Source organism: Cryptomeria japonica, chromosome 10 (assembly GCF_030272615.1).
Source record: "Cryptomeria japonica chromosome 10, Sugi_1.0, whole genome shotgun sequence".
Taxonomy (NCBI): Eukaryota; Viridiplantae; Streptophyta; class Pinopsida; order Cupressales; family Cupressaceae; genus Cryptomeria; species Cryptomeria japonica.
In genome coordinates this window covers 127,989,307-128,061,395 of record NC_081414.1, presented here as the reverse complement: position 1 = coordinate 128,061,395, position 72,089 = coordinate 127,989,307, and the positions used below count along the sequence as shown (strand labels likewise).

General features: G+C 37.7%; 1 long non-coding RNA gene across 1 annotated transcript; it reads right to left on the bottom strand.

The window, feature by feature from the left end:
- Window positions 1–16,842: 16,842 nt before the first annotated feature.
- On the bottom strand, window positions 16,843–54,086 carry LOC131030921 (uncharacterized). The gene is made up of 2 exons (XR_009102957.2): window positions 53,211–54,086; window positions 16,843–17,667 (listed from the first exon to the last, which is right to left on the bottom strand). It is a non-coding gene; the product is annotated as an uncharacterized LOC131030921 (long non-coding RNA).
- Window positions 54,087–72,089: the final 18,003 nt, after the last annotated feature.

Here is a 72,089-nt window from a genome sequence, read left to right as displayed (position 1 = left end):
GCATTTTTTAATCTTTGAGAAGGAATCAATTGATTCCTTGTCCCAATGTATTATTGCTCCTTTTTTAAATACATTATAAATAACCTTAGTCTTCTCAACATAGTTAGGAACAAACCTCCTTACAAAGTTTATCTGCCTAAAGACAAATTGGATTGCCTTAAACTATTTTGGGTTAAGGGATAAGGTCAATAACTTAGACATAAATTCTTGCCCCATCCTTAGACACAATGTGTCCTAAGAGATTGCCCTCTTCCATACAAAAATACACTTCTTGGGATTTAAAGATATTCCACATTCTAATCATCTCTAAAAGATTACACTCCAAGTGTTTGCATTGATCATTCCAATCCTTGGAGGATGCAATCAAATCACCTTGGTAGAAATCTATAATTTAATTAATAAGGCCGACAAAGACAACATCCACAACTATTTCAAATTTGGCTACAACATTCTTCAAACCAAATGGCATTTGAACACAAACACAAAGTTCTCTATTGCATGGTAAAGGTTGTCTTTTGTTGCTTTGAATTCTTGATAATGACCTGATTGTAAGTTGAGAAGCCATCCATCATAGACATCAACTCCGACTCTATCACTTGCTACAACAAATGGTCCATACAAAGCAATAGATAGTTGTCTTTGAGGGACTTGATATTCAATTTTTACAGATCCACACACAAACTAATATCCCCATTCTTTATTATTACGAGAAATTTTTTTCTAAACCCATTTTGAATGTTTGATTGGTTTATTAATACCCCCTCTTTCAGCTTCACCAATTCCTTCTACATTTGAGGGGCAAGAGTACATTTGATAAAATGTTGTTTTTGTGTAAAATTGCTTTGCACCAACTTCCAATGAAATAGTATGCTAAAAAAAATCTTCTTTATAAGTTTTTAGCTCACCAAGCAAAACATTTTTTATACTTTATAATAATGCTATCAACATTTGCTTTTCTTATGGTCTCAATGTCTCACCAATGTAAATAATTTTATGTACCGATTTAGTTCCTAAATTTATGCCCTTTATATCTTCTTCATTAACTAGCTCACTTCTTGTCTTGTTAAATTTACATTGTCAAACATCCTTTCCAAAGCAATATGACCTCTATAAATGGTATATAAGTTGGGTGATTTCATTCCAAAAGACAATCTTCTTACCTTCATCTTTCTCCACCATGGGCTAATAGTCAATTATTGGGTGTCAAAAATGATGAGTGCAATTCAAGAAATCATAAATCTACTGATCATCGTTGAAGACTCACCAACTCTAAGTGTTGTTTGGAATGCTAGACCTAGTAAGAATTTCAACATTTTACATGCATTGAGGGAAGACACATGAAGCATAAAGTTTGAGGCTAACACAACAAAGACATCAACCACTACATTATTTTCTCTTTCAACCCAACTGATGTTGAATGCATAAACAACTTCATTAGAATCCCAATCAACGTTTCTATACATCTTGATTTTTTGAAGATGACTGCTCCCACTACTCTTAGTTCGTTTATGCTACCTTTCTAATGGCTTTTCTAAACCAGGTTGGAGCTATAACTATTGTGTTTGCTTCACTCAGTGACATTGTCCTAGCATTTGCGCTTCATTAGGGTTTGCTGGAGTTTGGGTCTGTGCCTCCCCCGCCCTTTCCTCCACATGCCCCCTTGGTTGTTAATGGGTCTGGCATAACCCTTGATGATGGTGGTCCTGTTAGGGTTAATATGGGGGCTAGGGTCCCTCGTGGACCTCTTTCCAATGCTGGTGAGCGGAATTTTGCCCATGTTGCCAAATAGCCTGTTGCTCATCCTCCCAAGGGGAAATCTCACCCTCTTCCTTGTGCCAAGACCTCCCCTGTTGTGGTTTGTTGTCAAGATGTGGTGGAGAATATTGCCTTCTACCAACGCTATGAATTGGTGTGCAAATTTGTTGGGCTTTGACCTTCCCTTCCATATCTACATCACTAGGCGAGTGATTCTTGGAAACCTTTGGTTGCTAGTAGCATTGAATTTTTCCCTTGTGCTAGGGGTTTTTGTATTACTTCGCTTCTTTCGATGCTCGTGACCTGGTGTTGAGAAAGTTGTGGGTTTGGGGAGTTAACTCCCTCTATGTCAAACCTTAGAAAACTTCTTTTAACCCTCTTACGAAACCACTCAATGTGCATTCAATGCGTGTTCGCCTTCCCAGTCTTCCTCTTCATTTTTGGGAGCATTCTTGTTATGAGGCCATTGGTAGCTCTATCGACCACTTCTTGAAGGTTGATGATTCCACATCCTTCATCGGTCATTCTACTTTTGCTCACATTTTAATAAACATTGACATCTTTATGCCTCTCCCTGGGGATTAAGTTCTTATGGTTGGGGATAGGCCATGGACTCAATCATTGGATTATGAGGGCCTCCCCTTTCGTTGTTGTAGATGCTTCTCAACTAGTCACTTAGCTTTAGATTGTTCTTTCTCATGTCGTAAAGGTGTTGCTACTTGGTGAAAAGACGCTATTGCTGATCACTTGACCGTCAAGGCTCTTACCATTGTGCCTCTTACTGTTGTTGTGGACTTCGCTAGCCCCATGGATACTACTAGTGTGGCTTCCTCAGGCCTCAAGGTTTTTACTCTTGTTGATCTTGTTCTGTAGCAACAGTTTGCTCTTGGTGAGTTTTCTCCAAGAGTTGTTTTGTAGCAACAGTATACTCCAGGTGTGGACAATCACTCTAAGGGGATTTCCCAGCTTGATCCTACTTGCAATGATATTCCTAATAATAGTAATGCCTAGACTGTTGTTTGTTGTAGGCCAAAAGGTAAGTCTCCCCCCTTCCAAACTCTTCTGTGTCGAGTTGGGGATGATTCTCCCCACTCTTGAGTTGGGTTTATAGCTCTCTTCTATTGTGTTGTTGGTTCGGTAGGCCTTTTAACAGTTGTCCTCAACTTGTTGTTAATGGTTTGTTTGACTTGAGCTTGTATAGGGTCAACACCCTTGTTTTGCTACCTTTCTTTTATGTCACCTAGGGGTTGTTGGTATATAGGGTCAACAGCCTTGTTTTTCTACTTTTAATAATAAAAAGCACTTCTATACATCTTCAATATGTTTTATTTTGCAACATATGTGCTTTGACTTGAGACACCACAAGTTTTGAATAACCATGCACCTTAATGCAGTTGATCTTGTATCTTCAAGCCATATTTAGAAGTAGAGCTTCATACTCTACACATTATTGGTACATTCAAAGTTCAATTTAAAAGTGAACTTGTGATCTTTTCCCTCAAGGGAGACTAATACAATTCTTGGACCATTACCCTCTCTTGAACATGCACCATCAAAGTGCATATTCCAAATTCCATCACGTCTTGGGGGCCGATATGGGGGAATTTGATTAGGAGTATCTTTCTTATCGGCCTCATCATTATAGTAGCCAATGAAACAATCATGCTCCACATCAAAGTAAAAAACTTTAACTCTCTAGTTCATTTGGATTCTCTACAACCACCATCATCTTATTTTCTCTACATAATTGGACCTCTTTTTCATACAATGATATGGTAGCATAAGAAAAATCCATCTAAATACTACCGCCCATTGAATCTATGAACTTTCTGGACAACATACCCCATTTAACTAGACAATCAACTATGATAATATCCATTGAAAACATCTTACTTGGATACACAACAAGAAATACCACAATATCATTTGTTATTCCAATCACATTCACTTCACTTGTATCCATCGCATAATACTTGCTGGATAAGATTTCAAAACTTGCAATCCCATATGGTTCATAACTTCTAAAGGTATTGAATTGCTAGATGCTCCAAAATCCAACATACAATTATGCGACGAACCAATCAAATTAGTCAACTACTTTTTGTTACCTATAGAAACAATGCCCAAGTATATCTTAGAAACCTCTTGTACGTTGACTTTATGTGTCAAGTACTTTAGAACATTTGAAATACCATTTGGTTTATCAAATATAGTAGGGGTAGTGAGATATAGCAATATTCTTTCCATATTATCAAGGATCCTCAATAGTTATTTGATTGAAATTTGAAATTTGGCATCCTCGGCACATAGCATTCTCAGGTTTTTCAAGACTCGGTAGACCTCTTACTCTGTGCTTCTTACTTATCTTGATCAGATTATCAAAATTAACATGACAAAACCTTTTATGCCATAACCAGGTGTTATCAATCTTTGCATGTAAACACTTGTTGTGAGTTGAGTCAAGGTGAAATGTATTACCTTTTGTTTGTGTCCCGGTAGCAGCTAACTTTCCATTCTTGTCATGAACTTTGACAATTCCTTTCTGAAATTCTATTCGGTAACCTGTGTTGTTTAGCTGTGCTACACTCAAAAAATTATATTTCAAACCTTCAACCCAATAAACATCATTACATCTTGCTTTATCAGGAAGTGTTATGGATCCTTTACCTCTTACCGGACATGGTGCATCATTACCAAATCTAACATAGCCTCCATCATAATCTTCTAACATAACAAACTTGTGTTTATCTCCTGTCATATGATGTGAGCATCCACTATCTATAATCCAAGAATCATTAGTGCTTATGTGAGATATTAGGGCTTTTTCTTCATACCTTTCTTCATCTGATCCATCCTTGATAGCCACATAAACAACTTCCTCTGTATCAGTCTCATCTGATTTATCATTTTCAGATTCCTCATCAGCAATTAAGCAAGTCTTTCTATCTCTTCTTCTGAAGTCTCGGTGACCTCTGTAATGATTATCTTTCTGTCTGTCATCTCGGTAATCTCTCTTTTCAGTGAAATCTTTGTCAGGACAGTTAGAAGCCATATGTCCAATCTTATCACAATTGAAACATTTCAAGGGTAGTTTTCCCTTATACTTACATTTGCCTCTTGGTAACCTTTTGGCCAATAGTGCTTCAAATTCTTCTTGCTTTTTGATTTCTTCATACAGTTTGTGTACCTCCTCCATGTTCTTCCGAAATCTTTCACTTGCTCCACTATGATCTCCTTCAGAGTACTTATACTTTCTTTCATTGTAATCATTAGATTCATTCAGATGAAAAGAACTAAATGTAGATTCAACTTTATTTACCGATGACCCACTGTTATCAAAATTACTTAACTCAAATGCATGTAGCTTACCAATAGCAACATCCAAGGAAACTGGCATATTAGGTACAGACCTCAATTCATTGATTGTAGAGACTCGGATTGCATAGGCAGGTAGAAGGGTTCTTAACAACTTGTCACATCCTTTTCTTCAATAGTTCCTCCTGCTCCTTTGATTTGATTTACAATCACCTTTAGTCTTGTACTATACTGGGTTATGTTCTCACCTTCATTCATCCTCATAGATTCAAGTTGTCCTCTTAGACTATCAACTTTTGCCCTTTGAACATGTTCATCTCCTCCATATACAGATATGAGCTTAGTCCACATAGCCTTCGTATCATTGCAGCCTTCTAGATCATTAAACTCAGAATCGGTCAATGCAGATGTTATTTCAATCATTGCTTGAATGTGTTCTTGCTTTGCCTTTATCTCTTCCATAGTCAATGGATAGGTGCTCGGTGCAACAAAATCATTCTCTAGATAGTATATAGCATATTCTCCAACTCCTGATAGATGTAGCTTCATCCTTTTCTGCCATGTAGAGAAACTTGACTTATTCAGCTTAGGTGCATCCCTCTTATACATCTTTGGATCTTTAACTCAAGTGCCTTTAAACTTTCCTTTCGGAGTCCACAGCGCTGATACCAATTGATAGTTCTGATACTTAATATAAGTACAGATCTGATAGCCAACAAGATGAGAGGGGGGGGGGTGAATCATACAAACTTAATCATTAATGAAAACATCAGATTCAACCTCCGTAACATATATATCAGTCATATAACCAAAAACTGTCAAACATGCAAACTCAAAAGCATATGAACAATATAAACCTCATAACACCAGATTTAACGTGGAAACCCAAATAGGGAAAAACCATTGTGGGATTTCGGACCCACTAAGAAATATACTCTTCTAGAGTATGCTCGGTTAAAAGCCAATCCTGTTAAAGATTACAAAACACATTGCTAGATGTGACCCGGTTAAGGGATTTCCCTCAGATCTGTTAGGATCTTCACTTTGTTAGAAGTGACCTTGTCAAAGGATTTCAAACACTCATTTAGAATGTCACCTTGTTAGAGGATTTACTTATAAGACTGTTAAGTCCACTCGGTTGAGAGATTTCCTGTTACTTTCACAAGCTAACAGTAATACAATCTATCTGCAACTTTACATCTAAAATGCTAAAGCAGATTCTTATTTGTTCAACACAATCTAGGCATAGAACTAATCTTGTCTATCTGCTGGGCATCAATACTCTGTTATTCTAACAGGTCTCCAAGCTTCTGTGCTCGGTGATCACTATGTAGCATCCCTGTGCATACACTTGCCCGCATACATTGTTTATCAACAGTTTCCTATTTATAAACAATCATCTAACTGCTTAATCTCCTTGATCACATTTCCCATGATCAATCATAGCCATCAGATCTTCAATCTTGTCCAGGTTCATTGTATCTTACGATCTGAAAAATGTTTTACCCTGCCTTGGAACTTGCACAATCATCTTGGAACTTGTGTTGGGGTAATGCGGTTCAATCTGAGTTGTAGATCTTCTTGCTGACTTTCCATTGCCTTAGATTTGTTAACAAACTTCTTCCACGGCTTGCCAATCATTGATCCGCTCCAGCTCATCAGCTTCTTTCATTAAATATCACATGTAACCATTTAATGCATTCTATTATAGCTCGGTTACAACTCGGTGAATACTAAACTTTACTCGGTAGACATTCTGTCTTCATTAACCGACTGCGATAACCTTAGGGTTTACCGACTAGGTTCTTTGCCTGATAACATAGTGTAGTATTAACCTTTACATTTTACAACATATGTATGATGTTAAAACAGTCTAAAACATCAAGATCTCATCATTATCTGACTCGGTAGAGTTGCCCATTGAATAACTTATCCCTTTATTCATCATATTCTTTCCTGTGTCTTTACCGACTTCTTTATAATCTTTATATCATATTTCTTAAGATATGGCAAGATCATACTGAATTAGAAAATCAATTTCTTGACATCAATGACAAAATAATAATATCAAGACAGTAAAACATCTTTAATCAGTTATGTCCATAATCATCAACAACCTTCTCAATATCCTTGTTATATTGCCAACATTGACTTTATATGTCAAGTACTTTAGAACATTTGCAATACCATTTGGTTTATCAAATATAGTAGGGGTAGTGAGATATAGCAATATTCTTTCCATATTATCAAGGATCCTCAATAGTTATTTGATTGAAATTTGAACCTTTAGTTGACTCAAATCTTGAGCCTTGTTTATTTGTTGGTATGTAGATAGAGGAGTAGAGGGTGGAATGCCACAATATTAGTATCAAGGATGAAATGTATCACTTGATCACTAACAACAAATTGCTTTGTGTCGACCATTTTTCAACCTCCCTTGTTGCATTTTGTTATAATCATGTGTTGTTTCAATGCTTTGCTTGTATTTGGCATTATCTCCAATAGCCTCTGAATTTAGCACATTGCTAGATGAAACATCGCCACCTTTTTATTTTGGGACATATACTTGTTGCAAGGGAGCATTTAGCATACACATCTTTTTCCTAGGTGGGGGCTTCCTTGTAGATCTATATGTTGTTCTTTCCACACTGCAGTTCTTTTGCTTCGTTCATTCAACTGTGTAAATAATACATTTGGAGCTACACCTCTGACTTTATCTTTGGCACCTATTTTCTTGTTCCTTGGTAACCACTTTGCATTTTCATGACAACAACTTTAGTAAGAGATGTAATATCCTAATTAGAGGGCTTAGCTCTATTATAACTCCGCCTCATATGTTCTTTGAGTTGCTCAAAATCTTTATTTGGTATCTCATAAGGAACATGATGTGTGCCATGGTCATTTTGAAAAAAAATTATCACTATAATAAGCATCCAACTAATCCACATTTGCATCATCATAATATCTGGGTGCACCCTCATGCTCTTGGAATCCTTTCTCTTCATCAAGTGAAATTGCAATAACACACTTTGATTGATCATGAGGCAAGTAACATATGTTATACCAAAATGAATCTTGCTAAAGATTCACGTGATCCTTTCACAAAGAATCAGGGGTGTGCTTCTCTTGGTAGCCTTGATTTGAGTTATTTGATACTACTTGTATGTCACTTCCTCTTAATTTATCCATAATTAGAGGGTTTCTTATGCAACCTTTGACCCTCATGAAAATGTGTAGAAGCCACATTAGAAGGGATACCATTTTTTGTTCTTTGCAACCTTGTATGAGAGATCCTTCATAGCTCCCATCAACTTGTTTAGTGTTTTTTTTTTCAGCAGTATGATACTTCCTTGAAGTTGTTGCATTTGGTTTCAACAATTTTACATCACATCTTTTGCTCTCTTTTGTAGAGGACTTTATATTGTTGTCTATGTTGATTGCCATGACATAAGCTTCCCTCAAGGTTTGAGGATTCTTGTCTCTCAACATATATCCCAAATTTGAATCAAATGCTCCATAATAGAAAAGAAGACACATAGGTTCATTTGGTCTCACCTAGGGAGGAACTTTCTGCATTGTCATGATAAACCTGTTACAAATTTATTCACCCCTTTTATTTATTCACAAATTGTAAATTTTGGATGCACTCTCCATATTGCAATTGAAACACTCTCATAAACTCATCCCATGAGTCTATGTTTCTATCTAGAAGACTCTTATACCATCCACTTTCTTTTAGTGATTCCACAAACAATTTCATCATGACATCATCCTTTATCTCATATTCATTAGTAAAATTGATGAAATGTCTTAAGTGGTCCCCACTAGTTATAACATTGTTACTTATTTTGGCACCTTCCCTCTAATCTTAGTTGGAATTGTATTAGAATAATTACAAATATATAAAAAAAATTCCAATGGCTTGTACCTTTGAAATCCCACTGATAGTCTCATTGGAGCAAATCTTTGAGTTTGTCTTCTATGGTTGATCCTAATATTTTGTACTACATTTTGTTGTTGGGGGGTTTTGTTAGTTTTGTTGTTGCACATTAGGCACTTGTTAATGTTGTTGTACATTAGGCACTTGCTAATTTGGAACAACTTGTGCAACATTTTGTTGTGCCTATTGAGAAGGATTTTGATTTTGATTTAGTTGTAGGACCTATTGGATGACTTGGCCCTATTATAGCGCAACTTTTGTGTCAATTTCACGTTGCCTTTCTCTAAGATGATTTGTAAGGTCTATGTGCTAAACGAGTTCTCTTTCTCTACACTCATTAATCTACACTCATTATCAAATTGAATATCGAGACCAACATTTTGAATTGGAAACTCTGTTTCTTTGTTTAGTAGTTTGAGGAGTATCATGTCTGCTTCCCCTTTGATTTATCAAAGGTGTAAGTAGAGGTACACTCATCTACTCTTTTTGTACTAGGATTTGTTTCTTTTCCACACATAGCATAATCATGTCTAATGGTTTCCCTAATAGTTTTGACCTTGTTTGATCATAATCTCTAGAAGAATATATCCAATTGCTAGTTCAACTTGGGTAGCTGGACTGATTGAAACTACCCATCAATCGCATTCATCCCTCCCCCTATCGTCCCACTTGCTCTCGGTAATGGAATGAATAGATAGATCAATACCCCCTATCTATTTTTGTTGGGGTGGGGTGGGAGCCCCAACTACTATTGTTTGTCAGATGAGTGTCATACATGAAGTACCTACTTTTTCAACACATTTTGAATTTATGTATAGGTCACCTAGGTTCTTTGCTTTCCATTGTTCTTGTCACCTTCTTCCATCAAAGGAGGTAGCCTCACACACCTCTTGCCTTTTGGAGCATTGATATCCTTTCCATACCTTGATCTTCTGAAGTAAGTTTTTGGATATTTCTTGATAATCACCACTCCTCAAAAAGAGAAAACAATCGGAAACAACAAATTTTTAAATACACAAACCAAGGACAAACACTTTCCTAACTAAATTGTGATCACTATGTAATTCGAGTCTTCAAATTGATTCTTAATTTAAACTATCCTTGGTAACGATGCCAATTTGTTGGTATAAGTTGACATGATGCCAAATTTACCCAAACAAAATGCACTAACAAAAATTGGCAAACAAGTTGAAGAGGTGTTTCAAACATGTACTAAGCTCACACATCACTGGCAACAAATGCAACAACCCATTCCTTGGCAACAACTCCAATTTGTTGGTAATATGAGTTATAGGTCACAGATCCTCAAGGCCTAGTAATCTCCAAAGTGTTGAGGTGAGTTATACCTAGAAAGATCATCACAAACCTATATTCAGGTTGGGCAACAAAGGACAAATAGTTGAGGTGAGCACGTCCTCCTTCACTTTTGGCTCTACAAGACCAAAGGGGTTTTACTTGAGGTGTTGGGATAGATTCTACCATATGAGCACAATATTTACCTCAATATAAACCAATACCATTTGCATGATGCATCCCTATTCTAGTTGTCATTTCATGCCTATATGTTGCCTTAAGGAATACAAGGTTAACACCTAATTACAATAGATAATTTGTCATACAAGTGTTTGAAAGTGTGATTTATAATAACCCCTTATGATGTTGCATACATTCAAACATGACAATGGGACACACACACAAGTAAAACTAAAATATGTGTATTGAGAATGTGTTGAGAATAATGGGGATAGATAGTCAACTACAAACCAATGCCTTTATCCAGTTGGGCAACAAAGTTTTCTAAATTTAAACAAAAATATGTAACAACTCAACCCAGGTAATGCATTAACCAAAACACCACAAAAGATTAGACTCTCTACTATTCACAAGCAAGCTAGGCTCCACATATGATTGCAAAATATTAACTAATTCTACTTAGTTATCTATAAACATATTCACACATCTTCTCCGTTGCATTGAAAATACACCTTACAAAAGCTTTTTAAGGACTTTTTTAGTCTTCTAGCTAACCAACTAAACATCACACATCTAGAAATGTATAACACATGGAAACTCTCAATTAAGTTTAAATTTCCTGTTAATAATTCAGTCTTCAAAGGTTTTCAAAATGAGGTTATAATTTTGGGATAAACCCAAATTATTACAATACATAAACAACTATACCTAGATGTGGAATTTGAAACCTAAGGCTTCTCATAATTATATTTCCTCTACTCACTCTACAATTGCTCTCTCTTGTAGAAAAATTAAAACTTTTTGTCAATATACTTCCAATAGGAAGGCTTCCAAGTTGTTAGAGAGTCGTTGGGCAAAGGTTATCCCTAATAGTGACCTCATCCAAACAACATATGACAAGTGTCCACTCAAAATATGATCGGAACATGAAGACAAACCCTAATTGGTTGGTTGTAGCAATCTTTGGGTGTTAAAGGTGCCTCTAAGAAAGTAGGCATGCAAAAACATGCCATCGTTGGCTTCTTGCAACCTATTGACACCTTCTATACCCTTTTCTCGTCCCTTTATGCTTTTTAAAATGGTCATTGGAGATTAATATGGGACAAGAACTAAGTTGGTGGTTCCCGTGATTCTTGAAACCTAGGGAATTGCTAATGCCTTAACTTGTGCTTTTCTTTGTCCTTCCTTTGCTATACTTCTCATTGCTTTCACTTTTACCTTCAAACTTGTTGTCAACACTTAAAGAGGTAGTCAGAACCAATTGGCACCTGACTTTATCTTCTAACTTCGTTCTTGCCTTGAATTTATTCATGCCCACTCATTCACCTTTTGCTTGCAATTTTTGCCAGTGGGTCTTCTCTTTGTCACAACTTGGTCACTCCTATGTCATGTCGCCTTGGTTGGTAATCTAAAGCATTCTAGAGGCTTTATCAGTGACTTGAGGCCAATTGGCAACAAATTGAGGCATATAGCTTGCACGAATGTTCTTGGAACACCTGAAATCGTTGACATATCATTTTCAACCTCAAACTCTTTATCTCCTTTATTTTCGAGTCAACAATTGATGACAAGCAAGAAACTGGGAATTGTTCGATGATTTTGACAGTTCTTGGAGTTGTTGTTGGCATCAATGAAGGTTTGTGGAGTTAGGAAAACCTTTGACCAACTATAACTGGTTGATTTTGCTCCAAAGTTTATCAAATTGAAAATAGATGCGCCCATTTAGCTCTTCTTCAAGATGAATCATAGAAAAATACATGTGCTCTATACCTTTTTGCCATGTCAATGATTTTTGCCCTATTAGAAATAAACTTGCCTCACTTTTACACGTCACTTTTGTTGGCCCTTGCTTCATCATTTAAGTCTCCTCAATCATCCCTTTTGGTTATCAACACTTGGTGGCCCTGAGAATTCCTAGAAATTGTTACTAGAATGCTATTGAAGACCCTCGCCTCATCGGGTTGCAAGTTGCATGCTCAACATATACCTTATATCAACATGCTAGAATCAATAATGCATACCAAAGAGGTAGTAGGGAAGAGGAAATAGTGAAAGACCAATAAAGTGGAAGACGTAGAAAAATTTATAAGCTTAAGTGGGGTTTAAGGAATCATAAAGATCAAAGGTAGATAGTGATAAGGGGTAGGAAGGTAGTGAGGAAGCCAATGGGCCTAAAAATGTTATAATTAGGAGAAGTTTGAGGGAGACAAAGGAGTTAGGGCAGATAGAAGATGTATGTTGATAGGAAGTACCCCAAAAGCCTAATAACTGAAATACATTTGACTTCAAGCCATTATTTTGGTCCTACAATTTGATTGTTTTTATCAAGACAAGGAAATGGGAGCGAGGTATAACAACAAAAGGCACAAAATCACTAAAGACCACCTACATAGGATATCTCAATTTAGTTATCAATTATGGGAAAGCAAAAGCATAAACCAATCCATGGAAACATGACAACACAAAATGAGACACGAAATCTGGGGTGCAACAAGTCTAATAGGCATGCCTTTGTTCTTGACTTTCAAGGAAGCATGATGTATTCTGCTTGAGCTATCATATCTCCAAGTCCTTGAGAATCCATTAAATTATTCCCTTTTTATTTTCAATTATCTTGAGCTACAAACTAGTTATAGGTTTGATAATAATAGTCACCATTCTTAACTTGGAAAAGACAACTTTCCTTTATCAACAAAATTTTTCACAATATCAACCAATAACTTATCTTGTTGGCAACAACACATTATGTTGGTGCTCAAAGTTGTATGCTCCCAAATCCCTTAAGCTAGACAATGTTTGAGTGCTAGGGGTGTCAAACTAAGGGTAAAATATCTTCATCTTATGATTAGGTAGGGACAATGATGGACCAATTTGCTAAGATTAGTAATGCCTTCTTTTGCTTTGAGGCATTCCCTGAGGTGTTGTATTAAAGATGACTAGAAATAAATTTATAAGATCTTAAAAAATACATATAATACTCATGGACACACTAAAAAATATTGAATATGCATATTTCAAACATTCCTTTTGGCTTTATAGCATGATATTATAATCTTTGGCAGAAAACCTAAAATATTACACTACAAAATTGTGCTAAACCCTTTGCTAGAAAGAAACCCTATTGGTTTGAACTATTTTTTGCTTCAACTTTGCAATCCCTTTTCATCCTCCTCCATTCAAAAAATTTAATAGACATCCCTTTCCATACCATCACACAATATTGGATGAGGAACCAAGGTTGTCTACAATTATATAAGTTGCCTTTGCTTACTTGCATCATCATCAGATGCTCATGTGCTTGTAATCATGACTTTGACAACAACAACCACAAATCTTATACATAAATCAAGTCTCAAAGGGGTCCATATGCACCAAGATATGTTTTAAAATTTTCCAAGTATGAAATTGCATCCATTCCTAAGTAACTAATGGCATTTTGGATCATGCAGGGAAGTAAATAGCCCTTTCTCAACCACTTGCAATTGATGAAGAACAAGACATTGCAAACTTGGTGTACAAGATAAGGTAAAATCTCACTCTTATTCTAGATTGTCTATCTTGTAGATTTCATGGGTGAATAAAAGGAGATGCAAGGTTTCATTGCAAAATTGGACATCAAGAATGGACATTACAGTGGAAATTTGTTAGTGCACCGAAACTTTGCAGAAGGGGTGACATGAGAAAAGCTAGAAATGTAGAGAAATGTTGGAGGGAGATGTGGAACTTGACATCAAGATAAGATGTTGAAGTGGAAAAGAATGAGTAAAAGTCAACTTGAACTAGAACTTTTGTTGGCATTCAATATGGAAGTGGACATAATGGCAATAAATTCATAAGTCCGTCCAAGAATCCACCAAAAGTCCACAATAAAGGTCTAAAGGGAATGTAGGAAAATGATATGAGATCACTACTCGGAAGCGGAGGTAGGATTGAAGAAGTTCCAGAGATGGAAAAGAATTTTGTAAGAGGGATTGGGAATGATGTGAGAAAAACTTGCAAAACGAGAAGGGGGAGATAGAGGAAGTAGAGGGAAGAAGGAAGAAGTCTAGACAAACTCCAAAAGTCTATAAAGGAGAAGTAATGGAAGATTTGTGGAAATGCCAAAAACGAAGTTTGGGACAAATAAAACCAAAGTCAAAACGCCCCTCGAAATCTTGCAAATTGGGAGAAGTGGAAAGTAAAGAAAAAAAAGACCCAATGAACCTCACAAATATTTTATGTAAGACGAGAGGTCAAGAGAGGACATTAGGTGATATGAAAAAGTCTAGTAGTTAGTAAAAAGCTTGCACCACTACGAAAACAACAACAAATAACAAAATGCTCACAAAATTTATACTTTCTTGGAGTTTTGCAACTTCCAACATTTGATAAGAATATGATGGGGGATGAAGAATACTACTTAGAATAATTTGACCAGGAGAACCAATTAGAGATTTCCCAAGTCGGTTATATATGATGGGTATAATAGCAAGATGATTAAAAATTTCATGGAGTCTAATCCTCAAACATGAAACTCTCTTCCTCTATACCTATATTTACCCCCATGTCTAATCAACTAAATCTAAAACAATTAGGCTTAATTGTTCATATATGCACTTTAGATTTCTAATTCACACTCTTTTCTCCATTTTGGTGCCAAACTCCTAAACAATTAATCTTTCAAAATTACCTAGCCATGCAATTTTTATTAACTCCCATGGTTTTGCACCTGCTTTGAGTTCATCCCAAGCCACCACATGAATTGCAATTCAAACACCTTCCTGCAATGGATGTGAACATTATCCTTCCTATCATTTGTAGCCATTCAAATGCACCATCATTCAATCCTTTCAAAGTTGTCACTTACAATGTCTATCCTTTCCTTGGTCCATTTGTGCCCCATTCACAAATCATTTTGCTTTGCAATCTACACACCCTATGCCTACATGCATTATTCTTATAATTGTTTCAACACATGATCAAGTCACAAAGTTGTGTTTCAACATCATAGCAGCAGCCAACTTTCCAAGACCACTACCAACATTTTACCTAATGATGAAGTTATATGGTGGATAGCTCCAACCCACACTTTGATTACATTGCAATAGGAACACAATTCCAATGGAAATCCATTTGAAGACGTGCAACCTAAATTTAAGGTTTTCACAAGTTAAAAAAAAATCTTTTTTCTCACACAGTTTTTTTTTAAGCCCTGGCCATTCTAAGGACATAAAGGCATCCCTTGATTGTCCTTGAAAGAGAGGAATATCCCCTACTTCTATTGGGCATCCCTCGAGGGATATCTTCTAGTTCCACCCATCTCATAAATGCACCTATTTTAGAGGGTAGTAGAACACTAAAAACATTATTATTTAATAATACTATATATATAAATATATACACTCCACCGTACACCCACCCTCCCCAAATTTAGTTCCATGATTACTCTATTCAAAAACTCCATGGAATGATAAATATTATTCTATTTTATATTATAATATTTAAATATAAACATTTTTACTGTGTGTAACTCATTGCCCTTGGTCCCAGATCTGTGGTTCTGTTCAATTTTTTAATTTTTGACCAACAAATCTTACAGTTTTGTGGCCTCATAATTCTTGTGGATTGTAGCCAAATTAAACATTTGAAAAAATGATTCTTTAAAAAACAAATATTCAAATCAAGTCCATTTCCTCAATAGTACTTTTAGAAAATGAAAGTTTTAACTTGTTGCCAAAAACTATTTGGAAGCCATCTTCCCGTGGGAGAGGATGAAAACAGATGGAACCTACTGTGCATGCTCCTTTTGTCAATATATGTAAACAGGCGCACATGCATGCACACATACATTGTCGCCTTAGTCTTCATATTCACTCATCTGATATTCTATATTCTATTCCATGTGATACTCAATAATTTATATGTAACTTTTACGATCTATCACATCATACAACATTTCTGCTTCCACTAATTTCTTCCTGAATGTCCAGTCTATCCAATTGATTCAAAAGAAAATATTCTTTCATGAGATTGACATAAAACTTGTTACTCAACTGTTTCAATATTTAAAAAACTTGTTACTCAACAGTATGTTTCAAAAAAAAGCAGTTGATTTTCAAAATTCAAATACACCACCTGCTTGGTACCATCCTTTTTACTGTTGATCTGATCTACATAACATCCATTGACTGCCACCAAAGCTTAATTAGGTACTTAAAAAGAAGGATACAATACGATAGTATTATACTATTAGGTGTACCACCAATGTACCAGGCTAATATATGAAACTGTATGTGATGAATAATGTACAATGATGGAGACAGACCAACATGATTGTGACAATCGTCAATGTGAAAAGATATATAAACCAAAGATGGCAATGGAATAAAAGAAAACAAATTTTAACTTTTAAGTAAATATAATAATGCAATAAAAAAACAATGGACTTTTGTATATGAATGTTACAAAATAGAGGTCAAATGTTTGGAAACATATTCATGTCAGTACAGTAGCAAAAAGTTTAACCACAAAACTGGAGCATAACAGGCAAAAACAGTGTTTGCTAGTGGCCTATCCTGGATATCTGTCTTTCCTCACTTTATTGGGTTTTAACTTATTCCCCATCTCTGTGTAGTTAGGAGTAATCAATCCACCGAATAAGAACTTGGACACAACAATTCCTATATATCGGTTTAGGAGAATGGTATGTGTCAATGTGATGAAGTCTGCGATATCTTGGATCCCAAAAAAGGCAACTACCAAGACCTTTGGACTACTTGGCATTCAAATTGACTGTTCATGGTGACATTGTAGCCTTTTTGGTGCTTTGCTTAGAAATTGTTTTCCATGTGCCCAATAAGCAAGAACTATCGTTTGAAGTTTGCTAGATATGACAATTGGTAATCTATCCCGTTGAAATATCAAAGACTCTCTAAGAGAAGTAGACACACCCACAATAAAACTCTTTGAAGCTGAATGAATAGCCTATATACCCTGATCCTTTTGATGATCAATCCTATTAAAATATTTGGGAACATTCACTGAAGACCGGAAAGTGTACCTTGAGGTAGGGGACATTTTTTTGGAGATTAGCTGCATCCAGGTGACTAAGAAACGCAAAAGTGATGTCTTCCTGATGCAGTAGATGTCTCTCGCAAAGAGAGGCAACATCCCTGCCCTTTAATTACACCTCAATAGCTCTGGAGCTGCAAAATATAAACAATCCAAAAATCAAATTAATTACCTTAAGCCCCCAAAAATGACGAGCCAAAAACCAAACTAAAATACTTTTAAGCCCCCAAAAGATGAAAAGACCAAAGTGCCCACCCAAGTCATATTTCACTTATTGAAATTAAGTGATCAGCAGGAAATTTGAAGAGCATACCAAACACAGTAATAGGAGTTTAATAGATAATGTAGTTATAAAATACTTTTGAAAATGCGGGCTAGGGCAGCATAGATCTTCCAAGAAATATAATCAAACACCAGATGAAAGCAGAGGAACAACCTTATATTCATTTATGAATCGTTTTACAATAGTCAATTTTTTCTGATACTTTACATTTTTCTCATATACGCTGTTGGTGTTGGAAATAAGCCACACCCGGACCGATGATGGACTGGTCCAAGAGGGGCCAATAGCTCAGTGGTAGAGCACTCCAGCAGCGTATGGAAGGTCCTAGGTTCAAGTCCTAGCTGGTCCATGTCTCAACATGGTATCAGAGCCAGGTCCAGGCTAGGAGCCCCAAGCACACGAGAGGTGTGGCTTAAGGGGGGGTGTTGGTGTTGGAAATAAGCCACACCCGGACTGATGATGGACTGGTCCAAGAGGGGCCAGTAGCTCAGTGGTAGAGCACTCCAGCAGCATATGGAAGGTCCTAGGTTCAAGTCCTAGCTGGTCCATATCTCAACATACGCTAACTCTAAAAATGGTGTCCCAATCCATCCCCATGTTGAGAGCACAGTTATACTTGTTGGGATTAAGGTGTCTCAACCTTAGAGTCCTAACATTTTAATTAATTATTTCCTACTTGATTTATCCTAAGTTATAAACTTCATATTTTAATTAATTATTTCCTACTTGATTTATCCTAAGTTATAAACTTCATGAGTTGTCATTCACTTTGTAGGACCTTTTAGTGAGGTGGCATCCTACATGGCAGGTGATGAGATGATTCCTTATTTTCTAGGAAGTTGGCACCACTTGGAAGATGCTATGTTGGAGTGGAAATTGATTTGGTAATTTCATATGTTGACTAAAGAGTGTTGGTTTTCAACTTCTATTATGTATTAAAGTTGTATTTTAACTATTGGCATTTATGGTGGAGTTCACTTTTGACAAGTGATGTGAGGTGTTGTTGCCTTGGAAATTGCTATGAGCAACGCGTCATGGGATTAGCAATATATTGTTTATGACACAACTTACCTCTTAGGTGTTTGTTGTGAGGTATTCACACATCGCCCCATTGAAAATGGGGACCCCTCACTTTTCGCTATCTAGGATTAGTCCTTTTTGCTTAGTCCTAGGTTGTGTTAGGGTCTTTGCTATTAATCTTTGCATTGAAGGGATAAAGTTTCTCAAGTAGCTAGAGGGTCATCAAGTCAAGTTGGTCCGCTTAGGGTGGAGTGAAGACAGTCGGTTGTGAGCATGAAAGTAGATCTAGGACTCCTTTGTATCATGCCTAGGTTTCTTGTGTTATCTGATCATATTTCTAGTTGCAAGAACAAGCCTTGGTTGTTTGAATGGTGTCCTCCTTGAATTTCATTTAGGCCCTGTACCTTGCCTCAAACTTGGCGCAAACTTGCCTTAGACCCTGTCCTGTACCTTACTGAAGATTTACAGCGAATTTCCAAGTGATGTACCTTGGAGAGGGTCTAGAGCGAATTTGAGAAATCACGTACCTTGCAGATGCTTGAGAGCGAACTTTCCAAATTATGTACCTTCCAAGGGACCAAGAGCGATTTTTTTAATCAAGACATGTACCTCACAAAGGTTATAGAGCGAATTTCATTTTTGAGTCATGTCCTTGGAGCAGTCCTAGAGCGAATTTTGGATTATGTCCTTGGGGAGGTCCTAGAGCAAACTTTTTCATGTCCTTGCTGAGGTCATAGAGCGAATTTTTGCCAAGATGTGTACCTTGCAAGGGATCAAGAGCAAATTTATCCAAGTGAAGATCGAGAGTGAAATTTTTGAAGTCTTGTACCTTCCTTAAGGTACTAGAGCGAACTAATTCATGTCCTTACCAAGGTCCTAGAGAGAAAATTTCACCAAGGTCATGTCCTTACCAAGGTCCAAGAGCGAAAATTTCACCAAGATCATGTACCTTCCAAAGGGTCTAGAACGAGTTTTCTAAGATCATGTAGCTCCTAAAGGTCATAGAGCGAATTCTTCATGGGTGTTCCTAAGGGTCAAATTGATGATGCTTTCATGTGGAGAGATTGCAAAACTCAAGGTCAAAACCAACCAAGTGAGAGGAAATTTTGAGTCATGTCCTTGCTAAGGTCCTGGAGCGAATTTCTTCACAAGTCCTATCCTTGCTAAGGTCCTAGAGTGAATTTCCAAGTCTTGTCCTTGCTAAGGTCCCAGAGCGAATTTCCAAGTCCTGTCCTTCCTAAGGTCCTAGAGCGAATTTCCAAGTCATGTCCTTGGAGAGGTCCTAGAGCAAAATTTTCACCAAGGTAGTGTACCTCCCAAAGGTCCTAGAGTGAATTATGAATTGATGTACCTTGGAGAGGACATGGAGCGAATTTCTCACCTTGACCCTGTACCTTGCTAAGGGCATGGAGCAAACTTTTTCATGAAGGCATGTACCTTGCTAAGGACATGGAGCGAATTTTTGAAATCATGTACCTTGCCCCCTGTTTTGAGCAAATTCCTCAAATTCAAGTATTTGGACAAGAGGTGAAGTTGGCCAGCATGGGAAAGGTGATTTGTTATCAAGTCGGCCTTATGGAAAGAAACACCTCTTTTACCCTAAAGTGCCTATAAAGGAAGGATCAAAACATTCATTTTGGCCACCAATTCAAACATATTCTTCTCTCCAAGTGTGAATTTGAGAGCAGACTCAGCAAATTTCTTCAGCAAGGCATTGAATTTTATCAATATATGAGCAAATTTCATCAAAACATAGCTGAGATGCTGCAGCACAAGGGTGAAATAAGACATTAAAGATACAGATCTGATATTTTAGGAAGGCGAATTCATCATACAGCAAGAGGGAGCGAATGTACCCAGCTCGGAGACATATCAACTAGTGGACTTCATCATTAGACAGCTCAGATTTACCCTTAGACATTAAATTTGTCTTCCACACAGTGAATTCATTGATTATTATTAGCCTCCTCTTGATCAGATTTAGTGAAGGAACCACATAAAATAAGAGTGAGAGGTGAATTTAAAACAAGATGTGTGTGAAGATCATATGATACTATACTTGCTTTGTTTTGCAGATATGTAAGGAAGATGATACTACTTCGAGGCAAGATGAGCAATCAAAAGACGGAGGGATGACTTGGCCATGACAAGTACTTCCTATCATCACTATGCAAGTTCAAGAAGAAGCTTCATCAAACACAAGGGTATTTAGAAAGGAAGAATCTCAAGACTCCCATCACACCCTGACGACATGAGGAGATCAAAAGTTGAAAGAAGAAATCACTCAACTACCTCAAAGCACTAGAGCATGAAGGAGACATAACTCAAATTATGAAAGAATGTTTTACAATCTTGAATTCCCTTTGGGAATCCAAGAATTGAAGTCAGTACAATGAAGAGCTACATTCAACCAGGTGCACCATTCATCAAATGTATCAAGAACAAGGGAAGAACAATCAAGGTCATCCCACAATATACATAACTAAAGAAGCAGATAGTTTCAGAAGAGTTAATCAAAGTCTGCTTCTCATCATCACTACATTGAGAAAATTGGATGATGTTAAGTATCGAGATATTGTTCAACGTTCTTTGACCAAGCACAGGTGCAAGATTGAGGTGGCATCCCAGTCACTATTGCTCCAGTCAGAAAGGTCCACATCAGCATGTCTAGATGCAATGCACCTAGTTCATACATGGATGCACGAACTCCGATGTACCTACCCTCGATATCTATTGGTTCACACTCATTGAAAGTAATTTTTCCCAATGGCTAAGGAGAGTTTGTCATAACAAACCCTAATTAAGGTTTCATTGTAAAATCTTGGCCATTGATGAAGATTCAATCCTAGCCATTCATTGTAAATGAGCTCTCTATATAAAGCTCAAACTCTTCATTTGTAAAGGTTGATAGACAATAGTCAATAGATAGTCTTAAGAGAGTACAATAGAAGTTAGAGTAGAGTAGGAAGAGAAAGCAGAAATTGTTGCTTAAGTTGTAAATGAAATCCATTTTCATTTAAGTTATGGTGAAGTATGTTGTTTCATTACAATGTGCATGGTTTCTTGTTGGATCTACATGTTAGATGATAAGTAAATTAGATTGAATAGAGGAATTTGTTGAATGTATTCATGTGGAATCCGCTTAATCCATACCACTAGCATCTTATTGATTGTAAGCGTGCCTTGTGTGGTCAACTGGAATGACATGAACTTAACTTCGAATCGTTCTACACTCATTGCTTATGCATTAACTTGAATGGTGATCAATGTTTGATGGTATTGATTCGAACATCCTTGAAATGTCCTTAGAAGATTGCATTGAGCTTGTGTCAAATTGTTCAGTTTGATGGTGAGACCTTGCTCAGTAGGAGTCCATCTAATCATTCACTCATCTTCCTACGTTCTTAGGATTGGAATAGACTCTCTCAACCCTTCATCTTTTGCCATTTTTTTAAAACTCTAGCTAGTTTAGGATCAAAAAGCATCACCATATTGAGATATCAGATGATCAAGTTCCAGCAAATCAAGCATTCAGGCATTCAAATGTAAGTCCCCTTGTGATTCCAGCATAATCACATCAACCAACTGAGCTTATCCACACGTAGTGACCCTACATTCATGAACCTTGGAGTCTTCTCGAATGATCCTTAGGATAATCTTCAGCGTCTGAGAGATTTTATTGAAGAGAGGATAAGATACTTTAGGTATTTTATTCTGTGTTTGTATGGGCCTAAAAAACACATCAACAGTGTTGAAGATGGTTTTCGAAACCATGGGCACCTACCTCTTTGTGTTGAGCTCTATATATATGTCCATGCCTTAGCTGATTTATGAGAAGAGAGGAGTTCATCATTATTGGGGTTATGCTGCCAGATTTTCTCCAAGATGGAGCAAGATGTAAATCTCCATCTAAAGGCCTAGAGCCTGAAGATTGTATTGTAACTGTATTTTGTTGCTAAACAATATAATGGCTCTCTAATTTTGGAGTGTGGAGTTTTTTACCCAAAAGGGTTTTCCCCACGATAAATCTATGTTCTATTCTTCTGTCTTTTTCTTATGTTTTATGATTCTATGTTGTTGAATCTAAATGTATGTGCTGTTGAAACTATTATTCGATCTGGCAAAATCTTAAATTGCAATCACTTTCCTCTAAAAGTTAATGTGGGAAATAAATTGTGCCTAATTCTGCTTTATGGCATAGCAGTGTGCGTTAGTAATTGATGTTGCTTGCGCATACTGATCTCAGATGGCTTTTCTGGGATGTTTGTTTTCCCTTCATCTGGTATCAGAGCTCTATTCCATGACTTACAGTTGCTTGCATGTGCATTATGTGAGTTGCATGTGTTGCATGTACTTGCATGAACTCACATGTTGCTTGCATGTGCTTGTATGTTAATGCATGTGAAGATCCTTGGTGTTTTGGGTTTAGCTTGAGGGAATCGACTGAAGATTGATTCTTTGGTGAGTGGAAGTTTTGCAATTGTTTCAGTCTCAGGTGACAACACGTATTTTTAAGGATGGTGAAGACAGAGAAAATGAAGTTGGTCACATTGAAATGATGTTGATCTGAATCTCTTGTTTGACAACAAAATAATTCCTGATGCATGGGGTGTGTTTTTACACTTTGTGGTTGCATGCAACAAAGGTTTCATATTGGGTGTCTATAAGAGGCTCCTTGGTAATATGGAGAAGCTTGGGTTGTTTCAACCATGGAGTGATGTGCTTATGTTGGGTGCTTGTTTTTCCCAGTATTGGAAGGTGCTGCTTTTGTTGCCCCAAATGCATGAAGGCTATGAAGTTGATCGTTTGATGATCTGAAAGCTTCTGAAATAGTCTATCTCCCTTGGATGCATGTACTAATGGTGGTTGTGGAGTTGGCCTACAAATGGGCCTAGAGTTCCTGATCTGCTTTTTCCTTATGGATGGTTGTACTTGCATGGCTTGAATTTATGTTCTTTGGATCTGAGGGGTTTATAGATTTTCCTTGAAAATATATGTTGATGCTCATCTATGATAGTTCATTGTTCTAGGTTAAGTTGTTTGGTGCTTTTTCGGACTTTTGAGTCTTCCAGATGTGAAGTGGGTATAGATGTGCATGGGGGTTCTCAAACACAGTGGTTTTGTAGGTTTTACATGGTCAAGAAAAACTTATGTTTTGTGGAGCTACAGAGAAGCTATTTTCTAGACCCTGTTTCTTTTGGGGTGTTACTAGATGAGATAGTTGTAGTTTTGCATGCATTCTCCGTGCATGGTGAGAGGAGGTGTGATGCTTTCTCTGCATGGGGATGTTGGTATGTGATTAATCACTTAGCATTTCTATGCTGATACTTGGTGGATTCGTACACTGTGGTGCTCGATGTGGACATGATTGACAAATCGGATTTGAGTTTGATTTGGTGTTTGAGTCATGTTATCTACATGGTTGTTCTCTTTGAGATCTCATTTTGCATGTCACTAATGTGACAGTGAGTTTGCATGTTTCAGTGATTGGATCTACGAGTCGTGCAATATCGTGGGTTGTCTTTACCTACATGTTTGTAGTGGGAGAACTCGGATGTGGACTATCTATATCCACGAGGTTTGATTCAGTGTTCATGCAACTTGTTAGCTGGCCTTGTCTGAGGTCACTTGTGCATTGGTGTGTTTGCTTTGAGATGAGAGGATGGATGATAAGTGAGTGCCTGGATAGTCAGTTATGGTGTCTTGTAGCATGGTGTATTTCATTGGTTTGGAGATCTTGGTTTCACTTGGTGTGATTTTCAGATTTGGGAGATGGTGTGGCATGTGCTTGGAGAGCTCGGTATCACAGTTCAATGGGAGCTTTAGCAGTGACTATGTATTCATCACTTGGTGATGGATGATCTTCTTTAGTGATGTAGATGTTTTGGAGGGACTCTTAGATCTTGTCGCTGCAAAAGGGTTCTTTCATCTTTTGCATGTACACTATTTGAGGAATTGTAACATCTTGGAGCCATGGAGGGCTCTTAGAGTCTTTGGTTTGAGGTGTTGGTGGTGCTTAACAAGTGATGTTGGTTTAGAGTATGTTGGTGTTATGTCATAGTATACTCTTGATTTCACATTAAAGTTTGGCATTATACATTGCTCTTGAGACCATGGTGTGATGCTAAAAATGTGGTATATAAGAAAGGCATACACATATAATGAGACAATAAAAACATAATGGAAAGCTTAATTGAAAACTAAATTAAAAATGCAAAACATAAGCCTTCCTTGAAATGTTCCATTTTCCTCTATTCTTGAGGACCTTGAAGGTGTTGGATTGATTGGTTCTCAGCAGAGCAATGACCTCCAAAGTGGCAACTCAAGAGTTGAGTAGCTACTTGATCATGATTGATTATGCAAATAATATGAAATGCATGATCTAAGAAACTAGATTAACAAGCTATGATTGATCCAAAAGTCTAATTACTAGATAATTGAAATGCAAATTGCCTATAGTAATGATGCTAAAATATGAATGCAAGGGATCCTCATTGCTCCAAAATGGGGGATATTTATAGGAATTCCAAGGCCAAAGTTGAGGAGGCAAGAATCAACGGTCCAAATCTGATCTGAAGATATCAAGGGCCAAGATTGAGGAAGTTGGAGAAGAGGTTGGAGGAAGGGACACTTGTCATCTCTGTGGTGACAAGTGTCAAGGAGCCTTGCTCATGAGAGGGCAAGTGTCCAAGGGAGGAGACATGTGGCAAAAGTGCCATGTTTCTCAAGGGGAGAATATCCACACCATAGGAGGTTAGGATAAAGAGGTTAGAATGTGCAAGATAGGATAGGGTTAGGTAAACCCAGGGTTAGGTGGAATGGGTTAGGTTAGGGGATAGTTAGGTTAGGTGGTTAAAGTTAGGAGCCATGTGCTCATTTGAATTTAGAAATTCAAATAATTTGGAAAATGATAATTAATCTCAACAAACTTGAGTTTGTTAATCTTAATTAGGAATTAGAAGAATTGATCAAAATGAGGGGAATTAATTAATTTAGAATTAATTAATCAAAGGGGGATATGAAATGAACTATGTAAATAAATCATGCAGATTTATTTACTAGTAGATGAATAGAGAAATTAATCAAATTGCTTGTGAATTCAATTAATTGGGAAGGGGGATTAATCAAATAACTGCGTATTTAATTAACTATCTTCAAACCATTTTTAGATGTATACACATGGTATGTTCACTTGGAGCATGTGATTTCCTAGGCGGGGATGGTAAGATCACGGTATCATTATAGGTTCCTGACTCTACAGATTGGAGTGTTGGTACTCATGGATACATAGAGACCTAGGTGATGCTATAGTTCTCTTGAGATGAGAGGCATGTGTTGAGATGCTTACTCTTAATGAGATTTCAATTGGAAGTCTCAGGAGCCTACACCTTGGTTGAACATGAGTTCAACAAAGATCTATGAGGAGATTGTTCTTGGATGAGTTATGATGACTTGGAAATCTTGGAGGAACATTCCCATTCCCCACTCTTGGTCTACTCAACGTTTTATTACTTGAGAGGTATTGCCCATTGTTTCTCTCAAGTTCTTTATGCTTTTCTTTCATATTCATGGATCTTGAGCTGTAGTCAGATAGTTCAGGAGGATTCATTGTGAGAGATGGATAGCATGGTTATCTCCTTGGAATGTGTTTTCTTTTATGATGATCATAGTAGTGGGCTGATTTACTGTAATGGGAAATGGAGTAGTTTGATCTTCTTTGAGAGGCTTACATCCATGTAGATTCATGATGCATATGTTACGTTTGATCTCTCGAGGTTGAACGGGTTTGGATGTTGTTATCGCTTTTCTCTTGGGGTTGTAAAAAAGATCTTACTTGGCACAACTGACATTTAGAAGTGTTTGTAGAAGGGCATGCTACATGTTTATGGTTTGCAGTTTCTCTCTTTGGTCTTAGTGATCTTCTTGGATGTTCAGATTCACTTGGTATTGGATGTGAGGTTCTATGTGGAGCTATAGTGATCACTAGTGTGTGATCATATGTTGTCACTTGGGTGATGACATGGAGGTTCATGTATCTCTTTCTTTTTTCAGATGTGGAGAACATGGAGAACTATGTAGACTTGTTGAGACAGATGTTTCTTGCAACAGTTTTGTTTGCAGGATGTGCATATCTTTGTGGGTGGTCCTTGGTACTACATGGTTACACTCTCTGTGTTGTGATTGGTAGATTTGGTATGCCTTTTTTGATCTTGTTAGATTCAACATTACACATGCAATGGGAGTTCCTGAATGTGTTTAGTCTTCATCGACTAGTTTTGCACATGGAACTTGAGGTTGCAGTTTCTTGGGTTGGTTATGTTGGTGGCATGAGTTTGCTGATGTTGCATACCTTTGAGGTATGGTTGATTGGATGAATTAGCACTTGTTGTGGGTGCTATTTTCAGTTGGATGGGTACAGTCAGTTTGATTACTGGTGTTTTATCTTGTTTTCTGGAGGATTACTTCACAGTTGTGTTCTGGTTATAGGCTTTGAAGTTGATGTTACTGATGCTTTTGTATAGCTTGTGAGCACAATGGAGTGGTAGCAATATCTTGTAGCCTTTGATATCACTGGGATCTTATGTTTATGTTCTTTGGGCTAGTGCATATCACCTTGGCTTGTTCCTTTCTTCCATAGGTGGCACGTTGGAGGATGACAACAATTTGTTGCCTGAGATGGTGGAAATCATGGATGCTATTGCAGATGTCTTGATTGGAGCACAAGAGCAAGTTCAGGATCTATGTGATTTCATGGATGACAATGATGATGTGGTTTCATCATTTTGGCTCCTAAGAAGTTGGTGTTGGAGACTCTTGACAAATCTTCGACAAGTGGGAGAATGTTGGTATTAAGGTGTCACCTTAGAGTTCTAACATTTTAATTAATTGTTTCCTAATTGATTTATCCTAAGTTGTCACTCACTTTGTAGGACCTTTTGGTGAGGTGGCATCCTACATGGCAGGTGATGAGATGGCATATTCCTTATTTTCTAGGAAGTTGGCACCATTTAGAAGATGCTATGTTGGAGTGGAAATTGATTTGGTAATTTCCTAGGTTGACTAAAGAGTCTTGGTTTTCAAATTCTATTATGTATTGGAGTTGTATTTTAACTATTGGCATTTATGGTGGAGTTCACTTTTGACAAGTGGTGTGAGGTGTTGTTGCCTTGGAAGTTGCTATGAGCAACGTGTCATGGGATTAGCAAGATACTTTTATGACATAACTTACCTCTTAGGTGTTGAAGATGGTTTTCGAAACCATGGGCACCTACCTCTTTGTGTTGAGCTCTATATATATGTCCATGCCTTAGCTGATTTATGAGAAGAGAGGAGTTCATTATTACAGGGGTTATGCTGCCGGATTTTCTCTAGGATGGAGCAAGATGTAAATCTCCATGTAAAGGCCTAGATCTTGAAGATTGTACTATCAATGTATTTTGTTGCTGAATAATACAATGGCTCTCTGGTTTTGGAGTGTGGGGTTTTTTTACCCAAAAGGGTTTTCCCCACGGTAAATCTGTGTTCTATTCTTCTGTCTTTTTCTTATGTTTTATGATTCTGTGTCGTTGAATCTAAATGTATGCATGCTTGCTGAAGCTGTTATTCGATCTGGCAAGATCTTAAATTGCAATCAATTTCCTCTAAAGGTTAATGTGGTAAATAAATTGTTCTTGATTCCGCTTTATGGCATAGCAATGTGCGTTACTAATTGATGTTGGTTGCGCATATTGATCTCAAATGGCTTTTTTGGGATGTCTATTTTCCCTTCAATACTCAGAGGGGGGGTGAATCAGTATGACATCAAACTTTTATTTTTTCAACTTAATAACAAAAGCATATAATTTAATCCAAAACATATTCATTTCATATAACATTCACATGAAATTTAACTACCATGTAACACAAGTAGAACACTGAATAAATACGTGGAAACCTTTACGAGAGAAAACCATGGTAAAATAGCTTTCTTATATATAGATAACTTCTTTTTCAAATTTGTAGGTATCAACCCACTAGAGGCACCAACCTGTCATTCAGCTCGTGAGTGCTTTAAACACTAGAGGCACCAACTCCTCATTCATATTTCCACCTTTTAACGGATGATGGATGATCCTATTCTTCACAAGTTTCCTTCTTCAAACTGCTATCACTTGACCATAAATCTGCCACAAAACAGTCACAATCTTCACTTCAAAATCTGCTATGAACTCCTCATATTTTCCTCATCAAATCTGATCATGATTCCTTACTAATCCTCCTGTATTCTTGCTACCAAATCTGCATATCTTCTCCTTTACAAATCTGCTATAAATGCTTCACTAATCTGCTCAGAATCCTCTGCTCAAATCTGCACAAGATATTATATTGAGGCACAAACACAATTCTCATTCACCTCCTCATATATTACTTTAACATACCTCTTCACTAAGAGAGGCAACCCTTCACTTTCATTTTTATTTCTTCTCTGTAGTAGTAACTCTGAATCAAATATATCTTTTTATCTCTTACACACTATTCTCACTTTATTCACTAAACCTCACCAATCACTCCTCATAAGATCTCTTTATATTCCTTTATGTCTTCATGAGTAGAGACACCCTTTTGAAAGGTGACACCCTTCCAAACAAACATAACTCTTCTTTACTGATTGCTGTCCTTTCAAAAACTAATCGCTACTTCCTCAAAGCATAACCACTCCATTATAATTTGCTCCATGTTATCATTAGTGAATCGCTTCTTTAGGGGAGTATTTTCTTTAATGAAAAAATCTCAAAATCAAACTGAATTTCCTTTAGCATATGTTTATTTATACTTCTCACATCGTACTCTTCTCATATCTGACTTTTCTTTTAGAATACTAATTGCATCTGGACAGACAAATCGCAACTTTTACAGATCATAATGAATTACCACCTTTTAGTAAAAGAATTACAAATGACATTTTTTAATTTCTGACTTAGCATGCAACCGGTATGTATCTTCTTAATCATACCTTTTGGGATAACAAGCAAATCTTTCTTTATTAACAAATCTGTCTTCAGGCAATCACTGCATATTGTTTCTCAAACAAACCGGTTTCTTAACCAGTCACCACTTCTCATCACTTCTATCACAATCTTAATCACTTCTCTTATTGTAATTGCTACTTTATTAGTGAACACTTCTTTAGTTATAATAAGATCGTTATGTTTCTGATTTAATTATGGAAATCGTAGCAAATTTACTTGTCACCGCTATCATGTTGAATATATTAATCCTTATTCTTTTCTCCAATAGCTACCCATTGTAATCACTGTTCTTTAAATGATATCAATCGCTACTTTTTCCCTTAATAATCTTCAGAGCTACCTTCCTTTTTACACCACCTTAATCGTTGCTCAATTTAAGAGTTTACTTGCATATTCAATAAGAACTGCCACCTTAATAAATTAACATATTAATTAACATCACCACGTTCCTTGTCTTTACCACCATCTTTTCCAAACTTTCTTTGCCATGTTCCATATAGAGAAAACTTCATATTATATTGCTGCTCTCTACGTTTAATGTTGCCTTTTAGTCACTATGCTCATCGCTGCCGTTATGATTTCTCAATCTACCAGACGCTGCATATTAATCTCTTAGTCGGCTGTTTACTATCGTATTTTATTATAAACACATTTCCACTTTCTTTTATGCGTATTCACTCTTCTCCTTAGTAAGGTTGCTGTCTTGTATTATCGACCATCTTTGAATTAACTTTTTCTTTGAATCGAATGACATCAATAACAACTATTAATTACTGTTTATTCTAAACAATAAACCATTGCATTTTTCTCTTAGTAAATTCAGTGTCATAAACATATGAGTCGTTGTTTTATCCTCAATATACTTGAGGGCATATGTGTCACTTTTTTTCTTTCAATGAAGTCAGCAATATAAAGACTTGTCATCAAAGCATAATCTCTGATCAATGGGCCATGATGAAGTCACCCATCCTGTAAAAGAAGCGTGCCCATGATGAAACTCATCATTGTGATTTATATGTCTTCTTTGCATTATAGAGTACACATCGCTGCATACAAAGTGTATTACATGTCTTCCGTCTGTTTTAATGATCTTCAATCTGCATTCATGATTTTTTAGTTTTACTCTTTGTATCATCATATCTTAAACAGCCATTTGAAATCAATGACAACATTTCCAGCACCCCATACATATCCTAAGCCTGAAAATAGTGTTCCAATCCCTATTTTGGCATCCATGTCTCTTGGTACTTAAGATTAACTCATAAACTGAAAAAATTAGAAAGGCATATTACAATGATAGATGACAAAAAGGTATGGTTCATTGTCTGAAATTATTTTATAAAATACATAAAGTCATTAAATAAACTTAAATAACATGCCAAAAACTGTTATAAGCCATTTAAAAAAGAGTTGTGAGAGCACAAAGGTATATTGTCTATTAGTTTTGTACCAGAAAGGAATAAAATGCACATAATAGTGTCATATGAAGATTGACAATTATAAATTTAAAAAATATTTTACAAATTTTTCTTCTAATTAAAGCCCCTTGGTAGCACCCTTTAACTAGATGGTAAGGAATCCTCCTTAAGTATATCATCATCCAATGCAACCACTCCTAATATTTTTGCTTGCGCCTGTGCTTCTGCACTTCTGCTGCTTCCATCTCAAAATTAGCAATCTCCTCAGTAAACATTAACTCCACATCCTTGTTAATCCAATCTAAATGCAAATCAATGTCGTCACATTTAGTTACATCACAAGTCTCCTTCCCCTCCACCTTATTGACACAAAGATGAAGGTTGTAATGCACAAAAACAAAGTTATTGAGACACTTTGGGTTAACCTGTTGCACCTCTTTGTGTGAATGACCACAAAAATGCTCCAATTTGGATCACACCCATAAGCATGGCAAATCTTACACAAATTACAGATTGATTTTGTATCTATAAAGATTTGTTGTTTTCACACCATAGTCTTCCCACCATAAATCTACAAAGAGTGTTTAGATAGCTTCACAAGTGAACTAGAATTGCATTTATTAAATAAGTATAAAATCTTCAAGACTTAATTATTTTTTTACTGGCTGCTAATAAGTCACTCTACTTCTGATTTATAAAGATGAAGAAAACAATCTCCCTTATGCACCCTTGTAAATCTGCAACTTGTTATTAATTTTATCTTTAAGAGTTTTGTAAATGTAATGTCCCCTACCTGATTAACATAATTAATCTATTTTGATATACTAAAATTGATTGAGAGACTAATCATGAAGCCAGTCATTGATATTCTTCAGTTTATTAGTTATTAACAAGTGCTTATTTATTTTCCTCATTAGATGATTAATTTCATTATTCATAGTTCTTAACATAGATATCAGACCCTGCTACTACTTCAGTTTTAAGGGAGAAGGGTTTATGTATGTTAACAAAGCGCTTAGAGACCAAATACAATTGGTTCCCTCAAAGTTTACAGATCCAAGCCCTTACCTATCTTGGGCTTATACCCTCAAGGCTTATGGGTTGCTGATCCCCACCCTATCTAGGGACTTAACCTATTGCTTGGATTTAGACTGCCCCTCTTTGGAACATCTCATTCCCATCTCCTTAAATACTGATAGTAATAACATGATTCAGACTATAAGTATACTAACTTCTCATGTATTATCAATATATATGAAATTACGTATGACTGTCATACATATTGCAGTCTATATTAATATTACTACTAAATTTTACATAACAACATTATCAGACTTCATAAATTAAGCATACAAATTCAGCACATCCCCATGCATACCACCAGTTGAACACAGAGTACCACTGAGAGGGGGGTGAATCAGTGGTTCCTAATCTTTTTGACTTTCAAATAAACTTCAGAATATCAGTTATTCACTTAAACACTAAACAATCAAACCGGTAGAACAAGAAGGAAAGCCAAAGAGATCATTCACACAAAAGTAGCTCTCAACACTAGATTTACGAGGAAAACCCAATGTGGGAAAAACCTCGGTGAGAAAAGTTGTTGGAGACTACTGCTCCAATCCAGCCTCACAAGTAAAACACTGAATTACAAAGATTTAGGGCACCAACCCAAGAAGCACCAACCCTTGCACCAAGCTTCAACTTGGCGATGTATATTGAAATACTATTTGAATACAATTAAGGCTTCTTGTTCCAAATGAATTCTACAACTCTTTGATCAAACAACTCACTGCCGGTTGACAGTCTTTTCTCCTCCACTGAATCTCACACTACCGGTAGTGAGATTACTTTCTTTGATTCTCGACCTCTGTTATCTGTCTCTCCCTCTCTCACACAGACTCTCAACACATTGTGTCTCACTTGGATACTGCCTGCTCTGTCACACCTTGCCGGTTAGGGTCAAATGCAAAACTATAGTTATGCCGGTAGAATCCTCTCACCGGTATGCTTGCTCACATACAATGCAACTTTCTTAGAACTATTTCTGAAGCTTAGCAAATCTTCTCTCTTTCTAACTCTCTCTTTTCTCTTACACTTCTCCGTAACATCATAACGTTCTGTTTCGAGCTCTCCTCTTTTATCCAGTGATTTCCCACTAGAAAGCAATTCAAACTTCGGAGCGGTTAGGGTTTCCTCTTCCCGACACAATCTTCATGAGATCTGATCCAGCGTGTCTTGGATCGATCACCTGTCCTTCAAAGATGCATTTGTTACACGGTTTCCATTATCCAATGCATATCTGCTGAAAATAGCAATCTCGAACAAGATCTCCTGCCTTGAAATCCGTCAACACATAAAAACACTTCAATTGTTTCCTTTTCGAGGACTTCCTGAATCGGATTTCCTTTGCATTGATTCAGGCGCCAGCTACTCCCTGATCTTTCTCTGTTATCCTTTCTTCCTCGAGCTGCAACAATCAGATACAATCCTGTCATTTGTAGCTGTTTCATTAATGGCGATTATTTGTTTCAACGACCCTGTCGATGGGGCTTCACCGACCACAGCATGTTTGCCACCTCTGCTCCACATGGCTTCACAACGATCAAGACGTGGCCCACCAACACACAGTCGGTCCAGCAAGCTCATACCGGTACATCCCTTTGCCGGTAGAACTTTCTTCTTCTGTTAACCGGTAGAGCACACTATACCGGTAACACATCTTCACCTCCAGTGGTTTGTGACAACTTTCACATTCTGCCTCTTCATCATAAACAAGCAACCAATCTTCAGACTGGTTTGTACCTTACCGGTAGGCCTTCATTCTTTCTGCTCATACTCATGTGAATATCCATCATGCCGGTTGACATCAATGACAACTTAATGCCAAAATGCCAACAATCTCCCCCTTTGGCATTGATGTCCACTCTCGCGAGACACTCCATGCCGGTACATTTCTCCCCCTTTGACACAATGACAAAGGGTACTGTGCACTCCCCCTTTGATCCATACCAAGCTCCCCCCGCACCACATAAAGCCTTCTTAGATAGATGACACAACTCACAACTTGTGTCGGAGGTACTCAAAAGTGCTTGTCGGTAATGGTTTGGTGAAAATGTCTGCTACTTGTTCACCAGTAGGAACATAATCCATCCTCACCTCCAGTCCTTCAACCTTCTCTCTGAGAAAGTGATACTTGATTGCAATGTGCTTTGTTTTGGAATGCATGACTGAATTCTTTGCTATGTTGATTGCACTCGAATTGTCACACCGGATGAGAATAGGATCGGTGATGTCCACCTGTATGTTTTTGAGAGTGATTCATCCAAAGCGCTGTTGTGACGTTTTCACACATCGCCCCATTTAAAATGGGGACCCCCTCTTTTTGCTTTTGTTTTGCCTGTTCTTCTCTCTGTTTTTAGGGTTTTGAGTGAGTGAGTGAGTTGTTTAGGCTAAGGCTAAACCTTAGGGGTTTCTTTTGGATATTTTTTCAAGCCAAGTCCAGTCAAATTTTGAAAGTTATTACGCATCCTCCTGAGGGTTGATTATTGAAGTAAGATAAGTCTGTCAGGAAGTCAGATATGTCTCAGGTTAGGTCTAGTCAGGTTTTTTTGGGGGTAAAATTCAAATTTTGTCGAGTGTTAGCATTTTGAAGATGAAATAGTATATTCTTGCCTAGGTAAATTTTGATCAAATTTCGGAGGCAAGATGATGCTTGAAACAGCAAAAGTGCTCCTGTCCCTCTCCAAGGGACCAGAGCGAATTTCATTCTAAGTGCAATTTCTTCCTTGAAGATGACCTAACTCTGCCTTGTGAAATAGTTGGAGACCAAAATTTTGAATATTTTAGCCAGAAAGGACAAAAGTGCTTCTGTCCCTCTCCAAGGGACCAGAGCACAAATGTTATTTTATGCATATTTGTCACTGACTTTTCTATTTTGTTTTGTGCAGGGTCTTCCAGAATGATAATTGGACATGACTTGATACTTTTGAAGATTTTGAAGGCACAAAAATGGTGAATTTTGAAGGTTGAAGGAAAAAGTGCTCCTGTCCCTCTCCAAGGGACCAAGGCAAAGTGCTCCCGTCCCTCACTGAAGGACAAGGGCGAAAAGACTTATTTGAGCCATTCCTGGCCTTGTTTGGTCAAATTGAAACATCAAAGGCATAGTGAAGGACGAAATGAACATGATAAAGCATCCAGACTTGATCAAAAACGATGAAATGATGAAGTTTTTGCCTAGAAGGTCAAAAGTGCTCCTGTCCCTCACTGAAGGACCAGAGCGCTTTTCTTTATATGCACAAATTTTAGACCTCTTTTGGACATTAACTTTTATTCATAGCGTGAAGTAAAATGAAATCTTTCCTAGCAAAGGAATTTCGAGGTGAAAAGTGAGACATTTTGGCTTAGAAGGGAAAAAGTGCTCCCGTCCCTCACTGAAGGACCGGAGCACTGAATTTCAAATTCGCACTATCTTTGCAAGGTTAAGGTGATTTTATGATTTGAAGAGGTTAAGGGAGGCATGTTTTGTCCATTGAATATAATTTAAGCGGTTCATGAAGGAGTAAATCAACCCAAATGACAAAAAGTGCTCCCGTCCCTCACTGAAGGACCATGCCACTTTTTCAAGTTTCTCTTCTTTGTTTGATATTTTATGGCAAAACTTGACTTGGATGGGAAGGACGAATGATGTTTTATGCCTTGGATGCAATTGAGAGGTTTAAAGAACAAAGAAGTATGCCAAAATGACAAAAAGTGCTCCCGTCCCTCATTGAAGGACCATGCCACTTTCTCAAGTTTCTCTTCTTTGTTTGATATTTTATGGCAAAACTTGACTTGGATGGGAAGGACTAATGATGTTTTATGCCTTGGACGCGATTGAACTTTTAAAAGAACAAAGAAATACACCAAGATGCAAAAAGTGCTCCCGTCCCTCTCCAAGGGACCAGAGCGATTTTCCAAAAGGTGTGAATCTCCTGCAAGGCCAAGGCAAGTTTGTGATTGAAATGAATGGAAGAGGACATGATTAGCCCATTGAAGATAATTTGGGAAGCTAGCAAAGGACGGATAAGCTTGAAATTGAAAAAGTGCTCCCGTCCCTCACCAAGGGACCAAGGCGAAGTGCTCTCGTTCCTCACTGAAGGACCAGAGCACTTAACATGTTATCTTGCCTTTCTCGCCAATTTTGGACAAATTGAGGCCAAGGCGCAAGTTTGAAAAAGTGTTTAAAATGCCTTGAAGTGGAATTGAGATGCGAGAGTTGCAAATTTTGACGACAACTGGCAAAAGTGCTCCCGTCCCTCACCAAGGGACTAGGGCGCAATTTCTAAATATGACCATTTACCTTGCATTTTGAAAGGATATTTTTATTACCAAGGCTCAAGATGGAGTGAAATGTGATATTCTACGCCTTGAGGGTAAATTGAAGATTAATGTGATCAAGAATTTGCACATGGACTCAAAAGTGCTCCCGTCCCTCACTAAAGGACCAGAGCACTTTTTATGAAAACAACGAATTCCCTCCGAGATTATGCTAAGACAAAGTTGTGTGAGATAGGAAAGAACTTCTAAAGCATGGTGAACAAAGGTTTGACTTTAAAAAATTGAGAATCCTAGCCTAAAAATGAAAAAGTGCTCCTGTCCCTCTCCAAGGGACCAGAGCGCTTAACATGTGCATTCTTTATTTTTTGCCATATCCCAACGTTGATGTCCTCCAAATTGCATGAAATGCCAAAATCACCAATTTCAAAATATTTGAAAAAATTTAAATTAAATTGGCATTTAATAAAGGCGCATGGCATTTAATAAATTAATTTTGAGCCTCAAAAAATTGATTTTTTTATTATTAAGGCATTTAAAATTAATTTTTATTAAATTAAAATTGAAAATGGGGCGCTTGAGGTATCATGTTTTATTATTTTATTAGGTCGGCCTCTTGTTTTTGCAAATTTATTTATTTTTTGGCCTATTTTGCCAAGTCGGCCTATGGAGAGATGAAGTGGTGAGCGCCCTATATAGTAGGGGTGTTTTGAGCAATTTTAATCATTCATTCATTATTTCAAGTGCGATTTGAGGAGCAAGGAAGGAGGTGCGAAAGCTAGCCTATTTGGAGCGAATTATCTTAAGTGTTGAAGACTAAAGGTGGTGGAATTGATGCTTGAGAAGATTAAAGGAGGCGTAATTCATCCAAGGGAGGACTATAATCTAAGCTTGTCCATCAAAATCCGGTTTTCTTTCATCTCTTGCCAAGGTTTTGTAGTTAAGCAATCAAAAATGAGGTATGAAGAATCATTTTTGAAGTTCTTATTCAAGACTTATTGTGATCCCATTGCAATTTTATAAAATCTAAGTCTTGAAGATCCAAATTCCATTCATTATTAATTTGAAAATGTGTAATTCTTGATTTATCATGACTTTTTTTCAAATTAATATCTTAAGTTTTACCTTTGAAAGGTCTTAAATTTCATGCTTTAAGGTTTGATGCTCAAAAGACTAACTTTAATATTTTGTGTAGGCATCAAATGGAGATCCCGGAGTTGGAAAATCAGGCCAGATCAAGGACGGTCTCCTCCAAGAAGATCAAGCAAGGACAAGGGCGACCTCCTCTAGTCTAGCATCGACAAGGACGACCTTCTTCGATCCAGCATCGACAAGGATGGCTTTCTTCGGACTAACATCATCAAGGGCGACCTCTTCCAATCCAGTATTCCAAGACGAGGTACATCAACATCCTGCAAATCAGAGACAAAAGAAGTTAGAACAAGGGTTCATTGAAGAAGCAGATAATTTCAGAAGAGTTAATTAAAGATAGCTTCTCAACAACATCAAATTGAATATCTACCAAGCTACAAGTGTTTGACGAGGTGGCATCCTAGTCATCACTCCTCCAGTCGGATTGGTCCACCTCAACAACGTCCAGAGTCAATGTACCTAACTCATAGAAGGTAGCACAAACTTCGATGTACCTACCCCGGGTATCCATTGGTGGAATTTTCCAGAGAGGACATGTGTCCAAGCAATACAATTATTTCATTGGTCAAGCATTAAATGTTATGTAATGGTTGTAACAAACCCTAATTAGGGTTTTCATTATTGAATCTTGGCCATTGATCTCAAATTGATCTTAGCCATCGAATTGTATTGTGGGCACTATATAAGCCCCGACTCTTCATTTTGTAAAAGAATAATTGAAAGCAATAGATAGAAAGCAATAGAATAGAGTTAGTGAATAGAGAGTAGTTAGAAGGTAATTAGCTAGTTGATAGAATAGCAATTAGAGTAGAGTAGAGAGAGAAGGCAAAGATTGTTGCCAAGATGTTGTTGTAAAAGACTTGTAACTTCATTGAAGAAATGGTGAAATTTATGGGTCGATTCGACAATTTGCATGGTCTCTATACTTCTCATATTTGATTTCGTGTTATTAGATGAGTGGAAGAAATGTGTTTGATTGATGGTGAAATTCGTACATCCATACTACTAGCAGTTTGTTGATTGCAGACTTGCCTTGTGTAGTCAACTGGAATGATTCAGCTTAAGCTTAACTTCAATTGTCGCTTCTTCATTGATATGCATCAACCTGATGGTGTCTATACCTGCAGTGATGATTTGAACATCATAAAGCTTTCCTTCGAAGATTGCACTAACCTTGTGGAGATGGTCCTGGGATGTCAAAACAAGACTTAGTTAGAATTTCATCAAAGATCAATCATTGCTCCTACATTCCTTAGTATTAGGATTAGATTCTTTCCTCGCCCTCATCTTTTTTCTTGTTTTTTTCCAAATCTAAGGCAGTAAAATCCTGTGTTCCAACAATATTCAAAGCAAATCAGAAGTTTAGTCATCAAGTGTAAGTCCCCTTGTGATTCCAGCAAATCACATCATACCACAGAGAGCTTATCCACACGTAGAGACCCTACATACAAGAACCTTGAAATCATCACGATTGAACCTTTTCGCGACATCTTCAGCATTCGGAGGCTTTATTCAAGAGAGGATAAGGTACCCTTGGGTATTTTATTCTGTGTTTGATAGTGTACAAAATACACATCAACAAGCGCCTGGGAACAGCATGTAGCAGCAGCAATGTATTCAGCTTCAGCAGTAGATAGAGAGACTGAGTCCTACTTCTTGCTATGGCATGAGACCAACCAGTCACCTAGAAAGAATGCACCACCACTTGTGCTCTTTCGGCCATCAATGCAACCTGCCCAATCAGCATCAGTGTATGCTTCTAAGATAAAATCTCCTTGTTTAAGATACCACAAACCATAGCTGAGCGTCCCTTGTAGGTACCTAAAAATTTTGCTAATAACATTCATATGTGACTGCTTTGGTGCAGCTTGGAATTTGGCCACCATGCACACTGCTTGAACTATATCCGGTCTTGAAGCGATGAGATATAGTAGACTGCCTATCATGGATCTGTACAGAGTCTAATCCACCACCGGTGATTCATCATTCTTGCTTAATTTGCTGCCGGTCACCATGGGGGTACTTACCGGTTTACAATCTTCCAGTTGGAAAATTTTCAACATCTCCTTTCAATACTTGATTTGTGAGATAAAGATTCCTTTATCTTGCTGTAATATCTGCAAACCAAGGAAGTAAGTTAATTCACCAAGCATTGACATCTCAAATTCTGACTGCATCTGATCAGCAAATTCTTTGCAGAGGGTGTCCTTGTTGCCTCCAAAGATGATGTCATCTACATACACAACCACAATGATCATGTGGTTCCCATCTTTCTTTATGTACAAATTGCTATCAGCACTTCCCTTTTTGAATCCCTGCTCCTTCAGATATTGATCTAGTCTTGAGTACCATGCTCTAGGAGCTTTCTTTAGACCATACAAGGCCTTCTTCAACCGGCACACAAATGTCTCATCATCATGTAGCAAAAACCCTTCTGGTTGCTCCATGTACACTTCTTCCAAATTTCCATTTAGAAAGGCAGATTTTACATCCATTTGGTATACTTTATAGCCCTTGTAGGCAGAGTAGGCTAGAAAAATTATAATTGCTTCTAATCTAGCTACCGGTGCAAATGTTTCTTCAAAGTCAATCCCCTCTACTTGAGAGTATCATTTGCACACTAGTCTAGCTTTATGCATAACAATCTTACCTTCTTCATTCGTCTTGTTCCGATAGACCCATTTAGTGCCAATGATGTTCTTATCTTCTGGTCTAGAGACTAATTCCCTAGTCTTGTTCTTCTCAATCTGTTGCAATTCTTCTTCCATGGCATCCATCCATTCTTGTCTTTTGCTGGCCTCATTGAATGTTTTGGGTCCAACTTCAGTCATGAGGCATAGGTTGACTTGTTCATCATTCCGGGCAAGTCTTCTTCTAGTTTGCACACCATCACTCTTATTTCCCAGAATTTGCTCTTCCGAGTGATTCTGGGGGCCTTCTTGGATGCTACCTCTGGTTCAGTATTTGACTGAACTTCATCATCTTCATCACCGGAGTTATCATACCGGTTAATTTGAGGTTGACATTCTTTGTGCATATCTTCATCAACTTTTACATGCACACTCTCAACGACTCTTCTTAGTCTTTTATTGTAGCATTTGTAGGCCTTGTTAGATGAGTAACCAAGGAAGATTCTTCATCACTCCTGGAATCAAAACTTCCTAGACCATCCATATCTTTCTTGATAAAGCACTTGCTTCCAAATACTAGAAGTATTTGACTAATGGCTTCCGGTCATACCACAACTCATAAGGTGTCATCCTGTTGTTTGTTCTTAATTGAACCTGGTTCAAAGTATATGCAGCAGTATGAACAGCTTCTTTCCAATATGTGTCCGGCAGATTGGCCTCATTTAACATGGTTTTGGCCATCTCCTTAACTATCATGTTCTTCCTTTCTACCACACCATTTTGCTGTGGTGTCCTAGGAGCAAAGTATTGCCTTCTAATTCCATGTTTTTCACAATAATCTTCAAATTCATTTGATGTAAACTCTCCACCCCTGTCTGATCTTAGGCATTTTAACCTGTACCCACTTTCTTTTTCCACCATCTTCCGAAAGATCTTGAATCTTTCAAATGCTTGTGATTTATCTTGCAGAAAGGTGACCCATGTCATTCTTGAGTAGTCATCAATGAAGAGCATAAAGTATCTTTCACCTACAAGTGCTCTTGTCCTAGTTGGACCACACAAATTTGTATGCACAATTTCAAGTGGTCTTGAGGTGTTGTGCTCTTTTGTCCTGAAGCTCACTTTAGTTTGCTTACCTTTTACACATTCATCACAAAATGTGTTTACCGGTTTGATGATGTGTGGAATATTCCTCACACACCCCTTTTTGCTTACTGCAACTAGGTTATCAAAATTTATGTGTCCTAATCTTCAGTGCCTCAGCCAACTTTCATCTACTTGTCCTAACATACATTGGGACTCATAGCATTCCTTCAGATTATAAACATTTCCATCTGTTCTCCTTCCTTCTGCTACAATTTTACCGGTACTGTCTTTCTTTATCTAGCAACCGGTTGAGTCAAAGGTGAATTTGTAACCTTTGTCACACATCTGACTCACACTTAGCAGATTGTGCTTTAGGCCTTCCACATAATATACATCATGTGCCTTCAGTTTTCCATCAATGCTTAGAGTTCCTTTTCCCTTTATTTTGATGGAAGAATTGTCTCCAAACCTTACTGATCCACCATTCCAGTCTTCAAGTTTAATGAATTTCTTTCTGTCACCAGTCATGTGGTTTGAGCAACCACTATCTACCTGTTGTGTCGTTTTCACACATCGCCCCATTGCAAATGGGGACCCATGTTTTTTGCTTTTTAGGGTTTGTTCTTTAGGTTTTTTAGGGTTTTGTTAGCTAGCCTTTGCATTTTGAACGTCGCCCAGGGGATCACATAGGGTAGCAAGTCCGGCTTGAGTGAGGTCCTAATCCTGAAATTTGGCTAAGTCTGGAATGTCCTGATCCTGAATTTGACTAAGTCTGGAAACTGAAAAAACCTCCAAAAACTAGATTTTGCAATATAACTCCTGGAGGTCTGAAACCACTCTCAAACATCCTGAAAGTATATATGGAATATAACTTAAAGTATAAGAAAGAAGAAACATCACTTATACTTAAATGTTATATTCCATAAAAATTATCCTGATAGAGAGTGCGAAAAGTCAAATTTCGCTCATGTCCTTCACTGAGGATCCAGAGCGAATTTCGCTCCTGTCCCTCCCAGGAGGACCAAGGCGAATCGCTCGTGTCCCTCACCAAGGGTCCAGAGCGAAAATGCTTAGTTGAGCCATTCCTGACCTTGTTTGGACGAATCGAGACATCAAAGGCATGGTGAAGGACGAAATGAGCATGATAGAGCATCCAGACTTGATCAAAAACAATAAAATGCTTAAGTTCGCTCCTGTCCCTCACTGAAGGACCAGAGCGAAATTCTTCATAAGGTACGATCTGGGCAAAGATCAAGTCAAGTTTATGTTTGAAGGCAAGGAAGGAGGTGAAATGAACTCATTGAAGATAAATTGAAGATTACCAAATGCCATCAAAGGACCAAAATGCTTAAGTTCGCTCCTGTCCCTCAGGAAGGGACCAGAGCGATTTTTGTTATAGATGATTTTCTTGCCAAGTTACAACTGATCTCAAGGCATGAATGAATGAAATGGAACATTGCGAATCCGTTGAATATAATTTTTGAAGGATATGAAGTGAAATGAAGCCCACAAGAGCAAAATCGCTCCTGTCCCTCTCCAAGGGACCAGGGCGATATGATGATTATATTGCTATTCTTCCAAGTTCAAGCCACTCCAAAATGAAGAACAAGGAGGCAAGGACGTCTTAAGACATCTCAATCAAGCACGAAGTATCCAAAGTTGCCAATATTGAAGGAACCGCACTTAGACACCTAGTTCGCTCCTGTCCCTCAGGAAGGGACCAAAGCGATATTTCCATAAAGGCATAAAATTTGAAAGTTTATCAAGCATCAAGTGATCAAGAACGATCAAGGAACTTTATTTTGCACGATGATAGCGATTGCAAGTTGAACAAGGCCAAGACGAGCTCAAAATGTTGAAATTCGCTCCTGTCCCTCAGGAAGGGACCAAAGCGATATACACCATATTTGCCAATTCATGCATAAATCACGTTAAGTCAAGGTTTTGCAAAGTGGTAAAAGGTCTAAGGTGTCTTTTGAAGACGATATACAAGAGTTTTGAACGTCAAAATGCTATCAATTGAGCTAAGGAACTTATATCGCTCCTGTCCTTTGGACAAGGACCAAAGTGATTTCTATTAAAACAATCATGCTCCTTCAAAATCAAGACAATGCAAGGGTGGGCAAGATCGAGGGCGCCATTTGAAAGATAATGAACGAGGAACAAAGGTTGAAAGGTGGCAAATTCTAGCTAGAACACATGGATCGCTCCTGTCCCTCTCCAAGGGACCAGGGCGATATCGCATCTTAAAGACATTCCTTCGCACAAACAAGTCAATCAAACTTGAAGGACCCAGCTAAAATGCCGATTTGAACGTAAGGATCAAGATTTTGGACGTCGAAAATGCAAGGATCAAGACCAAATTGATGGATCGCTCCTGTCCCTCAGTCAGGGACCAGGGCGATGAGGTACGTATTATTTCATTTTCAAAATTTGGCGTTCAAACAAGTTTTTTTGAATTTATTTTAAATGCTAAAATTCGATATGTTTTGAAAATTCAATTAAATGGCATTTAAATATTGCGCTTGATATTATTAATTATTTTTTGCCTTGTGAAAATCGAATTTGATTAAATTAATTTAGAACGATGGCATTTAATAATTAATAATTAATTAATAAAAAAAAAATCAAAGGGAGCGCTTGGTTTATAAAAGTCGGCCTTGTTATTTATCAAAAAATCGTTTAATTTGCTTTATTTTCACAAAGTCGGCCTAAATAATGATGAGAGGTAAGCGCCTATAAAGGGAAGGTGGTTTATTCATTTCAAATCATCATTTAACATCCTTCATTAACATGCGATTTGGAGAATACAAAGGAGGTGCGAAATTGTCATTCAAGAGGAGGGCGCAGACATTATCAAAGGAGTGCGAACTTAGTTTCCACTTGAGCGAACTTGCCAAGGACATTGAAGATCATGTCAAAAACTTGAAAGGTGGCGAAATTGCTATTTTGAAGGGAGATCACGTTGAAGACCATCTTATTTCAAATTTTGCCTAGGCGAATTCCTTTATTTTGGCATTTTAGAGTTAAACTCTCAAGTAAGGTATGACAAGATCCCTTGTTTTAATTTCGAATTTTGATCGTCATAGCCTTAAAATTTTGAATTTTTGAAATTTTGAATTTCAATAAGCTCAATCGTTTTTTAGGAAATAGTAACTCAAGGATTTATTATGAAGTTTCCTAAAAATTAGTTTAATCTATGCTATTCATTGCAAAATCATGGTACTAATTTTGAAATGTTGTGTAGGCATCAAATGGAGATCTCATCAAGAAAAATCAAGCCGGATCAAGGACGGTCTTCGCCAGGACGATCAAGTAAGGACATGGGCAACCTCTTTCAATCCAGCGTTCCAAGGCGAGGTACATCATCTTCCTGCACATCAAGGACACAAGGAGTTAGAACAAAGGGCTCGTTGAAGAAGCAAATAATTCGAGATGAATTAATTAAAGCAAGCTTCTCAACAACATCAAGTTGAATATTTACCAAAGTTACAAGTGTCAGATGAGGTGGCATCCTAGTCATCACGTCTCCAATCAGTGAGGTCCATCTCAGCATGTCCAGATTCAATGTACTTAACTCATGGAAGGTGGCACAAAATCCAATGTACCTACCCCGGCTATCCATTGGTCGATTTTTCTAGAAGGGACATGTGTCCAAGCAGTACAATTTTGTCATTGGTCAAGCATTAAATGTTATGTAATGGTTGTAACAAACCCTAATTAGGGTTTTCATTGTAAAATCTTGGCCATTGATCTCGAATTGATCTAAGCCATCAAATTGTATTGTGGGCACTATATAAGCCCAGGCATTTCATTTGTAAAGAATAATTAGCAATAAATTAGAAATAATTAGCAATAAGTTAGAGATAGCATGTAAATAGTTGGAAGAGTTAGAATATAGTTGAGAGAATAGCAATTAGAGTAGAATAGGAGGACAAGGCAAGAAATTGTTGCCATTGATTGTAAACAAACTCCATTTTCATTGAAGTAATGGTGAAGTGTGTCGTTTCTTGCAATTTGCATGGTTTCTTGTTGAGTCTTCAATCCTAGATGGTAGATGATTAGATGAATGGAGGAAATGTGATTGATTGATGGTGGAATTCGTATATCCATACTACTAGCAGTTTGTTGATTGCAGACTTGCCTTGTGTAGTCAACTGGAATCGTTCAGCTTAAGCTCAATTTCAATTTGTTGCCTCTTCATTGATATGCATCAACTTGGATGGTATCTATGCCTGCGGTGATGATTTGAACATCATAAAGCTTCCCTTAGAAGATCGCACTAGCCTTGTGTAGATGTTCCATTGATGTCAAAACAAGACCTAGTTAGAGTTTCATCAAAAATCAAGTAATTGCTCCTACATTCTTAGTATTAGGATTAGATCCTCTCTTCGCCCTTATCCTTTTTTCATTTTTTTCAAATCTAAGTTAGTAAGAGCCTGTGTCCAGCAAAGCAGATCGGAAGTTCAATCATCACATGTAAGTCCCCTTGTGATCCCAGCAAATCACATCATACCACTGGAGCTTGTCCACACGTAGAGACCCTACCAAAAGAACCTTGGAGTCTTCCTAACTGATCCTTTATGCGAATCTTCAGCAGTTAGAGACTATTTTCTCAAGAGAGGATAAGATACCCTTAGGTATTTTATTCTGTGTTAGGCAGTGTACAAAATACACGTCAACACTACCACCCATAGATTTTTCCTTTCAGCATGTAAGGCAGTCTGTACTATGAGACTTGATTCTGCCTTTTCCTTTTCTTTCTCAACCCAAACTGGTTTGGTCTCCTTCTTCTTGTCAACTACTATATTGAGCTCAGGTTCAGTTACCGATTCTTGATCCGGATTTGTCTTCTTTTGATTGATCTTCCGGTTTTTACAAAACTTTGCTATTTGTCCAAACTCTTGACAGTTATAGCATTTTATATTTTCATTTAAGGGAACATCCTTAAAATTATTGTAGGGTACTGGTTTATTCTTTCTACAATCAAAACTCTTATGACCATATCCATTGCACTGATAACAGACAACATTCATATCCCGGAGTGCCTTAAATGGATTTCTACTTTCATAACTCATAGAGGGCTGATTGATTAATCTACAGTCAACTATTCTATGCCCAAATTTGTTACACCGGTAACAGTAACCATGAAAGTTTGGAACATACCGGTTAGGTTGTCTTGGTCTTGAATGGAACTGCCTCATTGGGCGTCTTCCCTTCATGTTGTTGAGTCTCGTGAATCCTTCACGGTCAATTCTTGCATTTCTCCTTGGATCTGCATGTTTGTACAAGAAGTGTGACCTCCAGTTTATTGTTGTATACCAATTTGAGTGGCGATTTCCAACAACATCTGCATATATCTTTTTGCCAGTATCCTTGCCTACAGTGAATGTCTTATTTTCTTCACCTTTAATTGAAGAGGTGAACATTATTTCTTTGCCAGATTTATCTTTATGGGTTGAACTTTGACCTTCTTCAAAGCCTAAGCCACCGGCGTCTTTGGATTGCTTCTGTTTGCTCAACATCTTATCTAAGGCCTCGGTGCTACCTTCATACTTGCTCCTTATTTTTATTTCTTCCTTACTTTCTTCAAGCTCCTTTTTGAGCTTTACTATTTCTGCTTCCAACTCTTGATGCTCCTTTTCCTTCTTTGTCAGATCAGAGGCTGTAGCTTCACAAATCCTCTTAGTTTCTTCCAGTTGCAATTTCAACTCAGATATAACTTGATTGGACTCATCCAGGGATTGATTCAAGAGATCTTGTTCATCTATTGCATCAAGCTTAACCCTCTTGAGTTCTCTTCTTGTTTTACTCAATTCCTCAAGAGCACTGATAAGTTCGCTCTCCAAATCCACTTCAGCTTCAGTATCCTCCTCTTCCTCATCTTCATCAACTAGTCTATCAAGTGCCATGTAGAGATTGACTTTTATGTCGTTCTCATGGTAATCATCTTCTAATGCATTTTCTTCATCTGTTGTGTCATCCTCAATAGTATATAGGTTGTTCTGGTTCCGGTAGCCTCTCCTTCCTTGCCGGTAGTCGTTCCTTTCTCTGTCTTTGCCAGCAGATCTTCTGAACTCTCTTGACTCATCTCCATCGGTTTCTTTGTGAGGACAATTTGCAGCAAAGTGTCCTACCATCCCACAGTTGAAACATTTAAGTGGTAGCTTTCCTTTGTACCATTTGGATCCTCTTTTGAGCTTTCTGACAAAGTTTGCTACTTATGCATCAGAGTCTTCACTAGATTCTTTATGAGTAGTAGGTTATTTGCCCTTTTTGGTGATGTCGAATGCTGCTTCTTTCCTTGAGGACGTATCACCAGTTGTTCTCATCTCATAGGCTGTCAGCGAACCAAATAACTCATCCATTGAGAAAGTCTTCAGATCCTTGGCTTCTTCTATGGTAGACACCTTAGTATCATACTTGGGTGTGAGAGATCTAAGTACCTTTTTGACAAGAATCTCATCTGCAATCTCTTCTCCAAGTCCTCTAATAGTATTCACCGTTTCATCAAATCTGTGAAGATAGTCTGCAATCTTTTCATCATCTTTCATTTTGATGCTTTCAAGTTGGCCCCTTAGTGTTTGCAACTTGGCTTCTTTGACTTTTGCATCTCCTTCAAACAACCTCTGCAATTTGTCCCAAGTCTCCTTTGCAGAAGCACAGTGCATGGCTTTGACAAATTCATTATCAGACAGTCCACTCAAGATAGCATGTTTGGCCTTTGCATTATTCTCATACTCCTTTTTGGCATCCGGATCAAAGGGAGGAGTATTAGGAACAACATACCCATTCTTGATAGACATCCACCCATCAAAACACAGGGAGGAATCCATATGGGTCTCCATTCTTCTACTCCAGAAGGCATAGTTGGATCCATAAAACAGGGGGCTTTTGAGGAGGCAGACTCATTTCTTGCCATTGTGTTCAAAGTCCAGAATCTACCCAAGGTTTAAAGATAACCGAGAACCTACGCTCTGATACCAATTGTTGAACACAGAGTACCACTGAGAGAGGGGTGAATCAATGGTTCCTAATCTTTTTGACTTTCAAATAAACTTCAAAATATCAGTTATTCACTTAAACGCTAAACAATCAAACCAGTAGAACAAGAAGGAAAGCCAAAGAAATCATTCACACAAAAGTAGCTCTCAACAACCAGATTTACGAGGAAAACCCAATGTGGGAAAAACCTCGATGAGAAAAGCTGTTGGAGACTACTGCTCCAATCCAGCCTCACAAGTAAAACACTGAATTACAAAGATTTACAGCACCAACCCAAGGAGCACCAACCTTGCACCAAGCATCAACTTGGCGATGTATATTGAAATACTATTTGAATCCAATTAAAGCTTCTTGTTGCAAATGAATTCTGCAACTCTTTGATCAAACAACTCACTATCGGTTGACAGTCTTTTCTCCTCCACTGAATCTCACACTACCGGTAGTGAGATTACTTTCTTTGATTCTCGGCCTCTGTTATCTTTCTCTCCCTCTCTCACACAGACTCTCAACACATTGTGTCTCACTTGGATACTGCCTCCTCTGTCACACCTTGCCGGTTAGGGTCAAATGCAAAACTATAGTTATGCCGGTAGAATCCTCTCATTGGTATGCTTGCTCACATACACTGCAAATTTCTTAGAACTATTTTTGAAGCTTAGCAAATCTTCTCTCTTTCTAACTCTCTTTTCTCTTACACTTCTTTGCAACATCATAACGTTCTGTTTTGAGCTCTCCTCTTTTATCCAGTGATTTCCCGCCAGAAAGCAATTCAAACTTTGGAGTGGTTAGCGTTTCCTCTTCCCGACACAATCTTCATGAGATCCGATCCAGCCTATCTTGGATCGATCACCTGTCCTTCAAAGATGCATCTGTTACACGGTTTCCATTATCCAATGCATATCTGCTGAAAATAGCAATCTCGAACAAGATCTCCTACCTTAAAATCCGTCAACACATAAAAACACTTCAGTTGTTTCCTTTTCGAGGACTTCCTGAATCGGATTTCCTTTGCATTGATTCAGGTGAAAACTACTCCCTGATCTTTCTCTGCTATCCTTTCTTCCTCGCGCTGCAACAGTCAGATACAATCCCATGATTTGTGGTTGTTTCATTAATGGCGATTATATGTTTCAACGACCCTGTCGATGGGGCTTCACCGACCACAGCATGTTTGCCACCTCTGCTCCACATGGCTTCACAACGATCAAGACGTGACCCACCAACACACAGTCGATCCGGCAAGCTCATACCGGTACATCCCTTTGCCGGTAGAACTTTCTTCTTCTGTTAACCGGTAGAGCACAATATACCGGTAACATATCTTCACCTCCAGTGGTTTGTGACAACTTTCACATTCTGCCTCTTCATCATAAACAAGCAACCAATCTTCAGACCGGTTTGTACCTTACCAGTAGGCCTTCATTCTTTTTGCTCATACTCATGTGAATATCCATCATGCTAGTTGACATCAATGACAACTTAATGCCAAAATGCCAATACCACCAAGAACAAAGATGTTGTTGCCTATAACTTAATAACAATTCTGATCTGATCCTATCCATGGTCCTGTTGTTGGATGCTTTGATTCCTTTCCATTTATTGGTTAATAGATTTATCACCTAACTCTATATTCTCACGCCCACAAAGGTGACAAATGTAACCACAGTTGAACCAGTCTGAACAAACTATTTACTGGTTGATTCTTTGCTTATTTAACAAGGTGGCAGCTACCTTCGAATGATATTCAATGAATAGAAATTAACTGAAATGCTTTTAACCAGAAAGCAAATAAGGAAAGAGCTTTTAACCAGAAAGCTTTGAAAAGGCATGCATAAAACACAAACACTTTTTAGATTTCCCAAGATTTTGAAACAACTAGATCGCTACAAAATACCATTCAAAGAGAATATTTTTGCAGCAATAGAAAACTGAAACCATTCACTATCTCAAATATAGATGCATCCACTGATAACCATTCAAAAGAACAGAAAGCATTCACACACCGTAATTCAAAGATTACGAATATCTGAAGCCACCAGCAAACTTTCTATATTCAAAACAGTAAACAAAAATATACTTAAAAAAGTTTTTGCTCTTAAGAGTAAAACAAAGTTTGCCCAAAAGATGCCCAAAGATCCACTAATCTACTTATTTATAACTATTACCCTAAGTCTTTTCCGTTTTCAAGAAATGGTTACTAAAGTAATGGTCTTGAAAACGACCGTTTCAAAACAGAACTTCCATAGAGCAACATCAAAATATATACCATTTCTCAATAGGTAAGGCTATAAAGTCACTGGACTCAAGCTCCAACATCAAGCATCGGGTTCTGCTCTGCAATCCATTTATCGATCTCATCTGCCTTCTCTTCTTCTTCAACCAACGTCAATAGGATATCTTCAAATTCTTCCTCATCAAAAACAGTAGCTCGGAAAAAGTCAGACATGTCCAAAAGAATATGTCCCTGCAATGTCTCAACATCTAGTTGTACCACAGGACGTTTCTTAGCTTGGAGCACCATCTTGTCGAAGTCAATAATTCTAGTTCCTTTCTGCTGCAAGCTCACCCCGTAAGCGTTGTTCGTGATTTTCAACTTGTTCTGCAATCTTATCTAATATGGTGATGGCCTTCCTATATTCACTGAGATCAATTCGTGCTTTCCATGCAAAAGACCGTAACTGTCGAACTATATCCTCCTAGTCCTTCTCTTGCCAATTCAAATTTGGGTAGTGAAACGGCAGCTCACCGTCATGAGGCAAAACCATTCTGATATAGGCAAAACCATGAAAATTTCCTCTTTTTAGCCAACTTTAATGTTTTCTGCAAAAATGGCAGCATCAAATGTAGCAACACATGTTGTCACCATTTTCGTGTCCTTAGTTGCTTAATTGCCATTAATGAAGGTACTCTATAAATCTTCCCTTGATTTGTTCCCTGGAAGTAGTGCATGACATAGCAACCGATGAGGCAAAAAGAGGAACGGCAAGAAACAGTTATTCTCCCGACTTGACAAGCTCATTTAATTCTGGCGGCGCCCAAGAATGACCTTTCTTTACCATCACTCGTGCTGCCACCCCAATAGGGTACTGAATAGGCCTGAGATTACATCATCAAGGATGCCCCCCTTTTACAACATTAAAAATATCGAAGAATCGGAAGATCGGGCAAGTTTGCAACCATCAAACTCTTTCAAAGACAACCACAAGCCCGACTCTTAGTGGCGTCAACTTCATACAAACTTCCCTAAGCTTGTCGGGTGATTGGGCAGTTCTAGAAGTTAAGAAACTCGAACAAGCCGCAACAAGGGAGGAAAAGGAGGAAAGTCAATAAGGACTTACGCCCTACCCAGAGTATAAAAATTCATGGGTAACACCATTATATCTCTCAACGTGAGGGAGAGGCCACACCTCTTCATCATGCTTGCCCTTTGGCAAGAGACACACCCTTTCACCAATAGCACCTTTTGAAAGAGTGCAACTCTTCATTATTTCTGCCCTTTGAAAGAGACATAACCTTTCATAATCAGGTCTGCACTTCTTATTTAAATCAAATGTGCACTTCTCATTTTCAAATCATCCCCCTCTCAAATGAGGTTCTCTTCTCCCTTTTATATCTCATTGTTGAGGGAATCACAACTTTTCCTTCCGTGTCTTTTGACCATTCATTAACTTAATTAAATTTTAATTAATTATATTATTTTATATTTTAATTTATTTTTTAATATTTTAATTTTATTATTATTATTTATTATTAAATTCTATTTCAAAGTGGGGACATTACAGAGAAGGCCATCCATTACATTCTCATAAGCCTTGAAAGAATTGGAGAAGATAAATTTATTGTTCAAATAATGGGCTGCTGCAATACATGCATTGGTGGAGCTGCTTATTCCACTTTCAATCAGTTATACACCAAACGGGTCCCTATGTTCTTTTAAAAAATATTACAAACTAAAAAAGTAATTCAGTTGATTACTTTGTAAGTTCATGATAGTTAGTGTTAAAATTTAAAATTACGTTGAGGACATCATTTGTGGTCTTGGCAAACATATCATTAAAATCGATCTTCACAATCCTTTCCTCTTCAACCTTCTCCAAAAATAGACTTGGACCATTGAGTGCTCACAAACATCTACTTAAGACTTTAATGAAATTATAATGCTCTACAATGTGATCAGGTGGGTGACAAATTGTCCTCAAGCAGTCTCTCTGCTAGCACATACGATGTTGCATTGCCAGTCACAAGTTGGGCAACATTCTCAATACCCACTTCAATGCCCACCTCCGCCAAGATACTGTACACAGTGTCTGCACGAGATACATCAACAGATTTCAAGTACACCAACTGGCCACTTAAAGCCACTAGAAACTTGATCAATGGGTGGTTCCTATGATTTGTCCAACCTAGATAAAATATGGCAGCCCTTTTTGTTCCAACTTCTTTGCTGATCTTCTACTATCGTCTTGATATATTTAACAGCTTCCTCCATCCAACAAGAGCCCTCTCAAACCATGCAATCGAGGTTCCCTAAATCCTTTCTAAACACTAATCAATGCATTGGCCAGTGACAACCTATATGAATCCTTGCAATTAGGGCAAACGAGATAATGATTTAAAAGTAGCATAACAGATTCTAAAGTGTGGCCATTGCAAGACTTTTAAAAACCAACTATTCTGAATCAAATTAAGTTCAGGGATAGAAGCATTAAATTAGAAAATAACAATGAGTATGGAATAAATTTTGAGGTGTACCAATACCTTTGTCAGACTTTTGAAAAGAAACCAAACTTCTGACAGCTGAATGCAATTTGAGCTTAAACATAGACTTATTGTCAACAACAGCCTCTGTAAAACCATAGGCAACAGCGTCTTTCTCAGGGATCAGAGGTATCAAGGGCCGCAGACCATAATCTTGCCGCCCGTTCGAGTTTCCTGTCGCATTTGCCGTCGTTCAGCGGGGATTTTGCCAGTTCCAAGTGCTCTTCCAAGAACCTCGCAAAGCAGATCCGCGGTTAAATAAACTCCATTTAAGCAAAATCCATTTATTCAGCATGCACTTATTCAGGGGAACAAAGGCAACTTCTGGAAGAGACTAATTATAAGGCGAAATAAGAGGGAAAATGAATAGGAAAAAAACCCTAACCCTGAATTTAAATCCCTTGTGCAGCAAGTTTTTCAATTGTTTTCAAAATTAGAGCTCAAGCACATCATCGATCCAAATTTTTCTAGCACAGGCTGAAGGCCTGAATCCAGTCATTATAAAACAGAGAAAAAGAATTCAGAAAAGAATTTGCCCATATCTCAAAATTTTATCTATTTTTTATAGAGGTCATAAATTCAAGCCTTCAGTCCTGCGAAGGAAAATTGTAGATTGAAACTCCCCAGGATTTAATGCACCTAAAACCTAAGCGTTGAAATTCAGAAGTGTTTAAGCTTATTAGGATGGCTTGATTCCGCCATATTCCTGTCCTTATCAGCTTTTTCCCGTCAGCCACATAAATCATCTCGTTTGCCCTAATTGCAAGGATTCGTTCTGAAACAAGATGCACCAGGAAAGGATTAAGATCTTTTTGAATATGCCACGTTAACTCCCTTCTCATAACTACAAATAATATCGTTAAAATATTAGTTTGAATATAAGCCTCTCTGGATTGTCATGAAATGATAAATGGCAAATACCTTATTAACAAATTGGGAAATTAAAAAAACCAAATTAACAAATTCTAAAGAATAACTAGACAATTACTAATGCTTGATTTTATTAGTGTTTTTATTTACTTGGTGAGACTATTACTTTCTAGGATGTGGACTCTTGAATTGTCAAATATAAATGTAAATACTGTAACTATTCTTCAAGTAATGAACTAAAATCTCAACGAGCATTATAAAAAGCTATATACTTGAAAACAAAGGATAATGTTTTAAAACTGGATTCTTAAAAACAGTGACACAAAACAAAATTGTCAGCCACATATGCAAAGGACTCCACCTGCCTTGTCTATGCTTCCAAATTTGTTGTTTACTTTGTATACGTGCCTTGTGTATGTTGCACATGGACGTAAGTGGTGAAAGAGACATGAAAATAAACATGGAAGTGAAAAAGTCTCGATAAGTATAACCTAATCTGAGCTAGAGCGTGATAGCAGCAGTTGGAGCAGCATCAAGCAAGGTAGATATGTCGTCTCTTTTAAGTACAAGTCCAATCTCATCTGAGTCTTCTGCTTAAATATTGCAACTTCATTTTTAGGGGAAGATTCTATAAATTTCCTGGTTTCCTATTGTTTGTGACAATAATTTCTGGAATGTTCTAGGCAATGTTAGTTTAACCCAAAAAAAATATTCTCTCTAAAGAAAGATTTTCCCTTCAATCAAAATGCTCAGTTTATGTAAATTGTTTGATTTTTATGATGACAAAATGAGGTGATCTTGGTATGAACATTGTCCATGGCTTGTAGGCATTGGAAGTCAATTCCAATAAGAGCTCCACCTTCTGGCCAGATAACCTCACAACACACAGAATCCATTGATAGTGACCTACATTACTATATGTTTTATTTCTTTGCTAGGTTATTTTGGGCATAATTAAAAGCGTTGTAATTTACATTACCGGTTGATCTTGTATACCTTTCTAAGTTTAAAAATTAGGTCACGTTGCCACAACTTTGCCAAAAGAAATAAAATCTGGTCAAAATTTGTCTACCTGGACCTAAATACTTGATATAGGTCATAAGAGCAAATTGACTATCAGAAATTGAAACTAACTGCAATTTTTGCGTCTTGGATAAGGCAAGTAAATATCCAACAAATTTAAATTTATCCCCTGTTGCTCAATTCCAAGCAGCCATAACATCTTAGATCTATGTCTGTAAACATACAAATAATGCATTCATGGCAGAGGAAAATTCAGCAGGAGGATTTTGGCTATGATACAGTATATATGCTTTGGAGATCTAAGAGAGGATTTTGTGCTTTGCAGTAAGAGTCAGACTTCTTATTATAACTGTGAAAGTCCTGGGCAGGTAAATCCTTACAGGAAGTCTTGTACTCAAATTTATCTACTAACTTAGGGGGTAGGACATATTTTTCCACAGAAGACAACATTGTGAATAGGCTATACAAAAGGGCTCGGGCTATTTCCCCTGGCTCACAGGTGCCCAGACGTCAACCAGAGGGTTGCAAGGCGGATTTAAGTAATGCCAAGCACTACCACCGGCGCCATAAATTATGCAAATTGCACTCCAAGGCGCCCACTGTTGTAAGCGGCGGCATCAACCAACGCTTTTGCTAGCAAAGCAGCAGGTATTCCGTTTTGCTTTTCTTTTGTGCCGATATTAACGACTATTTTAAGCAGAGGAATTATATACTTCCTTGGAAATCAATTTCAAGGATAGAAAAGAGACTTCTACTACAACAATATAAGCAACAGGCACTTAGCAAAGTTGTGTTTGCAGACACCAATGCATATTCTGGTATTTCCAAAAGAAGATTTCTCTAGAATCTTAGTTTCTATTCAAATAGCTAGATTTCAAATGAAGTCCACTACTCTAAATTAAGCATTTCATATGATTTAAACATTGCCCAAAAGATTACAAATAAATGTATTAGTCTTAGCTGTTAGACAGGTGATCTATAAGCAGATTGTCCAGATCTGTAACAGACAAGCGAGACGTTGAAGAACTCAACAAAAAAAGAAAGTGGAAAACAAAAGGTAAATATATTGTGGACAACTAACAAAATATAGACAAATCTGTTATATGGTTTCATAGTACTTTGAAAGCATACCTTTTTTGATCTTCAAATACTGATATCTCTGTCCTCAATACCCAGGGTCCTCAACAAGCCTGCAAATGTGACAATATTACTTTAGCCTATCAAGCACATATGAATCAGAGGTATACATAGAGGAACAACTTCAAAAGAAAATCATTTTACCTAAATCTGCAAGCACAAACCACATGGCAAGGTTTGCTACTCGATGATTTCTGAAGTGGGAAGACAAAAAGAATGATATGTCATTGTGCTCAAATACAAAGGCCACAGAAGCTGATAGAGGCAAATGAATGAACATTCTAGACTCGACAAACCATAATTAATACGATGAACGACTGCACAGCCCTTGCATTAATTAAAATAATAGTAGTATTCAACTTGTACTATCCAATAATGCATTGTACCCTAACTATGGAGAAGCGTATCTGGACATTCACTGTGAGCTACAGTTAAAAGAATACAGATGCGAGAGGGAAGTTTTTGTACATTGTCCTATTCAAACAGTTCAATGCATTAAATAGATACCACTTTTGTCAAAAATATAATTAAATCTCCACTGAATTAAATCTCATTTGTCAGAGGAACAAATCTTACAATATAATATCTTATTCATATTTTGGTTATTTTATTACAGTTTGGTACAATTCATTAAAAGGAAAAAATATTTCTCTAGATTTTTGTGGAAATCAATTGATAAAGAAGACCAAAATTTATTGTCATTTTGGATTTTTCTAAATAAATAATTTTTTGGATGATTTAATCAAAAGGAAAATGTATTTTTGCCCATGACTGTTTCAAGAATAGACCAATGAGAAAGAAGATAAATAATTTTATTAAAATAATAATAAAATGTTCCTTGAATCAAACTCTAGAAACACCTATAAATGTTTCAAAATATTGCAATATGATTGGATAGCCTGACAAAACTAATACATCCAATGAATGCATTAGTTATCCTACCTATCAGCAAGAACTAATAATTTGTTCTCATATTAAATTCTAAGTGATCAGTGAAAAGGAAAAAAATGTTTATTAAATAAATAGTTTTGTTGACCATTAAATGTTATTAGTCCCTGCCTGCCAGACATATTTAAGTAAATCTACAAGTGAATTAAATTTTGTTGACAAGTTTTTTATTCTTTTTTAGTTATTTAAAATCTATAAAAACATACTTTTGTGGGGATCTAAACTTTGGGAGTGGTTTCACCAAGCAAGTGACTTAACCGCTAAACTATATGGATCACTTCATATTATAATATTATTATTCTATTGTAGAATTTTTTTTTTTAATTTACATATTAACTATTTAAAGTTTGAAAAAAATGGTTGATTTTCATATAAGGAAATTGATGGTGCGCGTGCGAGCTTCTGCAGGCGGCCGAGCTAGGGCTTCGATGCCCTAGCTCGAGGGAGACGAAGTTGCAGGTGGGTCGTCGAGGGGAGGTTGGTGCAGGCGTTGCGGGGGAGTGGTGTTGCAGGCGGGGTCGGGTTGGGCTCTGCGGAGGGTGGGGTAGGTGTTTCGGAGGGCTGTGGGTGGAGGGAGATCTGCGTGCGGCTGGGGGCTGCAGGGGAGGGTGGTCTGCTTGCGGCTGGGGGTTGGGGCTGTAGGTCCGGCGTTGTCTTGAGAGGCCCTTCAGGGTGGGGGTCTTTCTCTTAGCTTTTTTTTTTTTTTTTTTCCCGGAGCTCTGATGGCGAGTATTGGTGGTAAGGACTCACATGTTCCTCTAGTCATGGATTTTCGTGCTGCGGTGGGCTCAAAACCCCCAGTCCAGGGTATGAAGACTATTAACAATCACCTTTTCTCATTTGAATTGGGATCGGGGACTGTTGGTGGTTCTCGCATTATGAAGATTAATGGTTGCCTAAAGAGATGCAGTGAGAGACCGAAGCTGGTTATTCCTCCTGAACTGATTGATGAAGACGTTGAGTACTTTTCAAAACATTTGCTTTATTGCAAGTTTTTGGGAATGAGGGTTTCTTTGCAGTTTCTGGAAAACTGGGCGTAGAGGACTTGGGCTCCGGAAGGGGAAATGGAGATTATGATGCTGGCAAACAACTATTTTATGGTTACCTTCAACTGCATGGAGGATCGCAATAGGGTCTTTGAGGGAGGTCCGTATTTTTACAATCAGGTGGGGTTGTTCATCAAGCCTTGGCATGCAGGGTTTAACCCATCGGAGGAGCTCCCAAACATGGTTCCTGTGTGGGTTCGTTTGCCTCGTTTTCTTATGGAATGCTATCGTGAGGATGTGCTACGGATGCTGGCCGCACTGCTTGGGAAGCCAGTGGGATCCTCAATGCAAACCCTAGGAAGAAAGGTAATGACTTTTGCTTGTATCTATGTTGAAATTGATCTTAGTAAACCTCTGCCAGATGCTATAAATATGAGTGCGGGCTCTTATTCTTGGGTCCGGCAGCTCAATTACGAGACTTTACCTTTTCGGTGTCGTCTATGTCATGAGTATGGTCATTTACAGCGTAAGTGCCCTAGATATAAACCAGTGGTTTGCCAACCTCAACAGCCAGCTCAGAGTCAAGATAGGGTTGATAAAGGAAAAGCTTCTATGTCGGTCGAGGTAGAGGGCGTTGATGGTTTTGTCTCAGTTAAGACAAGGAACAGGAATCAAGGACAAAAGAGGTCCTTACAGGAGAGACAGGAGGAAGATACCTTTAACAGATTTGAGGCCTTGGATGACCTTAGCCATCAAGAAGTGAACCTAAGGTTAACTCCTTTGGAACTAGGTACTTCAAGAGGGGGTCCGGAAAGTGGTATAGAGGATTTTACCCAGGCCCTGCAAGTGATTGGCAGCCAGCAAATGGAGATGGACCAGTCAGTGGGGGTCCAACTAGGAATCACTTCGGGTTCGAAGATAAATTTCGTTGGGGGGGAGGGCTCTCTGATAGCCCTGAAATTGGAACCAACTGGGGCTAAAAGTAACAAGTCTTCAGTTCACTTGGGTTTGTATTAGAAGGATATTAAGAGAAGTGTTACAGAGAAGAACTCAAAGGTTGGCAAGAAGAAGGATTTGGATAAAATCAAATTGATGGGAGAAAATTTGGTTGAGTTAGGGTCAGTGAAGACTTTGGATTCTCACTTTTCCAATCCTTCTAAATGATTGTGCTCTCATGGAATGTAAGGGGCTTGAATAGCGGCCCCAGACAAAAAGTTGTTCGGGATTTGATCAGGAATCATTCACCTAATGTTCTTCTCTTGCAAGAAACTAAACTCTCGGTGGAGAGTATGATGGGTTTGGTGCCGAAGCTATGCAGGCAAGGCGAATGCCAGTGTATTGGGTTTGTTGGCTCCTTTGGAGGGGTGGCCTATCTTTGGAACCCGTCAAGGATTTGCCTTGTTTGGTGGATGGCTTCCAGATCTTCGCTATCTAGGGTTGCCTCTAGTCTTGAGACAGGAGATCTTATTTTGTTTACTAATATATATGCCCCCACTGATTTCCAGGGTAAACAAAACTTATGGTCTCATATTTCATATACGCGAAGGCTGCTCCCTTTCCATCCTTGGATTATGGTGGGAGATTTCAATGCTATCCTGGAGTTGAGTGAGAAGAAGGGGGGTGTCATGCGGTTGGAGCCCTCGTCTCTCCTTTTTCGAGATAGGATTTCCTTGTTGCATCTTGTGGACATTAAGCCTGGTAATGGTCTGTTCACTTGGAACAATAGGAGAATGGCGAAGGGTTGGATTGCAGAGAGGTTGGCCCGATTTTTGGTTTTCAGTTTTTGGGTTGGTGGGGGTTGGTCCACTAGTTCAGAGATTCTTGACTGAAGAGGGTCAGACCATTGGCCTATTAAGCTGGTTTCTTCTTCGGCCCGGGTTGCTCGCTCTCCTTCTTTCAAATTCCAACTTATGTGGCTTCGAGACCCTGATTTGCCTGCTCTTATTGAGCAGTGGTGGAGGAAGGGGAGGCCGACCTTTGGTACAGCTATGTATACTTTCACCAAGCAACTGCAGTTTGTTAAGTTCTAGCTTAAACAATGGAATCGACAGGGTTTCGGGAATATTTTTCATGCTAAGAAAGCAACCTAAACAAAGTTAAATGGCATCACCAGGGAAATCAGAGAGAGTGGTTTGTCTAAAGCTTTGCTTAGGGAGGAGGAGAGGGCTGTCAGGGCCTTAGAGGAATGGGAGCTCAGGGAAGAAATTTACTGGAAACAGAGAGCCCGTATTGATTGGCTTCAAGCGGGCGATAAGAACACGACTTTCTTTTTCAACTCTGTGAAAGCAAGACGTCATGGAAATTCCATTCCTTCTCTGGTCAATAATAGAGGTGAGGTGTTATTATCCTTGCAGGAGATATCTAGGGAGGATTTGCAGTATTTTTGAACCCTCTTCAGTGAGGAGTCTCAGGGGGAAGCAGAGGAGGAGAACTAGGTTCTTGCTTGCATTCCTCCTCTTGTTTCCGGGGAGATGAATGAGAAGCTTATGGCCCCTATTTTGCTGGAAGAACTCGAGAGGATTGTTTTTCAGTTGAGGAAAGGAAAAGCCCCTAGCCCAGATGGGTTCCCGGTTGAATTCTTTTAGGAGTTATGGGATATCATCAATTTGGACTTATTGGCAGTAGTCCAAGAATCCCAAAGGAATAAATAGATGCCGAGGGCCCTGAATGCTACATTCATTGCGCTTATCCCTAAGTGTGAGGGGGCCGACAGGTTAAGCCAGTTCCGCCCTATTTCTCTCTGCAATGTCATTTATAAGATCATCTCGAAGCTGATTGCAGAGAGGTTGAAGAAGTGTCTTGGGGGTGTTATCTCTGAGGAACAGAGCGGGTTTTTGGAAGGGCGTCAAATTATGGATGGTGTGGTCATTACTATGGAGACCATTCATTCTATGGCTACCTCCAAGGAAAAAGCTATGTTTATCAAGTTGGACATGGCTAAAGCTTATGACAGGGTTCGTTGGTCTTTCCTCCAGAAGATCCTTTGGGCTTTTGGTTTTGCTGAGGAATGGATTCAATGGGTTATGAGTGGAGTTACGTCCACTTCTTTCTCAGTACTAATCAATGGGGATCATACCGAGCTGTTTGGTGCGTCTAGGGGCCTTTGTCATGGGGACCCCCTCTCCCCTTATCTATTCATTCTCCTAGTTGAGGGCCTGGGGAGGCTGATCAAACATAATGTCGGTCAGGGCAGTATTCAGGGGTGGAACTGGGGTAATGAGCTGCAGCCGTAGTCTCATTTGCAATTTGTTGATGACACGACCTTGATGGGACTTGCTCAGATCAGAGAAGCTACGAATCTACTTAAGGTTCTAGATGTTTATTTGGCGGCTTTAGGCCAGTTGATCAATGAAGATAAATCTTCTATCATTTTCTTTAACACCCCTAAAGCTATTCAAAGGAGGATTGCTCTAATCTTGAGATTCCAAGTTGGCTCCTTGCCCTTGACTTATTTGGGTATTCCTATCTCTCCTGGTAACCCTCCTCGGGAGTCATGGCAGGGTATCTTGGATAAATTTCGCTCGAAGGTTGAACATTGGTATCATAGATGGTTGTCATTTGCTGGGAGGGTTCAACTGATTCAGTCGGTGGTTCAGGCTCTTCCGACTTATAGATGTATGCTTCAAGTGGCTCCCAAATGGTTCTTGAAGGACCTAGATTCTTTAGCAAGGCAATCTATCCTTATCCAAATGGAGTCTGGTCAATTGGGACCTGGTGTGTAGCCCGAAGCAATCGGGGGGCCTTGGTTTAAGCAGGCTATTCTATTCGGGGAGGCTCTGGCGACAAAATTGTACCAGAGGTGGTGTGTTGAGCAGGATAGTGGTTGGGCTAAGATTTTGGCCTTCAAATATATGCAAAGAATACCAGCTCAGGAGGTTCCAAGATATTCGCTAGAGGGTAAAGGCTCTACAATTTGGTATACTCTCAAGAAGGGGGCCTCTCTCATTAAGGAAGGACTCTTTTGGATCTGTAGGAGGGGGGAAGAGGTCCTTTTCTGGAACGACTCTTGGGACAGGTACCCCCCCATTCTTGATCAGTTTCCTAATCTTGGGAACCTTAGCCAGAGGTTTTTAGAGGCGGGGTGGTCAAGGGTGAGTGACTTCAAGACTGTTTATAGGTGTGGGAGGTTGGAGATGGAGCAGTGGAAGGATCTTAATGAGTGGTCGGTTGCTAGGATGGAAGAGGACTGTGCTGAGTTACAAGGCATTCTAGCGAGTAGACACTATAGTGGCATTAAGAGTAGGGATGGACTTGCCTGGTCTCTAAATCCTAAGGGAGTCTTTATGGTAGCTAGTGGTTACAGGGAACTGTTGAACCGAAGATTGGAGGGAAGAGAGGTGCACTGGTGGAAACAGGTTTGGAACAATTCTTCTTAGCCGAAGTGCAACTGCTTCACGTGGACTCCGACCTGGAATAGATACCTTACCTGGGATAATATTCACAAGCGGGGTTTCTCGGGGCCTTCAATTTGTGCTTTGTATGGTAATGGGGAGGAAGACTCCTCACATCTGTTCTTCAGATGCCCCTTTTCTATGCTTTTATGGCATTACTGGTGGGGGTGTGGAAGTGTCATTGTGTTCACGCAGATTCTCTGGTGGAATTTTGGAGTAGTTTGGGCAGACCTCCTATCTTGTCCCCCTTCTTCCAGATGGTATGGTATATTGGGCCCATCTCCATTCTCTGTCAGACCTGGCTTGAGAGGAAGAGAAGGATCTTTCGAGAGGCCAGGCTATTAGTGCAACAAGTGTGGAATTGAATCATGGTTATGATTCGGGAGACGGTGGAAGCTAAATGTGAGGTGAATTTTCCTTTGGACAGAGTTGAGGCAGATATCATGAGTAGGTTTGGCTGGCAGGAGTTGTCTCATGCTTCTTCTTGTGTCAGAAGAGGTAGGTGTGCTATGAAGAAGGTACAAAGGTTGGGAAGGTGGAGGCCCCCTCAGGAGGAGATCATCAAGATTAACACTGATGGCTCCTCCAATGGTAACCCAGGCCTGGCAGGGGTTGGAGGTGTTGGTAGGAATTGTTTGGGGGAGGTGGTGCTCTTCTTTTTGGTACATAAAGGGAGGCAATCTAATAATCTTATGGAGGGACTTGCTATTCTCTATGCCCTAAAGCGGACTTGGGAGTTGGGTAGAAGGAAGGTTATCTGTGAATTGGATTCACAAATTATTGTGTATTTGCTGACTGAGAAGAAGGTAAGTGGGATTCATTGGCAGTTGGCAGGGATAGTTCATCAGATTCTTCAAATTAGTTCTTTAATGGAGCAGGTGTCCTTCATCCACATTCCTCGTGAATGGAACAGAGCTACTAATTGCTTGGCTAAGTGGGCTTCGGAACATGACAGTGACTCGAAAATTGAAGGATGGGAGCATCTCTCCCCAGATTACTGTGAGGTCTTGCAGAAGATTTTTGCTGAGGATATGGATAGTAATGATGTTGGCTGAGCTTGGTCGGAGCTTGAGGTTCTCTTTTTGGAGCCTCGACACTTGGGCCCTCCTTGTAATTTTTGTGTCTTAGTTTCAATAAAGTTTTTACCCCTTTTATTCAAAAAAACAAAAAACTATTTAAAGTTTTATTTTATATTTTAGAATAAAAACATTAAATTACATTTGTTGTATTTTAATTTTCTTACATAGAATGTTTTTGATTAAGGTAAAAACAGGTTTTGAAGGGACCCCGAAACCCTTTACAAAAGAACCTTACAAGATAAAAGCATTAAGCGACTAGGAGGAACAAACCCAAGAAAAGCCACCGAAATAACTAGAGAAAACCAGCTAAAGCCCCAAAAAACCAGCAAAATCCGGCCAAACCCGACAAAAGAAACTAATTAATATTTTTCAGGTCTTTGATATTTTCCCTAAGATTAGGGATCTCCTTAGCAGACGCAACAACAACTTTCTTAACACTCACTCTGGTTCTCTTTCCAGCTCCACTCGGAGTAGCTTCACCACTTCCAATCTCGATAGCATCTTCATCCATGTCAAGGTCCACCACTGGTTTGAGAGAATTGGAATTATCAAGGACCTTCGAGATATCCTCAAGGTTTTTAGTGACAGCAGACACGATATTCGGGATAATACCCAGTAGGTTTTTCATCACCACTTTCCCTTCTTCCAACAAGTTAATCTGAGCAACCATTTTATTAACTTTCTCCTCCATTTCCTTCTTCCACTGCTTCTGATCCCTGTCATCTTCCTTCCTTTTGTCATCCATCTGTTTCCCATTTTTCTCCAGGTTCTTCAATAGTTCTTAAGTCCATCTGTCATAACCCAATCTGGCCTCAGTAAGTTTTTTAACGTTATCCAAGAATAACCCTTCTCCGACGCTTTCCTTTTCCTCACTCAAACTATCCTTTGCCATATCCTTCTCAGGTTCCTTGTTCTTCTCCCTCTCAGAATTCCAATATTTTTCCTCATTATGCTTGTCATCCACATCCACCATAGGTTGGTTGTTGTCGTTGCCAGGGCTAGCACTGTGAATTGGGCTATCATTGTCGGACTCGTTCTCACCTTCTTCATGCTCTGCTCCTGTTTCCTCATCTTTCCAGCTGTCCTCACCCTCTGACTCGTTCGTTTCCATTTCACTACCCTCTTTTCCAATTTCCTATGTGTCATTCTTATCTTCATGGACTTTCATCCTAATGGCACTCTTGCTTTTTTCCCTGGAGGTAGCCTCCTCCTTGCTAGGTTCCCCTTCCTCAAGCATTCTCTTACCTTTCCCTGGAGAAGTGGATAAGCTCTTGTTTTCCAACATGGCAAGGGTTTTACAGTGCTCATAAATGAGCAGCAAAAGCCCACAATGGAGTACCGAATTCGAGGGATTCTTGTTGTGTTTATTAAGAGACCTAGAAAGGGACCTGAAGAGATAGTAGGGCAGGGATACCCGTTTCTCATGTCTAAAGTGGTTTAATAAAACAAAGTGATAAGTGTGGGCCTTGGAAAATCGGCCCTCAATAGTTATATATTCCATTATGGCATTCAAAACCCAGCCCCAGATTTTCTTGATGTTGGAGGCTTCGTAATAACCCCTTGTGGCTTTTCCAATTTTAGCCCTCTCCTTTCCCTTATGCGGGAACAAATTTACCGTATTATTGGAAACCTTGAGATCTCTAAAGAAATTATGCCTAGAGTGGGGCATACCTATCACAGTCGTGATGAGGCCCGCGTCCAATTTGAATCTAACACCATAGATTTTAAAGGACCCATTACACCAATTTTTCAAAGATTCTTACATAGAATGTTATAAACTTTTTTATAAATAATAATAAGTAATTAAAAAGCTACTTAATTATATGAGATTAAATGTTCATGAATATTTTCTCTAATATATTATATTATAATATTATTATACTATCATATACTATATTTTCTTGAAAAAAATTATAAATATTACATATACACATATTAGCTTTTTAACGTTTTATTTTATATTTTATAATACAATTATATTAGCTATATTTTGATTTTCTTTCATATAGAGTGCTCTAATACAAATAAAAACCAGAGACACATATGTGTCATGTTCATGTAGGTAATGTTGTTGATATTGTTTTGTTATTGTAAATGCATTTGGTTGTAATGATGTTAATTTAGTGCATCTTTTAGAGTTTTTAATAGGGAAACCTTAATATAATGTTAAAATATGTAGTAGAAAATACTGACTTAGTGATTTAGCACAAATGTTTAAGTTAGAAATATCTATGATAGAGACAAACATAAAATAAAGCCTTGTGAACATAAGAGAGTGAGTTTTTAGAAAATGTTAAAGAGAAATAATGCAGCAAGTAAATGAAAAGCTTTTAGAAGTCTATTATAATAACCATTGAAATTATTAGTTTGTACAAATAATTATGTAAATTTATCTTATTTGTAGTGGGAAGTGGGCTCTAGCATACATAAACAATATTTCAATCTATGAAATGCTCTAGCAATAGTAAATGATGTAAAGTTTGTGATGCAGAGGAAGGACTTACTTGGTTCTCAACTCAAAATGGCTAAGGGGCATCTTCCACTCTAACATAACTTAGACTCATGGGCTTCTCATTTGGCCTTTGTCTTGGGACTCACTTTAAGACACTTGGGCATTTCTATACTTGATCTTTCCCATGTCATGAGCAGCCTTTGAAATGTGGCCTAAGGGACAATGAACAATGTCTACATGAAGGCTTTGCTTTATTGCAACTAGGAATGACAACTTTATAAAATTAGACCAAAAAAGAAAACCTAGTTTCCAACAGTCAATAACTGATTTAGGAACCCTTACAACTTAATTTCAAGGTTATTTCATGAGGGGGTTAAGATTTACACACAACAAAGTGTCCAAACTTGACTGGTCGTTGCCTGGGTTATCACTATCATATGCATTCCTTTAGGACAATCATGATACTTTGACATATGGTTGCCACTGATGACCACCAACACCTTTAACAAGTCTATAAGACCTCCCCACACACTCCCAACACCTTTTCCAATCACAAGGAAGACCAAACCATGCTTTAATATGTTCAAACTTGCTCTCTAATGAAATGACAGTCTAATACATCAAGAATATCATACCTACAGTCCTTAAAAAGCATGTGAAAACCTCAACTTAAGCTCCTGCAAGTTTGAATTATTGTAAAACACATGTATACAGACCTTTCTACCCATTTTGGTGATTTTTCACTAGTGGAAAGTCAAGTTATACATTTATTTCCACTTGTTGGTTACCCTAGGTAGGGTTTTGACCAGTTTTCACAAAAAATGTAAAATCTTACAAAATACTCAATGAAATTTGATGAGACCAGAAGAAAATGAAATTAGATTCACATACCAACCAATCCCAATTGTTTTATATCATAATATGGACTGTATAGTCTGTACAAGAGGAAAGAGTAGTAAAAAATGTGAGAAAATACACTAAAAATGAAGGTTTCATTCATCAAATTTGCAAAAGCCAACTTCTGCAACCCCAAATGCGAGTTGGAAGGTTACATTTATACATTTTCCATCCTAAAGACTACTCCAATTTTTCAACCAACCATTTTGTTAACAAAAACATCTTTTTAACAACTTTTGGAAAGTCGCTTAACAACTTTTTTGAGCAACATGACAACTTTTTGCAACTTTTACAATTTTTGACCAATGAACTTAAAACTTTCCAAAATGGTTCAATATGGTGAAAAATGGTCATAAATGACCTTATTAGACTCAAAAACATATATCCAACATAGAACCAAGAAATGACAACTTTTCTTTCTATGAGGCTCCTGATGCCCTTGCATCATACACCCAAGGGGAAGAAAAGAACTCAAGTCCACTTGAGTGTAGGTTTGCAACAAGTGTGGCCTTCACGTCTCCATTCTAAAATATACTCTTAGGTTCCTTTTTCTCTTTGACCTTATTTCCTTGTATGGATTTATCTTTTATGGTTTCATTGATGCTACCTTTAGGTGAACTCTCCATCGTTATCCTTTTGTCTTCTTGAAGTTCATCCCCTGTCACCATGTTTGCTTCATATGTGATTGTCTTCATTTATAATTTTTTTGTCTTCATTGTTTTGTCATCCTCTTCTTTTGGTTCAATTTTACCTTCTCCATGAGGTAATACAAGTGATGTCATACCATAATTTAAACCCTTATTGACTCTTGTATGTTGCATATCAGACTTCATACTCATTTGATAAGGGCTTATGACTGTATTAAAATCTTGAATTAAAATAAGTGTTTCCTTACTCAATGAAATGTTTCATATCTTGCCTTCATGCTTAATAGCTTCAATTCCATTTGAATTACATAGGTACATATCATAACTTTGTTTTGTTGCCTTTGTAGGACCTACTTCATCCATCCTCTTCATGCCATGAGATGGTAGGAACTCAATCTTTCTTTCATTGTTCTTGTCAAGTGAACATCTGTGGCTTTTATTTTCTCTACATTTGGATCCAAACTACAAATTTGGCTTCTCCTCCTTGATCATCATAACATTACCTACAAACAAACACTGACACAAATTCTTAGTTTCAAAAACACGTGATTTTATTGTCTCTTTAGATGCTTCTAGCACCCTCCCTTTCAACATATCTTACAACTCATCCATTCCTGTTGTTGCCATTACATATCTAGGTCTGATCATCATTGTACCATCTATGGTTTCCTCTTGCACTACCTTTAAGAAGTCCTTCTCACACATTACCATCACACTTAATCCCACTTGTTGTTTTTTGTCTTCATCCTTCAAGGGTATGAGAGTATAGGAGACTCCATCATTCTCTATCATATAAGTATTCTTCCTACCATCATACTTGGCATTTCTATCATATTGCCACAGTCTACCAAGAAGCATATGGCACACATCCATGGGAATAATATCACACCCAACACTACTCATTTACCAACACTTGTTGTCATTTGTTTAACCATGAAACCTTACAAGGTGTAGCATGTGGAAACCTCTTTAATTTTAACTTTTCAACCATTTCAATAGCAACTAAATTATTCGTACTACCCGAATTAATGACAACCTTGCAACACTTACCTTGACATTTGCATGTAGTTTTGAATAAATACTTCCTTTGGGGTGGCTCCTTCTCCATAGACACTTTGATCAAAGTCCTCCTCATCAATATAGACTCTCCAACTTCTAGTTATGCCATTTGTGGTGAGGAATTCACACTTTCACCATCATCACATTATGCAATTTGGTTCCTTCTTTCACTCCTAAAAGAAGTAGATTATTTCTCTTTGGGGCATTGCCATGCTTGGTGACTTTTAAATGTATTACATTTGTAATACTTTCCAATGAAGTCACTTGTTCCTCCTCTACTCCCAACTCGACCCCTAAAATTGGATCTTCTTTCTCCAAAATCTCCTCTTGATTTGGTTGCTTGTTCTTGCGAGGTACTTGATTCATCTTGACTTCTTTGTGATTGTCCTCTATCAACAAAAGTCCCTCTTCCTCTGAAACTTATCCTTCCTTTACCTCTTGTTTGTCTCTCTTGTTTCCTTTGCAACTTTTCTTCAGCCTTCATTGCCAACTAATAACATCCTTCCATTGTTCATGGACTTGTGAGACTTAGTTCATCTCGTAGGCTATACTTTAGCCCATTCAAATACCTTGCAACTTTGTCAACATCCTCTTCCATGTGGCCTGATCTAATGCTTAGTTTGTAGAACTCTTCTATGCATGTCTTCACATCCATGTCTTTTTGTTTCAAATTTTGCAACCTTCTATACAATTGAATGGCATAATCACTAGGTAAGAATTTACCTTTCAATTTTGCCACCATTTTGTCCCAAGAGGTAATTTTTGTTTTGCCCTTCTTCCTCCTTTCATCTTATACATAATCCCACCAAAAGGAGGCATGGCCTTTCAATTTTGTTCTTTCCAACTTTACTCTTTTCTCCTTTGGTACATCTTCAAACTCAAAATACTTGTCCAATTCTCCTATCCAATCTAGGAGTTCTTCACTATTCAAACTACCTTAATACATTGAAGATTGTGGTTGTTCTGGTAATAGTTTGTGACCAATAATGTTGAATTCATATGACATTATTTGAAATAACAAATAATTGTAGCCCAAATACTATATATCCATAATTGTTCTTGTCCCTTTGCCACTTTGTACTTGCAAATTTTTTGTTCAAGTATTTGTCATAAAACATTATTTGATTTTGTAAGCAATTGCAAAATGTAAAAGCATTTAAGTAGTAATTGAGATGAATAAAGAGTTGTATATGTACCTTTCCATTTGTTATTTTGATTCTTGTTCAATGGAAGTGGCGTTGATAATAAAATTGTGTTGATTTAAAGTAAATTGCCTTGTTACCGAGAAGTCATACAACATAAAAATGACTGTTGATTTTTCTTTTATTTACCCTTCATATGAAATTTTATGCAGAGTAGGTAGCAACAACTTAAATATTGATTTATTTGCACAATGTATTTTTGCTTGTTTTGAGCCATTAGAATGGTTTTGAGATACAAAGAGTAGACATAGTTGACTTATTTGTCACAACTAGGACACTGGGTAGTTTTCCCATTAAGGATGCCATAGTTGTCAAATTTGTAGTTGCACTTTGGACAAAATATATGAAATAGATTGGACAATGCATTGGCCACTTTTAGAGTTCCATCAACATGTAGAATATGTTAAATATTAATGATATTGGAAGGAATTATTTATTTAATAATAAATTTTGAAATGTAATCATTTCAAAATAATTACATGAAATAGTGATTGGAATAATTGATTAAGTTTTTCTAGTGCTCTTTTGTTTGTTAGCTTGCAAATGAATGTGGACTGAGAAGAATGGAGGATGTCATCCTCTGTGCGTTTGACAATATTTTTGAATAGAATTACTGGAAATTCATTCTTGTGCACTTGGTCTTGCATTGTTGTAAAATGGTTTGAAAATTTAGGATGCAACTATAACAGTTTGCTATTGACAAGGGAGAGAATTATTTTTGTTAAGTTATAAAAAGTACAAAAAAAAATGATATTGAATTGAAGTAAAATAAGAGGGTAAGAAAGATATTTGCACTTGTGCCTTTTCCATGTCAGAATCTCCACCTTTGACATCAATCAAATATTGGAAAGCTATTCTTTTGGTAGCCAACACCAATGCACCAATTGTTCCAGTTGTATAGGAATTTGTGATTGTAAGAAAATGTTTATTGTAGTGCTTGGTATGAAGTTGTATTCTTTTCAAAGAAGGGGTATGTTGTCAACGATGCTTGTTTCTTTCAATACAATAATACAATTGCAATCTCCATGGTCATTTTCAGTTTTGGGGGCAATGTCAAAATTTGATATGAAACTTGCACTATCTTATCTTCAAATTTGTGGACAAGTTGACCAATGACATTTAAGGTATTTGCCATTTCACCTCTCACATCTGTTAGTTTGATATGTAGCACTTATCGTGTTTTGGTGGTTTTGTCTAGTGCAACTTTGTAAACTACCATGACATCACCTTCAAAAATATTTCCAGCTTTTTGAGCATTGAGATCTTCAATGAATATGACATTTAGATTTTTAATCTTTGATCTATATTGAACATGTTGAGGTTATTTGAAAAAATGATAATTGAACTAGTATGGTGTGAGTGCAAGTAGAATATGTTAATTACTGTTTGGATCTCTCCTCTTGTTTAGGCTGTGATTGTTTTCCTGATCTTTTGCTTGTTTCCATTATGATATTGTAAGACAATTACACATTTTCATTATTCATTTTTCACTTGTACAATTTTTTTTCATCAAATAATGTGTTTTTTTTTAACATTGTAACATAGAATATGCAGAGTAATTGTCTATTTTGATTTAAATCTAAAATTAAATCGTTTGACATAGCCTTGATAATTGCTATTTTCAATGTATGCAAGTTGTTCTATTTCAAGCGACCCTCTTTTTGCAATGCTTGTATTTGTAGTAATTTTTTCTTCATTAAGTAAGAGTTTGTAGGTTATATTATTTTTTTAATGCAGGGGATTGAATTGGTGGGAATTCATTGCTACCATTTGTTGGAGTTTGTATTAACAAAAAACGTACAACAAATATTTTAGTGGCATGAGAATTAATTTTCATAACAGTGAAATATAAGATACGGTGCTTAGTGAAACAAAGAGTTATTTTGTAATAGCATTCTAGATTGATACATATCTAATTAGAATTATTTTAGAAATAAGTTGCATAACCATGAAGTGTAAAATAGGGTGTTTAGCCAAACAAAGAGTTTCTTAGTAGCAAGAATATATCGATAGATATCTAATTAGAATTATTTTTATCAGTTATTTCAAACTTTATTAAAGTTGGATCGTGATCAGCCCAATATGCTTCTGATTTGTAAATATAACATCTTTGTATGTCTACATTACTCCATATATGATCAATTAGTGGTTTATATAGATTATTTAATTTATGGAATAGAAAGTAGAT